The sequence below is a fragment of the Cyprinodon tularosa genome, unplaced genomic scaffold (assembly GCF_016077235.1).
Source record: "Cyprinodon tularosa strain WSP-4 unplaced genomic scaffold, ASM1607723v1 ctg326, whole genome shotgun sequence".
Lineage (NCBI taxonomy): Eukaryota > Metazoa > Chordata > Actinopteri > Cyprinodontiformes > Cyprinodontidae > Cyprinodon > Cyprinodon tularosa.
Window position 1 is genome coordinate 486601 of NW_024039037.1, and position 72089 is coordinate 558689.

General features: G+C 36.7%; 3 protein-coding genes and 1 long non-coding RNA gene across 10 annotated transcripts in view; 3 read left to right on the top strand and 1 right to left on the bottom strand.

The window, feature by feature from the left end:
• Positions 1 to 11211: 11211 nt before the first annotated feature.
• LOC119788777 lies at positions 11212 to 23356 on the top strand. Its single transcript, XR_005281510.1, has 4 exons — positions 11212 to 11291; positions 16098 to 16325; positions 22002 to 22052; positions 22802 to 23356. It is a non-coding gene; the product is annotated as an uncharacterized LOC119788777 (long non-coding RNA).
• A 4993-nt stretch (positions 23357 to 28349) lies between these two features.
• On the top strand, positions 28350 to 45390 carry glra2 (glycine receptor, alpha 2). 7 transcript variants are annotated; one of them, XM_038293433.1, is made up of 10 exons: positions 28350 to 28882; positions 29528 to 29649; positions 34114 to 34141; positions 34218 to 34285; positions 36111 to 36334; positions 39229 to 39311; positions 39412 to 39549; positions 39644 to 39858; positions 41541 to 41690; positions 43960 to 45390. In XM_038293433.1, exons 2-10 carry the CDS (start codon positions 29623 to 29625, stop codon positions 44224 to 44226), a joined length of 1200 nt encoding a protein of 399 aa, XP_038149361.1. In that variant the 5' UTR covers positions 28350 to 28882; positions 29528 to 29622; the 3' UTR covers positions 44227 to 45390. The 7 variants fall into 7 exon arrangements, with proteins under 7 accessions (XP_038149361.1, XP_038149358.1, XP_038149360.1 ...); XM_038293430.1 differs by having other exon boundaries at positions 34074 to 34285; XM_038293432.1 differs by lacking the exon at positions 34218 to 34285 and having other exon boundaries at positions 34074 to 34141.
• Positions 45391 to 57491: 12101 nt separating this feature from the next.
• Positions 57492 to 71029, bottom strand: fancb (FA complementation group B). The gene is made up of 8 exons (XM_038293416.1): positions 69902 to 71029; positions 69421 to 69576; positions 69249 to 69338; positions 68756 to 68884; positions 64643 to 64818; positions 61435 to 61853; positions 61116 to 61356; positions 57492 to 59044 (listed from the first exon to the last, which is right to left on the bottom strand). Exons 1-8 carry the CDS (start codon positions 70808 to 70810, stop codon positions 58627 to 58629), a joined length of 2538 nt encoding a protein of 845 aa, XP_038149344.1. The 5' UTR covers positions 70811 to 71029; the 3' UTR covers positions 57492 to 58626.
• The window catches only part of mospd2 (motile sperm domain containing 2), a 25394-nt gene continuing 23774 nt past the window's right edge, over positions 70470 to 72089 (top strand). The window contains exons 1-3 of the mRNA XM_038293417.1: positions 70470 to 70733; positions 71640 to 71862; positions 71943 to 72000. Coding sequence (XP_038149345.1) covers positions 71830 to 71862; positions 71943 to 72000 — 91 coding nt within the window. The 5' untranslated portion in view covers positions 70470 to 70733; positions 71640 to 71829. The remainder of the gene's footprint in view (positions 70734 to 71639; positions 71863 to 71942; positions 72001 to 72089) is intronic.

Below are 72089 nucleotides of genomic sequence, written 5' to 3' on the forward strand. Positions count from 1 at the left end.
GATAAATACAATGAGACACAAGGCACCCTTAAAGTGAATCAAAATAACCACAAATACATTAAAAAGATATAAAGCGATATGAAGCATCCCAAATGAGCCACAAAATGACCAAGTTGGCTGCAAAAGCATTTAAAATAATAAAAAACGAGACATTAAGCCACCCTGGACAGATGCATAATGATGCTTTTTATAAGTCAAAATAGCAGAAGTATATAAAAAGACAGACTCAGCACATTAATATTTTCTATAAAGTCAAAATAAAACATAAATTGCAAAATGGAAAAAAATCCCCAAAATATGACATGCATGGTAATGAGATGAAACATGTGATGTGTAAAGCTACAAAATACAAGAATAAATTAGACCAGTGACCAAAGGTTTTATAGACCGAAACTTTGTAAAACAAACTGAACAAACTAAACAATATTGCATCAAAAATCTAAATGAAACAAAAAAGAAAGACAAAATGCCAAATGCTATTAAAAAAATGGACAATCCTCTTACCGGTGCTCATATCCCCATTCTGCAGATCCTTTGCTTTCTGTAAAGAGCTTCCATGTTTTAAACTGCAGTAAAATGCTTTTTTTTTTTTCCCTGTGGGGACAATTTTCCCAGAAATTTGCTACGTTTTAGGGACTTATAGGCACGTGTTGGGACCAACGACTGGTCTTAATGAGGAGAATTTCCCTTCTTAGGGTGGGGGTTAGGTTTAAGACTAAGGTATGGATTTATGTGAAGTTAGGTTTAGGGTTAGGTATGTGTTGCTAACGGTTACAGTTAAGGAAATGGTCTAGGTTAGGTTATAGAAATGAATGCAATATGAATGAAAGCCAATGCAAAGTCCCCACAAGGATCCTGTGTCACCATATGTGTGTACAAGCTATAGCTAACAAATCATCTTATAGTTTAAACAAAAGCTGAAAATGTATGTTCTTGAAAAAAAATACACAGTGCAGATTCAGAAAGAAAATATATATATTAATAAAGACGAACAGCAATTTTTTTTTGTTAAAACAATTAATATAATAAAAAAGACACAAAAAACAACCATCCTGGACAGATGCTTAATTATGCTTTTTATAGGTCAAAATAGCAGAAGGATATAAAAACACAGACTCAGCACATTAACATTTTCTGTAAAGTCAAAATAAAGCATACATTTGGAAAATGAAAAATATTTCTAAGATGTGACACACATGTTAATGAAATGAAACATGAAGTGCACAGCTGGAAAGATCCAGAATAAAGTAGTTCAATGACCCAACGTTAAATAGACCGAAACTTTTTAAAAACAAACTGGACACGAAGTTCCTCAAACTTTACTGAATTGCACCCAAATTAAGCAGGATATGAATAATAATAAAAAAAAAAAAAACGGACAAAATTCCAAATACTTTTCACAACAAGGGCAATCCTACTGATACCCCCTAATACACAAATCCTATGCTTTTTATGAAGAGCTTCAATGTTTTAAATGTAGGTAAAAGATGTCAGAACAGTAGGTGTGTGTTTTGGAGGAGGATACAAAAAAACAACGATAAAAAGGCTCTGCTAAAAACATATTTTCCTTCCTTCTTGTCTCATCCCTGCTCGATCCAACACCTACAAATCTAGAAAATAAAATCTGTATTAGGACATCTGGACAGTGTAATTTTTGCTGTTGAATGAGGACTTCCTATTGAAAATGCTGTGGGTTACTGCCATTATTTAGACAGAAAAAAAAAATGAAAAAAAGACCCACAGCAACACCGTTATGATTCTTTTGTTGTTCAAGCTGAATATTCCCAGCACACATTAGCACGGCTTGTACCTTTACATCTCAAGTATCTGTGATGTGGAAATGGCTCAAGAAAGAGTTTGCCTTTAACAAATCTGCTTTAAATACACGGGCCTTTGAATTTTAATCCTGTTTGAATATCTCATGCTTGACGTTAATTCTGTAAATGATGAAAAGGCAGGCTTTTCACCTAGTAAACGAGGCCTTAAAAGCAAACAATACCAATCACCATCAGTCTAGTGTGCTGGTATCCGGTACCCAAGGAGGCCTGAGTCCCCCTCCCCTCCGCTTAATCAAATCCAATCTTTTCAATGCAGGCCAAGTGGGCAGTTCTCACTGTTTGGTTTCACAGTCAAACAGGGAATCTCCCCCATATGACAAACTCATAATAGGCTTAAGGAGAAGCACTTAACCAATAAACTCAGAGCAAAGAAATAAAAGACCAATCTTTAAAATATAGCAGATTAAAATACTTTTCTGCATTTTTATTTACATTTAGTTTAAGTATTTTAATGTAAAGTTAACTCTTAATGCACGAGAAGCAAAACAACTCAGCAACTAAAGTCCTGATTTAATAATTTCAATTATTCTTTTAAGCACCCATTTTTCACTTAATGTTATTTTTTTATAATAAATGTGTCAAAAAAACAACAACAAAGAGATTCATTTATACCAATTTACATTTAATTTTTGCAAAGCAATGTTGTGGCAGAGATTAAATAGACTTTATACAGCGTCTCTCTGTTGCATTTTGTTGGTGAGATCAGTCAGTAGGGTTAGAGTTTTGGAGCTGCAGCAGGTCAGTGTGTCTGTGAGAGTGCTGCTGAATAGAGAATGTGCATTGGAACCTTCCAGCAATGCACCGACTGATACAGCAGCTGGTTGACAGCAGGCATGTTAGTGAACCATGGAAAAACAAAACACATCAGACAAAACCTTTTAACCTCTCATTATACTTAAGCAGAGCATGTTGCTTATATGAACACCATATCCAAACTATCCAAGTGAATTCTCAATTATTCTAAGGAGGTCCATCTTTATTACTCTTGTTGCAAAACCAACCGTAACATAAAGGTGACAGGGATATACCAGCTGTTTACAAATTAACAGCAAATTTATCAATGCATTTCTATAGATATCAGGTGAACAGAAAAGGATATTTAGGGTATTTGTTTAGCTACCCAGCCTGGTTTTGCCACCACACTTGATTGTTCCCTGGGCGCCCCACAATGGCAGCCCATTGCTCCCCAAGGGATGGCTTAAATGCAGAGGTAAATTTCTCTAATGTGAGATCAATAAAGTTCAATTATTATTATTATAGCAGCTGGCTAGCTCAAGATAGGTCACCTGTCCTGCAAACAGGAAGCCTAAGTTCGTATCCCAGCGGGGGGTAATGAGCTGCCAGTGTGGGTCCTTAGGTAAGACCCTGTCCAGTCAGTTAGAAGCTGGGTAAGGCTTCCTCAGTAAAGCGATGTCGTTTCTTAGTTGCACTCTTGTTGCTTTTATTTTATTTTATGCTTTTATTTTAATCACCTTAAATATAAGAAGTTTAACGACTTAAAAAAGCCAAACTTTTGCATAAACACATCATTATGATGCTTTGGGAGGCAGTTGCTTCTTCAATGTATGAAGGACCAATGTGCTGTTTAAAAATAAATACAAATTCAAGATAAATGGATAGAAAAAAAACAGACATGGGACAGACTTCACATGTGTGGACATTTTTTATTTCTATTCCAGGTTCAAATTGCACAGAAGAGGAGTTTCAAACATTCTAAACATAAAAAAGGCCAAACAAGTAAAGCTTCTTTGGAGAAATGGGCAGAGAAAGAAGAATTGTACTTCTAAAATATTATTTATAGATTAATAGAAACCCACTTTAATGAACTAGATGACTTCTGGAACACACTTGATGTTTCTCAACAGCATTGCTGAAAAATAAAAATTTAGATACAATGGTCCAGTCAAAGTCAAACCTTCAAACTGAATACACAAATGTAGCAGTAAACTGTATATAGAAATAAAAGAGTGTTGTAAAGAAAAGCTTTCTACATTGACATGAAAAACAAACACAAATATGGAAATATCATTTTTAACATTATTACTAAAAGTGGCGGATTGTATATTTGTGAGTTAATTGAACATCAAGGAACAGTTTGTATAACTCTGACATTTTACCAGACAAGGCATCGTCAGCAACATGACAGGATATGAAAGACAGTATGGAGTATTAATCAATAGTAAAAATAATAATTCCCAAAAGAACAGGAAGTAAATAGAAAACCAATGGCTTCGAGCTGCTTATTGCTTAACTTGATTACTGCAAAAATAACGGAAGATGATGCTTTGCCATGAACATATTACTGGCTGTACTTTTTGTTTTGTTCCTAATTGGGAGTAAGCACTGTGGAACTGGGGTGTTGGCAAGTATTAGGAGCTAATTGAGGCAATCCTGTGGCACCTAATTGCAAATAAAGAAAAGCTGCTGAAGCCCTACACCAAACCTAACAGCCACTATGGTTACTAAGAACTGGGAAAATGGAAGACCCTGAAAATGAGCTCAGAATGGGAGGTTGTTTTATATGTGTGGAGAGGAAAGTTGGCATTAGATCAAATGCTACAAGAAAGAGTTGGGACAGCATGAGCCTGAGCACGATCTTTAATGTGTTACCTCATTATACAAAACAGGGAATGTAAAAATCCATATAGTTTTACAGAGAAAATAGTCTCTTATGTTGTAAATATAAACAAAAGATAGAGTGTAATACTCCTATTAAAGCATGTCTAGGGTTCCCTGGAGCACTAACAAGGAATTTACATAATCATGGTGGCCAAAATGTGGAAAAGATTAAATGAAACCTTGGTCCCAAAGCCTTTGTTTGGTCACTAGGAAACAAAATTAAACCTGAATGAAAACATTCCCCTTACCTTTTGATTTACAAAGTAGATTTGGGAAGAAATATAGTCCTGAACACAATTTTATTCAGCTTATATAGCTTATTGTTTATTCTGCATGAAACATTATTGAGCTACCAGAGTGATGTTCAAAAGCAGTGACGTTCAAAGAGCATTGGTAGTTTGTATATCAAGATAAAATCGTGCATGCATCACAAATATTTTTGTGAATCTTGTGTTTTGAATGTGTAAATTTTGTGTGATTGTTTGAATCATCATGTGCATGTGTTGATTTCATCCTGCACAAATGTGTGTTTGATGTGCATGTGTGGATCATGTCCTGGGCATGTATGTATCTGGTATGCATGTGTGGTTCTTGTCCTGCATGTGTGTGGTTCTTGTCCTGTGCATGCATGGATCTTGTACTTTGCTGTGGATATTGAGACTCTTCTAGCTCCATAAAACATTTCTTACTGATAGAGGTTTCATCCATATAAGTATCTGGTTTTATTAGTAATGGATGCAACAGGAGTTTTAGTCTGGGCCAAAATGACATTGAGTTTTTTTTTAATCACCACTTCTATATAAAAGTATTTTATACTCTGAACACATTTCACACATTTCATAAGACCTAAAGGGATATAAGGTAGTCTGTAACTCCTCTCTCAATATAAAGTTTATCCAGTTCAGAGTCTCTCGGAGGCTATCCAAACTCTTTTACGGTGGGTAACACCCTAAAAAGGTCAGCAGAATTTTTTGACTAATTATAATATGTGATTTCATGCACATAATAATGCCAGTTAAAAGGAGAAAGCCCATTGGACAGACATAAATCCTCCTGTTTTGGGCATGGTTTTGGTTTGAACATAACACTCTTTTAAGGCCTTAAACCCTTGAACTTTTTCAAAATGTTCATGGTGCTATTATAACAAGCAACGTCTTTATGATTTCTTAGAAAGAAATGCCTACCTTAATCAGGAAAAAAGAAGTTAGTTGGAGTTAAAGGACAGGTGATTGCAGTGCCTGCAAAAGGCAAAATACTTATAACTGAGGTTTGTTTTTTTAGAAAAGCTAAATTTACAGCCAGAGCCAAATGCTAAATAATATGACGCTGTTCTTCTACCTTTCTTTCTTTATCTATGTTGTTTAATTCAATTGTTGCATCAGTTTGAATTACCAACAAAGAGCATGCTCTCTGTTATTCAGGCCCTGTTAGCCTTTTGCACTTTAAAAGCTTGATGTTTAAAACACAGATGAGAACTTCAATGAAACTTAATTTAACTAAATTGCTCCTAAACATTTAAAACCCATACAACATCTAAAACATGCAGAAGCACTTGGTTTTTAGATAAATAAGCAACTCATTTGAAACAGCTGAAAATGAGGGGGGAAATCCCCCCAAGAAATCAGTTTTGACCTCATGTGGATTTCTGTGGGGAATCAACATCTGGTTTTGCATTTAAGTAAATATGTTGAAAGCATTGTTCCACTACTATCTCAGGAAAAAAAAAAAGAAACGAAATATCTTCTATACCTCAGTTGAAAAGGTCTTATAAAATATGCTCCAATATTCAGTGTTGTAAAGCAGTGCCTGCTGTAGGCTAAACCGACTTTCTTCTCTAGTTTGTATTTTGATTGTCTTGGAGTATATGTTTTTTAAATCAAATGTCATTTCTTGAAAGGTATTCATGGGTTTCTTTGTTTAGGGCTCAGCAAAAGCAATGCATTACATCTGAGTCTAAATAAACAATGGAGAAGGTACGGCGACCTGCAGCTGCAGTGGGGTGATGAACATGTAATCAATGTTGAGACAGTATACATTTTAAACCCTCAAGGCTACCAGCTGATGACAGCGAAAAAAAGCTAGAAACAAGGCAGGAAGTTTATTCTAGACTAGTTCTCTCCCCCCCAGATCTTCCTGTTAGATCATTATGATTTCAGATCCAAAATATTTAGGATATCTATCTCTTAAAAGAAAACAAAGCAGGGTTGTGACACTGTTCCCCGTGATAACTGAATCAAAAAACAAACAAAACAACATTTCTGAGGTCTTTAGGGTTACAGGCTGTGTCTTTCAAATAAAAGTGCTGATTCCCTGGTTTTATGTGAGGAAAAACATTTTCTTATGTAGATGTGGTTGGAAAAGATAGACAAAAAGTTTTGCTGCCATCTAGTGGATTGCAATATATTCCCTAAGGTACATTGGGTAAAAAATATCTGGCATGAGTAACATGCAAGCACAGAGTCCCAAAAATATTTATTATAAAGATACTACTTCTTACTGATCATAATAATAAAAGTACACAACTGTCCCATAAAAGTACAAGCTGCTGTCTGAGGATCTTCTATCACATTCTTGTGCAGCAGCCTAAGAAAATATTACCCCATCCTTTTCTTAAATATAATAGATACTGGAAATAATTATGCAACTAACCAAAGACTCAATTGAAACAATTCAAGAATTCAATTTAAGAAAAGTATACAGATTATTATTTGTGTTTGTATGTTATGTATGAAACAAGTATAGAATGTGTGTAAGTTATTACCGATAGTCAAAAAAAATATGTACTTTACTAATTTGGGAATGTAATCAGAAAAAAATGATATCTTCACTTAGAAATTTGAAATTGCAAATATATTTGCATTAATATTTTTTTTTTTAATGCAAAAAACAATAAGTTCTAATTTTGTAGACATTACTGTTCTTTTCCTGAGAAAACACGAGTGCAAAAGGTTGCCTATTTTCCCTTTTTTGGTTGTTTTGTTCTCATGCTCTGTTTTTCATGCTAAGGATTTTTTCATTGGAAAGACATTTGCATACATTTGAATTAATACAGGAAGATTATCCACTAAATACATTCCAAACTATGCATTCAAATGTGGGGAAATTGCATTGGCAGAGACACCATACTGTGTGCTTATGGACATCTTTGCGAATCACATAATCGTGCACACGTTGAGATAGAGTAAATGCAAGCAAACAAACTGGTTCAACATTTTTTAATGATCTAATAAATTTGATAAGGAGGATTAAAAGCAAACAAAAGAAAACATGGATTGGTTGGGTATTATACATGGAGGTATACTAGTAATCTAAAAGTACAATTCAATTTTAGGCATAAAGAGACAAAAACAGTGTTCCTTATAACAATTGTCAACTTACTTATAAATAAAGATAAAGAGTGGACAAAATCCCTAAGGAAATGAAAATCAAGATCGAATGAAATTTCATCTAAGTTGTGTCTTTGATTGAATTTAGATTAAAGACACATTTCCTCAGGTGATTTTTGACTTAACTTCACCCAAATGCAGGATTCAATAATGCTCAGTAAACTTCAACAAATGGACTAAAAATAAGTAAAAAAATAAAATAAAAAAAACCGGAAACCCTAGGGAGTAAAAAAAACTACACCGACTGTAGATAAAATGTCTGGCTACAGGGAGAAAGCCAGCAAACTCATAGAGGTGGATCAGAAAAATGAGTGGTTAGACAGTGAAGCATAGATAGTTAAGCTATAACTGGCTGCTTTAATGGGGCCACAAGACTGAGACCAAAGAGATAATGACAAGGCAAACAAAAAAGCCAACTAAACCCAAAACAAGATAAGAATTATTATAACCAAAACACATGGATATTACGCCAACATAAGAATTCACTGAATCAATAAAAAAAAAAAAAAAAAAAATTATACAAAACTCATTCTAAACCTAATTAAGCACACCATAACACCATGACAGTACCCATTCTTTAAGGAATGTCTCAGCCAAAAGTCCAGAACAAAGGTAGGTAATCTGAAGATTTTTCTTACGAGTTTAGGCAAATCTGCAGGATCCAAATAGGAAATTCACAGGTATGACTTGAGCTGTATATTTGCTGAATCAGACTGATTATTTAACTTTCAACAACCTAGAATGAATAGATTAACACAATACAAACCAATGTAGGTATAACTCAGAAATTCAAATATAGATAGAGAATAGAGAATAGAGAGCACTAATATGACTGACCAGTAAGCAGCGACACAATGATCAAAAATTACATAACATACTGTTGATCTTGAAAAACAATATAAGAAAATAAAATTTTAATAGGCATCAATTTCTTGGCCACTGTAAAGCAGGTTTTACGGCATTTTCATTGTTTGAAATAAAACATTAATAGCTACTTATTATGGAGAGCCACCTGCTGGCAAACCAATTAGTTTTTCTCAATAATTCATTACTTTTGTATCTTTCATTATCACTGCAGATTATTTTTCCCTCTGGAAGTGAAACTGGCAGAATCTAATTTCGTCCTCATTTCCAAGAGTGCTACATTCTCTCTGTATAGCTGTGTGTAAGCCAAATCAATATATTGAACAGAAAACCATAAATATTGGTTTTAGCAAGAAACATTTGTTATATTCAAAGGCAAGTAATGTCAAAGTGAATTGTGGCACTATTCAGGTTTTATAAATAATAAATCATATTACCCATTTACAATCTGATTGCTTCCCACCAGCCTTGGATATAAATATTGCTGTTTATCCATTGGTAGTTATAAGTGCTTGCATTTATCTATTAGTGTATTGTCCTAATTAATTTTTACTTATAATCAAATGTAAATACTTATTTTTTTGTGGAAGAACAACACCTAGGAAGACGATTCTACTGTGTGGAGGAGAAAACAAGATGGTAATATTTATTGTGTTAAATTCTACTGGTGTTGCATGAAAGATGGTGCTCAGGTCAGATGAGACTAAGATGTAACACATTTCCCCAGATGGAAAACTAACAGAGCACATCACCCTGGACTGCAGTCTGGACGCAGGTTCCCTCTCTTGCAGGAAGTTGACTCCCAACATATATATATGTTAGGAGCCAACCAACCTCTAGATTTAAAGCTAACAAAGGATATCTAGAATGACCTGAAAATTGATGAGAACAGATCCTCTCTGTGAATGAGGTTGAACTATTGTGTAAGTTAGGGACCTATTTCATGACAGACTGTATATGTGGTGGTCCTATAAAGCCTTTTTTGGGGGGTTCAGTACATGTGAGCTTTAAGACTTTAATTCTAATTCTTTACTTTCCCTTCATAATTATTTTATATAACTTGTGTTCCTCCACCATGTAAAATATCAATTAAGGAAAGACAATATGTAGCAGCGAACTGAATATAATTCCATCAGTTGCTTTTGCTGGATATTCGTATCAAGCTCTTCGTGATGCTGAGCCATTTCTTTTTACCGGTATTTTGAATATGAAGAGAAATATTCAAAAGGGGAATTTTATTCACTCGGTGTTCCATTTTGCTTTTAAAGTGTTTGTTATTTGGGCTGGTGATTTATGCATTTTAGCCTGCAGTTCCAGATCCTAAGGGGGCTGGGCTCTTATATTTGTAACAGCATAGTGGATTCTTGTTTGTTGACCTGGTAGGAGCAGAAGCCATTACCATTTCAATTATTTTACCAGAAGCTTTGAATGTTGCTCTGATTACACCTCTGGACACAGTTCTTATTTGCTGCACTGCCTATTTGGCCATTTAGAAAACATATTTTCAGAGATGTAAATTACCATACTTTATTTGTATTCAGCAGGGTTGTCCTGGTTGTTTAAAGCTTTTAGTTATATAGACAACTGTAGTATGGGGGAAAAGAGAGGTGCTCAGTCTGCCAACAAACACCCAGGAGGCTTTCTTTCCTTAGAAAGCAGACTAATAGTTAAATGCAATGGGTTCATCACTAACGCCCATCCTTATTGATCCACACTCAATATAACGGCACAGGAGCAAATGCAAAATTCTCTGACACATCAGAAGCTCTCATAGAAAGTGATGAGTACAAAACACAAATTATTTGTTTTTTAGGTGCAAATCGCTTTTTATAAATGCGTGTGCTGAATGCATAAGCATAAAGTGCTTGGCCTAGTGGGTTAGAGCATTGCAAGTACCTGATCCCCACAGCCTCCACTCTGGGTTCCTGAGTAAGACCCTTTACCCCACACTGCTCCCAGGGCACCACACAATGGCAGCCCACTGGACCCCAAGGGGATGGGTCAAATGCGGAGAGTAAATTTACCCATTGAGGGACAATAAAGGGATGAACACTTTTCTTTTTCTATCTGCAGGTCTCTTCTAGTACCACATTAGCCATGGAGGGGAGATGTTCTGCTGTCTAAACAGCACTCTCACATGATTCACAGGTTTTGGCTTGTCTTTTTGGTTTTGATCATTTGCTTGTTGTTTATTATATTTCCTCTTCTTCTCATATTCAGTTATTATGTTTGCTATTAGGGTTTTGTATTATAAGTTTGTTTGTGTTTAATTTCTGAGCTTATTATTTTATTCTGCTGTGTTTGGATTTATTTTTCAAAGATTTCTGTTTGTCTTTTCTTCTTGGTTTAGTAGTTTCTTTGCATCCTAGTCTAGCCCCATTCTTGCCAATAAGTGTCTCCTTGACCCTCCTCTTGCTTCAGCAGTTCAACATAATCCCCTGATTAACTCCCCTGCATATAGTATTATTTTTTCACCCCTCCCTCAGTTTATGAACTTACCAGTTATTGCTGTCCTTTGCTGGATCCTCCTGTTACACCTTTCCGCTACTCTGGCCGTGCTCCATGTCCTGCTCCCCTGGTGTCTGTAAGTTTTCCAGTATTATTATTATTACTGTCGCCATGGTAACCTCATTCCTGTCTTCATTTTGAGCACTCTCAGGGTGTCATCTGTGTGACCAAAGACAAGTTCACTCCATGAGACATAAGCTTGGTAATTCCTATTTTAGGAGTATTTAAATATTTCTCTAAAATGAGGAATGCAGTAATTAAAAATTGCTTCTCTTTTGAAAATCAGAGACATCAGAGCTATGAATACAGATGAAATGATTACAGGACGTTGTAGAGGTGGTTGAATTGTACTGGCTAAAGCTAGTCGGCCTTACCTCCAAGCATAGCTGGATCTCTGGGTTTACTTGGCGATCCCTCATTTGTCTAGTTTTGTATTTATCCCAGTGAATGAGAGGGTAGCATCCCCAGGCCTTTAGGTAGGTAGGGAAAGGGATTTAATATTAAACTCTGATCCAGGGGATCTGCAATATGTTGAGTAAGTTTGCTTACTTGTTTCCGTTCACTGTTTTAAAGTTGGGAATAATGGGTGGCACAATTAAAGTATTTCTTGCAGCTGTCAGCATTTTGTACATGTATTTAGAAGCAATAATTGTATTGTCTAAATGCACTGTTACCTAATCATATATTGCTGTCATATAAAGACAATGCCGTTACATTTTTTAGTATAAACATTGCTCTACCTTGAAGAGCTGTCCTCACCTTGTGGCTGCCGTTCTTTTACTTTTTTTTTTTTATTAACTTCAAAAGCTCATGCTAAGTCAGGGAGGACCTAATAGAGACCTCAGCATGATTCCATTTTATAGTGCATTTACAGCTAACACCTCTTGCCTCTATCAGTAGTTTTTAGCGGTTGTTAGGATATCAAATGATTTTTCTTTTTATATTATTTGGATTTTTTGTTTTTGCCTCTGCTGTGCAGTTTACCATAAGATTATGAATAGGTGGGGTACACCATGGACAGTTTGGCAGTACATTGCAGGGTAACACAGAGATTAACAACCATTCATACACTCACACCTAAAGAGAATTTAGAGAAGCCAAATAACCTCACTGTCATCTTTTTGGACCGTGGGAGGAAGCCGGAGTACCCAGAGAGAACCCATGCATGCTCAGGGAGAACATGCAAACTTTATGCAGAAAGACCCCTGGCAGAGAATCGAACCCAGAACCTTCTTGCTGCAAGGCAGCAGTGCTACCCACTGCCAAATTGTGCCAAAATGCCAGAACAGCAACCCTTCACAATTTCCACTAGTAAACATTCTGTGTCTAAATGTCCACCTCCTTCACCATCTTTGTTCTTTCTCACCCTTAAAACAAATCCCATGATGCTTTGTGAGGAGCGCTCTTGCAAAATATTCTGGGATGTATCTGCGTATCTAGTGAACATGGATGTACACTACTTTTCAAAGTGCATTGTGGGAAATTTTGACTCCAACACTTTTCATCCAGTAGACATTCTGACTCTCTTAAAAAATGGAGGACTTCGGGACACAGCCAAAGTCTCTAAGGAAAATCTAATTGCATCAACTTTTATCTTTATAATAAATAAAGATAATAGATAAAGGGGGAAGTGATGTATACCGTAAAGCATTCTGCACATTTGTAGTTGTTCTATGTGGCAGGGTTACTGCCACCCTCCTAAAAATTGCTTAGTGCTAATGAAAGCAGTACAGATCTCTTTTGGGGCCATGACAGAGGTGTCATTCAACCGGCTGTAAGTGGATGTATAATCACAAAACCTATGAAAATATTTTATAAAGGATTAAAAGTTACTTACTGTATTGTTGGTTTAAGAAGTGCCAGTCATGCCACATGTTTGCTATTTCATACCATTGCAGTGTCACTTATTTCCCTGTGGTGGATGGAACCAATTCATCATCCATCAGTTTGTTTCCCCCAGACAAAGATTTTGTACCCACTTTGCCAACTCATGAGTCAAAGTTTGTTTCAGGCAACCCAATTATGATCGTAACTGGAGACTATGATTAAAATGTATTCAAACATAGTACATAACATAATTTTGGAAAAAGTACATATAAATACCTCAAATTAAAACGTAAAAATGGCAAAATAACATTAATGGCTGTATGGAATAAATCATGTCATACATTTGCAGTTTTTATCATTTTACGGCTGAATTTTTGCCCATAAATAAGTGCTGTCTCTTTTGCCATGCATTGTTTCCTCCTCACCTCCCAGATGTTGTCCACCTACATAGTGGACATTTTTGTGCATTCATTAATCATATCATGTGGTTTCATTTTGCTTATATCATATCCTCATATTTTATTTTAGGGCATTGACACATGTAGCTACAATTTACATGACAATCCTTAAAACATAAATAAAAAAATAATAGAAAAAAACAGAATAAAAAATATCATGTTTGATGTTTTAACACAATGCTACTTTAAAAGCCATCAAGTGTTTTTCTTTAAGGCTGCTGCAAATATCCCAGATCTTTGTAGGCTTTAGATTATTAACCAGGGAAATGCTGCTGGTTGCTACTTTGCAGTTTAATGAGCACAGCTCCAGCAAATCAATACGTCCATTTGTAAGGTAAATTCTAATTGGAAATTGTTGCCATTTGCATCTGAACTCAGACACACAAGCAGACCCAGCAAATGAAGCGGCAGAGCCAGTGTATGCTTGTGGCAAAACCAGATAAGTCATTTGTTATCTCCCTCATAAAGAGAAATCAAACAGATTCCATTGCTTATGTGGCTCCCTTTCTCCTCAATATATTGCCAGTTTAATTGTGTTCGCCAGCTGAAACGCTCTCAGCTTTTGAGGTTTCATTCGTCATCAGAGAAATACAGCTGCTCCGATCCGCTTATCAATGTGTGTCTCTGTGATGTTCCCATGGAAACTGTGTTTACTGCCCCACAGTGTTCTAAAAATGGTTCCAAAAATGATAAGAGAGCTAGCATGAAGACAGGGGTACAGAGATGTGATGAACAATGACAATGACAGACACTTTGACAGCTCTAAACATATGGTCTTTGTAAAACAAGACCTCCGACTCATAATATTTAGGCTTTAAATTATTTTCTAATTGCAGTCTAAAAGTTTTCGAGGGGGTGTAAGAAATGTGTTTTTTTTTCACCGTTTCCCACTCCACTTTATAAACCTCATTGGCAACTCCTCTCATTAGGATTTGTTAGCTGATGAGCACCAGCTAGAACTACAAATTGGAAATCGAAAATGAGATTGACCTCATGGCAGTCTGTGCTCAGTATGAAGTCTGAATAGTGGGATAAAAAAGTCAACTAATATCTGAAAGTAATCTTTTTTTTTAATGTTATTTTTGCCTCTTTTTTCAGGCTGGTAATTATCTTTACCAAATGATTAGTTACCTTGAAATAGGGGTTTTAAAGGTGCATGGACTTAAAGGGATTTATTTTTTTTAGCAACATGAAAAATATATTTGCATGCATTTATTATGTCACATAGATCCCAGCAATAATGTTTTCAATCTTTGAAAATCTTTAGTTATGAATGCATAAATCGACTCATAGAGCAGCCATGTCGCCATGACAATGACTACATTTACTGAGAATTATTTAAAAAAAAGGCTGTAATATTTATTTGGTAATAACAACTTCCTTCATTTCTGAACTATATTACTTCAGGAGCATCCGTTGTTCATAAAACTAAACATGTTTAGATGGTCGTTAAAATGTTTTTGTGTAAGATAAAGGAAGACAGTGGTGTTGTATATCAAATTATGTCCAAGCTTTGACCTCTGAGATATCAAGATAAAAACTTTAAAAGTCTTAAATTGTGTTCACTTATAATGAGACACATTTCAGATGTGAAATCAGAAATGTTTGCTTTGATTTGGATCAAAATGTGCAGCACTGGTGACTTTAACCACCTACATGATTTAAAACCTTCAGCAGCCAAGAGGCACATGGCAGCTGATGGTAACACCTGAGGAGGAAGAACAACTATTAGATGTTCCACAACCGATTACCTTTATGTTGGCTGGAAGGAGGTTGTGGGGTTCTGCTTTAAATTTTTCCAACAACCATGTATGACGAAGAAAACATCTGAAAAATGGCCATGTTTCAAAATAGAAATTTTTGGCCTATGTCTGTAATGCTGTGTTAAGCATAAAATGACCATGACCTTACCAGTCTGATAAAAGCTTTTCTCTGTTTGGATGCATTTCTTCAAGAAACATATTACTTTGATCTAAATATAGCTCAAAACGGTTTAAAAGAAATCTCCTAAAGGCTGACTTAAGGTTGTTCACCTTCCAAAAACTCAAACACCAGAACAATACTAAATGTTTCTGAAGCATTTTGTTTAAATAGTTTAGCCAATATCTGATTTCATAACAGTACCAACATTTAAAAGTTTCAAAAAGGCACTCCATCTGATCGGATTTTAAAATAACAAATTTGGGGGTAGCAGTGATCACTAGACTTACAAAGCTTACAAAAAACTCCCATAAAATAAACTCAGAAGTGTAAAAAAAAAAAAAGCTATGAATACATACATTAACAAGGCACTTATGACTTATGACTAGACAAGTTTAGAAAAAAATTGTCATACTCTTTATATAAGTTAAAATGATTGGAAAATAAAATATTTTTCCATACTTCAAACTTTTTATAAATAACACTGTTTTATCTTTAACGGAGTAACCCATGCCTTCAGATAAGTAGCTTTCTTATGTTTTCTGGCTGGCTTACAGAATTGCACCCCTTTGTTTATCTTGTACTCTGTTATGAGTGCAGAGGTTCTTATGGTATTTAATTACCTGATGTTGAAAGGAAGGTAAAACATTTTCTTGTTTGTTCTCATCTTTCCTTAGGTGTCTCTCTGGATCAAAGTGGCAAACCAAAGTAAAAGTCTTCTACAGCTTTATACAGACAACCTGTGTGTAGTATGTATTCCATTTGTGATGCACTGGCTAGGGTATGTATCTGTGCCACTATAGTCATTTTAAACACTAGCTATTCATTGTTTATTCTGTTGGTGGAGCTTCCAGTATACAGCCAAGGTACCATCTTTGAGATGCTGTTCCTTCACCTTTCGCCAGGTAATCAGAACATTGTTGTACACAAAAGAAAAAATTCAGACTGCTGTACTGAATCATGATAACCTTTCTTCTTATAGGTCATTATTGGACAGGAACACACAATACAAATCAAAGTGGGACTACAGACTTACCAAAAAGTTTCACCAATTTAGTGACTCTTTAAAGCTTTCCATTATAAAACCCAAAACATATATGAAGGTGTGTACATTACATGTGACACACAGAGTACATTTGTATTTGTCATTAAATTTCTATTCAGTTCTCTGTGGTTTGCTGTACTTTATGTCTTGTCACAGCAAGGGATTGTGTGATTCCTAATAGCTCCTAAGCACCCAATAGTCATGTCCAGAGCTCCCTATGCTAAAGCAGCTATGATAAGAAACACACAGGCTCCTTTTCCTACCTCCTTCCTTACTGCCAGCACTATTCAGACAGCATTCTCATGGCTTTCGAACCGCTGACGAACTTCTGTTTTGGCCTAAGGGCTCCTACCGATCTGCTGGATTTGAATCAGGGCCTGGAGTAGTAGATCCCTTGTGAGGGTTGTGTAGTTCAAGGCCTTTGAGCTGCAAAGTACTAGATGAGCATAGCCAGAGGTCTAGTGCTAACTTGTTTTTTTTTCTGATATGAATTCATTTTATTTTTTTGTTGGGGGGGGGGACTTATTTTTCTTAAGATTTGTTTTCTTGTTTTGAATAAAGCTTTTTTCATGAATAAATTTTTAATGTCAGCAATATTGATCCAGATCATATGTTTATATGATATTGAATATATATTTATATATATAAATGTCAAATGTTTGATGATTTAAAAATCAAACCACTTTCTGTATGAATGCATCAGCTGTTTTCTTAAATAGAGGCAGCATCACTTGATTATTATAGTCACCTTTTATGTGTTCCTTTATCACACAAGCTGAACTCTAGAGAGTTTACTTTCTACCATACTTTCTACCTGCGAGCCTTTAACAGTGGCGCTGCACATACTCTGCTGTATGACATGAATTATAATGTCTGTCAACTTCTTTTGACATTGCCAATGGGTTAAAGAAACCCATTTAAATGTGTGCGTTTTACTCATGAAATAGTATAACTCCCCACAGTCATATAGATGTGTGAATTCAACAATTATAAATATTTTCCAGAGCGCTCTGCATTCTGGAGATTAGTTTTTCCATTAATATATATTTTTTATTAAACTGCTGCACTGCCAATGTCCTTCTTGCGAGTAATTGGTCCCAAAACACACATCTAAGCTCTGCTGAAAGGGGGGGGAAATTTGATTGAAACCAGTTATGCAATTGAATTGCATTCAGTTTTCGATGTATTCTTGCATCACTGACAGCTGCACAGTGAGACAAGCCTGCGAGCTACAAATAGATAAACTGTTAGCAAGTGTCATCACTGAAGCAGACGCTGGCTGGATATTAAAAAAGGAACTGCATTTGTGCTTCTATTGGGTTTGGGTAACTGCACAGAAACCAGAGCTCGGGGGAGACGCCTCAACATGAGCAGCAACATGACAAATTAGCTGTCGCTTGAATAATAATTGCTTAACAAGCTGGAGAAAAATGTTTTGTGATGAAGTTGATTCTTGTCGGCCATGCATTTGTGGTGGTTTAATAAGTTATTTTTTTAAGCTGCTCCTAGACTGCGTGGGTGTCCAGCATGTACAGGAGGTCTAGACAGAGGATCAGTGGTTTTTCAGTGCTCAGTGATGGGGAAAGGCTCTGTGGCTGTATAAGGGTTCCCACTGATAAGCGAGAGCTGTGATTGGCAGAGGAGCTACAGTACAGACAGCCACTGCTCCTGTTCACTTTGCTTCCAGAAAGAATATTGCCAACAAGGGCCAGTATCCCTGTGAGTTCATTGGGAGGATAAACACACCTGTGCTTCACATAACCATATTGCTTCAGTGCTGTGTCAAGTGAAGAATGTTGAAAAATATTGAACATGTGTCTCTGTTGCAGCTATGATGTATACTGAATAATTTAGTTGAGTTTAACATTCTCTTGCGTGCCTGAATATAGCTTCATTTTGCCTTGACAGAGAGCTTATGATAATTGCATTGGGTGTTTTGGCGCTGGAGGATTCTCAAATCCCTCCCTTCTCTTTAACAATTCCTTCATTAAATCCTGCCCATTCATCCTCAGGCATGGCGCCTCCGCCACATGTTACTTCTCTGTATCTCTGCCAGACCTGGGACCACTTCCATGAGTTGAATTATAGAGCAAAAAAGTCATTAAGTGAGATAAAGATACAAGTAATCGATGGAGCAATGGATTCTCCACAGCTTTCAATTGTCTACAGTCCAGTGCACAGGAGCATCAGGGTGTTAAAGCCTGCTTATTGTTTCCAGGTGAGCTCTCCAGTCAGTCTCCAGCCTCTGAGTAACTGAGAAGAGATCGAAGACTGTTCAGGTGTTTTGTACATACAGTGCCTAATTAATTTTCTTCAAACTGGGGCTGCAGGATATCAAATTATCATGCAACTTCATTGAAAATGTTCAGTATTTGAAGGAGGGCTTCAGCTGTAAGAAATCCACTCATCTCTTATATGCTGCTTTTTTTTTCTTTTATCGCTTCAAACTTTCTATTTTTATACCTCATGTCTCCTTAATTGTCTTGGCTCTACTCTCTGTGTCAAATGTGATCATCTACTGCAGGTAGACCACATGTTATCAGTGAAATTATTATTGATATTAAAAATGTTTATTTTGAAGACTAAAATTTCAAACTTATTTGTAACAGTCCTCTGAGATTGAGACTCTCAATGTTACCTCATGTTTTATATTGTAACCTCAAACTTTACTGTATTTTATTGAGAGTTTCTGTGGTGAAGTATTGTATTATTGGCAAAGTATTATATGAGGGTTGGAAAAATATATAACTGTGTTCGGAAGAAAAATCGGAGATGTCCAAGACCTAGGATTGGAAATCTACTTCTTCGTCTTTCTTTTAGGATAATTTCTTCTGGACAGGGAGAACTGCTAGAAATTATCACAACTAACCATCCACAGAAAATGTAGATATTCATTAAACATAATTAGCAGAGAGGGAAAAACATCAAAATTAACACATAAATTAAAACAAATGTCACAACTCCAGAATCCAATTATCATCACACACTTTCAACTGAGAGCAGTTGACATGGGCATTTATATACAGCTATCTTATTAAAGATTTTTTTTCAATACCTTAGGTTCAGTCAGACTGGATGGGAAGATTTGTTTTTCTAAGCCTCGCAGCTGATTTTTAGTTTATCTTCAATTTGGCCTGCCATTGTAGTTCTAGTTACCATGAATTGCTTTGGGAACTCGATTCAAGCGAAAAGTCTTTTGCAGCCTCTAACTCCAACTCTATCTATCTTCAGATCATGTCTGACCAGCTTTCTGGCCATGGGGTTTATATCCACAGTATAATGTCTCAACCACTGTAGTAAGTCACTATGAGAGTAACAGGAATATGATCACATGCAGCATTATGCTGTTTTTCACATGTTGTGTTTTGCATGTATGGGAAAAAATTTACTGATTTTGTCCTGCTTTGACCAAACAACTTTTTTTTACAAATGGTTGTGTTAATGCTTACACTGCTGCTCAGTGGTGCAGTGGGTAGCACTGATGCCCGGGGTCTTTCTGCATGGAATTTGCATGTTCTCCCTTTGCATGACTGGTTTCTCTCCAGGGACTCCTACTTCCTCCCACTGTCCAAAAACATGCTTGTTAGGCTAATTGGCTTCTCTAAATTCTCCTTAGGTGTGAGTGTGTACGTGAATGGTTGTTTGTCTCTGTGTTGCCCTGTGATGGACTGGCGACCTCTCTCCTGTAGACAGCTGGAGATAGGCACAAGTACCACTCGCGACCCAATCTGGGACAAAACATGATGGAAAATGAATGGATGGATTTACTGCTTTGTAGCAGCCCATGCAAAAACCTTTATGATATACACTGAAAGTTGCTGTTCCAAAATGGCAAGAACTTGAAACGTGCAAGGGGTCTGAATACTTTTGGAACTAGTGTTAAGCAACCAGACTTCATACTGTACATATCTATAGTATGTAGACAGCTCTATAAAATGCCTTACTTTTTATACGTTTTCTTTGAAAACAGACAAGCACTTCAAGTTAAAAAAGGATTGCTGTGCTTTTTTTACCCACCCCCCTTCTCCGAAGATATAGTGAGGAAAGCATCCATCTCCTCCCTCATTAACACACAGTTTCAACTTGTTCTTCTTTAATTATATGACCCACCTGGCCTAAAGTCTTTCCTCATGGTAACTAATGGCCAATTGAAGCTCCAGTAGGCTGTCATAACATACAGACTTGCCAACAGTAGCTGTCTAAGAGAGGAGAATAAGATACTTGGATGCAAAGACGATTCTGTCTCTTATCAGCTAGAAATGTATTCATTAAAGAGGGTATGTGGTTTTAAATATGTTATTTTTGCCATCATCCTGACACTGTGACATTTGAGCCATCCACAAAAAAGACATCGGTGGTGGTGCTCCACATTACTTGCAAGATAAGGTTTGCTGTTCAATCAAAAGCAAAGCATTTGTTGAATAATTAACTCGGGCATTAAGCATTCATGCTTGGGAACATGCCTTAGAAGAAGCAATGCACACAGCTTCTGTTGACACACAGATGTTTTATTCTCCAATGAAGTGAAAGAGCGAGGGCAATTCTGACACTTGTAATTCAGTCAGCGAGAGGAAGAGTAATTCACCTCAGGCGGGGATGATCTGCTAACTGGACAATAACCAAGAATCAGGCTAAAACTTAATGTTAACCTGAGCATGACAGCCGTGACGCATGAGGTGTCAAGGGAAGCCTCCCGGCTTAATGTTCTTAGTGGAGATGATATGAAGGAAAAAAATGTATCCTCAGTTAAAAGACTATGTTACAGACAATTCAGTTTTTGTTTTTGTTTTTTAATTTGCTGTACTGGACCGTTCCATTTCGGGGTTAATTTAACAAAGATTTCAAAACAGTTTAATTGTCTGTTTTTAACCCTAAAATGGTTCAAAAACTAAGACATTGGCATTAGAGCAATCATAGGAGGTGTTAAAAGAATAACCCATCACTTGATTTATTAAAAGAATAATGTTTGTATGTGTATCATTCCTGCAGTTTTTTTTCATGACCTTTTAGCTTTAAGAACTAAAACCTTTATAACTATGCAAAAAGCTAATAGATTTTTTTTTTCTAAGTTTAATTTATTAGTGAAAATGTATTTGGGTAACATACTTCAAACTAAAAAATACATTTATAAGATATTACCTTTGTTACACCTTCATAACAAAATCTTTGGTCAAACTATGAATGTTGGACACAGCTAACCTTAGCTTGTGCCACAGTATCTACTCAAAGTCTTCAAGAAAATCATTAACAGAGCATGATAATTACCACTATACTCAATCTAAAGGAAGAAATCCTGTCTTATATTCATATAACATAAAATGACAAAACATACAGAGTTAGGTATGTAAAGGTAAACCTATTAAACTGAAGAGAAGTTACAAATGTTTACCGTTTTAAGGCTACTAAAAACTACAAAAACTAAAAAAACTTAAAGAAAATGTCTAAATAGCCTGATTAATAAACTAGTAAGGGTAGGGTCCAAATCTATCAAAGTTTAATATCTGTTGTATTTTCTGTACCTCATATTTCCTTTAAGGAGCAGTCAAAAGGCGAGAGGCAGGGTACAGCCCGGACTGATCAGCAGCTAGTAAGTAAAGTAATCTCTATCACCGGTGTATGCAACACAGAGACACCAAACACACATATATAGGTGTTTTCTGTAATGTTCATGAAATGTCCAGTCTGACTTCTGCACCTGTTGACAGGTATTCTGGTTCACTGTTAATGAGCAAGGTGCTCTAATTTATGAGGGACAGTTTATTTTTTATAATTATTTTATCAAACAAATATTTGAAATTTATTTTATCAAATCATAATTTAATATATATAATTGTAATGATAATAAATATACATATATGTGTATATTTATATTATTACCTTTTTAAATTTTGTGTTATGTGAATTGTCATTATCTTGGTGCTGATGACTGGCTTGATTACTCCTTTAACTCACCTGCTTAGCTCTGCCCTGTTCTCATTACTGTTCATTTGATCCACCTGCTTCAGCCTCTCTTTAACCAGTTCTCTAACCGTGTCTGAGTGTTTCTCATTGCCTGATCCTAACCCGTTCTACCTTTGGACCTCTGAGCCTGCCTGTTCCCTTTATGATCTGTTTGCATGACCTGTCTTCGGACTCCTGGATTCTGCCAGTGTACTGAACCTGGAACTGCTTCCTGACACCATCTTGGATTTCCTTTTGGTTCCTCTTAGGACTTCTGATCTCCTGGCTTTCACTCCCAAGCACATCCCCAACACTGGCTTTGGCTTCACCCTTCGGACTATCCTGCCTTTTATCATTTGCTTTGATCTAATCTACTGCCTGTTCTCTGACTTCCAGGATGGTCCCACCACGTCTTGTTGGCAGTCGACCGGCGGGAATCAACCTCATCCTATGGGCACAGACTAAACATTAAGACCAGGTTAGTGACGCACACGTTCATTAATATCCTGCGTGACGTTGATGTGGTCACTAACCTGTGTTCTCCACCTGCAGAGGTTCCTGCCTTAGACACCCACGCTGTTCTCCGCAGTTATATCTGTAACAATTTGTTAAACCTAACTGTCTCTCCACCTTGAAAACTGCGTCCCTTTGTTCTGAGCCTGACAGTGAATTACTAGTGTGAATTTATCACTATTTTTATTGGGAGGGTATATAAACTTTCAAGCACATCTCTATGCAATCTCTGCTAAGGGTAATTGAACATGACCCATTAACCGAATGTTAAGGACATAATGCCAAAAATGGGGAAAACATTTCTTCCCCAAATGTCTTGTTGCTGTAGCTAATAACTGTGATGCTGTGCAGCACCAGGGTGTACAAAGATTTTCTTAAGGATATGATTTTAAATCATACTATCTAAAGTTTATACTTTACACTTTATAATACAACTTGAAAGTATTGTTTTAATTAAAAGTCAATTAGCTTGTTGGAGTTTATACAGCTTTGCGGAGCATAAAGTGATTTGTTATCCATTTGCTCCAACAAACTGCTCAGTTGGCTGAAATATAAAACTGCAAGAAAACTTACATACAATGAAAATTGCAGCAATAGTGGTGATGACATTTTTTCAAACTACTGTTAAGATGCTGAAAGTGGCATGCCTTTTATCAGTTAAGAGCCTACTGACTACCTCAGCACTCATCAGGTAACCCAACCATTGGGCCACCTAATATCAGTTTGTTATACGCTATTGAGATAAAGTAATCTACAAAATATAACATGAAAAGCCCTTCAAAAGCTCTAGTAGATTTGCTAAGTATTCATATTTACCTTTGTTCATTACATGTTTATGATATTTTTGGATCCAAATCACAGTGGGACAGATGCCCACTGAGGAACTTACAGAGCCTAAAATGGGGGGAGTGGTGGGCTAGTGGTTAAGGCGTAGAGCTTGGAATCCAGAGGTTCAAGCCCCACTCTGACAAACTGCCAGTCTGAGTCCCCAAGCAAGACTCTTAACCCCACACTACTCTGTGGGTGCCACACAATGGCAGCCCACTGCTACCCAAGGGGACTGGTTCAAAAGCAGAGGTAAATTTCTCCAATGTGAGATCAATAAAGTTCAATTATTTATTTTTATTATTATATAAACTGAGGGCCAGGGCCAGAGATATGAACAATCCAACCATGGAGATTAAGTAGTGGGGAGGAGTGAGAGACAAATGAAGTGAAAGCCAAGTTTGTAGGGTCAGCAGAATGCAGAGTTGGTTGGGGGAGAATCTTTTTCTTTTTCTTCAAATGGAGCTTAGATGACTAACGGGAGTAGAAGAAGCTGAAGAAGGATATAACCAACCAAATGCCAAGGACTTAAACAGAGATTACAGTCTAAACCAGAATGTACAAATAACTAGATATAGGGGGCTAAGAAAGAAAACAGAAGGGAATCAAATAGAAAGGTCTTACTGACAAAAAAAACAAACAGCCAAAATAGAGGCACAGAATGAAACCACAACCAGAGCACATACTGTAGAAACTATTACTTTATGTCATGTTAGAAATTACAATATTGTACATGTAATAAATATTGAGTTCTATTATTATAACTTCTTTTTTAAAACAAATAAGACTGATCATTTTAATTAAGGTTATAAAATTGTGGTAATTTATACCAGCCCATTACATAGTTGAACAAGGGGAACAGATGCAGTGAAAGCAGTTCCATTTATTTTAAAAATCATTTACCGGTAACTGAAAAAGCCATCTATGTTGAACATATAGCTTGCACTTGTCATATGCGAGGCAAAATACTATTTCTCGTTTTATCCTGTTGAAGAGATTCACTAAGGTCTTATCTGGTCCAAAAATGTGCTCTGTAAAGAATGATAACACTCGATGTTTGGCTTCCCAACACCTGTCCCAATAATCAACTTGAGTTTAGGCTAAAGAAATAATCAAGTAGTTATTGTGTGTTTAACTGTAGCTGCTTCCTCCACAGCACATACATGTGCTTGTGTGGAATGACTCATTCATGCCTGTTGTCCAAGAAGCCTGTGAATCCCACTCAGATTCTGAATACTGTCAGCTCTTCCCTCCAACTTCTGTATCAATACATCCAGTTTCCATGCATATGAACTAGAACTAAAATTACTGAGACTGTCTGATGTTGGCCTACTAAACCTGAGCTCCCCCAGCCTGAGGCTTCTGCATATTTCCTGTCGTCTGCATCAGTGACAGGCAGTCGGCTCTCCTCCGTCTCTCTCTGGGAGGGCCAACCTTTTAGCATTTAGATGTGCCTTGGAAATCTGTTTCCAGGGCAACTAGGGTAGCAAATACTCTCACTGTGGCTTCTTGCTGGAGAGTTCTTTGTATATATATATATATATATATATATATATATATGGGCAACTGTTTTCTGAAACAGTTGCCCAAATTATTATGATATTTAGTAGTTTTATTGTTAAGTTTATGTTTAGTTTATTGTTGAGTAAATTTGGTTCTTACACTGACTCACACTGTCAGAAACATTTCGCTATACTTTTGTATTTTATTTTAAAAACCCTTTATTTTTATTGGCAAAAGGTTTTATATTTGTATACTACACACTGAAACACAAAAGCCTTTCCTTATGATCAACACACTCACAGGTTATCAGATTTTTTGGTGTTTGTAGGCTTCCTCCATGTCAGCAATTTTTGAATATTTTCTAGTATGACATTTCTGTTGCTCTTCTAACACTTTTAGTGTTAGAAAAAGAACTAAACATTTAAATTTAAGTCACTTTGACCAGATCGAACATCAGGTTGTTATAATCTGAATATTGTGCTTCGCTTACATAGATTATCCCTTTGAGTCTTTTAAATGGAATAAAAAAATTATTTGCCCCAACTTCTTAACAATATGTAAAATACAGCAGCAAAAAATAAGCGTAAAAATTACGGAGATATCTTTGATCCATGGAGGACTGCAACTTAATGAGCTTTTTTTGCACATAGTAAACATGTGATGAACTGATTAATAGCAGAAAAACCTAAAAAACAGTTTTCCTTTATCTGGATTATATTTAAACCATCAAACAAAATAGTAATTTCTGTTTGTTTTTTTTTACTCTCTTTTCAAAACACATAACCTTTGTTATGTTGCTATTCAAGGATAGCATATTTAACCAAAGTTTTATTTTGTAAAATTCTGTAGTTACACCGTTAACTATTTTTATTTCCAGATCCTGATCAGAGCAAAACAAATTTGTACTGCCAGAAAATATAATATGTAAAAATATTAATGATACGTGACATAAAATCATTAATATATGATATTACATCCGAAGACAGATCCCTGCAGAACTCTACACCTAGAGGTATATTCTCCCATTTTTACAAATTATCCTGTCACTGATATTTTTTGACCCACTGCAGTTATACTCCTGATACAATTTTGCTCTAACTTCCTTAATGAAACCATTGAGATCATATAGCAGGATATTAAATGGGTGGTTCATGCAAGAATACCCTACAGTATGTCTAAATAAAAAAAAAACTATTCAAAGAGTAGTGGGACTACATTTCTAAAGGTCCTATTATCCAAGTTATTCAATGGTAGATGATTCCTGTTTTAATGCTTTAAAACTCCTAAAACGATATCAAAGCACATTCAAATAGGAACTTAAAAGAGAGAAAATTGAAAAAAGAGAGGTATGGAGTTTGATCCAAGATCCAATTTAATAAATCCAAACATCCTCTGTAAATAATTGTGGAGGGGAAAAAAACACAAAAAAAAGAAAAGCACAATTGTCACAAACTTTGCTCATTCCAGACATACATTTTCCCATCCATTTTTTCAAGAAAAATATCTATGATCTTCAAAAACTTGTCTGAATCTGTTTGTGGAATGTAACTTTTCTTCAAAAGAAACATTTCTTTCAGCCATTGCCATATGGTTTATGTTTGTTTTTGTTTTTTTTAAGTTCAGTCTGAAAAAAAGGTTGAATAAATATCTTAAAGATCTGTAAGGTAGAAATATAGTATTGGGATTTATTATTTTCTCAATTCTGGCCCCTTTTGGCCCTGTAGGTTCTTCAAGCATACATGCTGGTCCATTTGTCCCTTACTCTGAACGATATGTTGAACATCTACTGACAGAGTTTTCAACAAATTAACTTAGTGTTATTTGTATGGTGTAATAAACTTTAGACAAGACAGCATCTGCACAAAAACTTACAGATAACTGTCCCCAAGAATTTTACACCACAAAAGATCATTACAGAAAGAGGTGACCACTCACAGCAGGATACATAGACACACATGAAAAGGAAGTTAAATGGAAGAGAAACATGTGAACAAGGGGCCGCAGCCTCTGGACTATAATACTAAAGCAATGGGATAACCGTGAACCAGAGACGTTGTTAGACACATCCTACTTTGGCTCCAGAGGAAAAATAATATATCTGTTAATAAGGTTCCCTAGCATCTGGGGGAAGAGTGGAAAGGTATACAATCCAGATTGCTTGAGGTCACAAGGTCAGAAGACAATTATTGACATCATTCAGAAGGACAGCAGGGCAAAAAGTTCACCGTCAGACGATCATTAATCCTTTGTAGCTGTTTTTTCTTATTTTGTTTCCATGCATTTTCAGTAAAAATATGTGGGAAAAAAGTGAAATAAGATAAAAAGCTTGACCAAAGTTACCAGGCTCAGAAATAACTACATGTGGTCTAAAGTAAAAAAGTACAAAGGCATACTTTTTAGTTGCTCAACATTTATGAATTTAAAGTCACTCTTATACTGGTTGTCGGTAATTTATAGGAGCCTAAATATTTCATTTTTATTAGCTGTAAAGAAAAAAAATCTAAATTATGGGACAAAGATTTTTTAAATGTATATTTGATGGACTTATTCTCTACAATTTGAGTTACTTGTTAATTTAAATGAAGGAGATAATGTTAAGTTTCAACTATTTTCTAATTAGATAAACATCTGTTGACCTTATGATGCGCAGTGTAGAGTGGAATGGGGCCCCATCTGAAATTCTGTCTAAGCCTTATTTTTGGACCGGCTCTCCAAACACGAGGATTTTAATTTAAGTTGGTTATATCTCCGTTCACACTCAGCTAAAATAATTAATCTTATCTGTACTTCACAACGAGAAATATTCCAGAAAAAATGGCCATTTGTCTATTACGCGGCTGCGCGTTCTGGGAATCTCCCTTTGGAGTCAGTCACATTAGTGGTGGTGGGGGCAGATCCAGCATTTAAAACTTAAAACGTCAATCAGTCACCACGAGACAACCTCTGGAGGAGGTTTTTAAATATCATTTTTTTGTGATTACGTCGCTTCATTGTGTTATTTTATTAAAAATCATCTCACGTTCGTCACTCTTAAATACCTTGCGCCTGCGCGTAAAGAATTCGGGAGCTGTCCAAGTGCTGAATTGAAAGAAAGAAAGAAAGAAAGAAAGAAAAGCGGGGGAAAGGCGTTCCTGTCTCATTCTTTGAGAGCCATTCGAACCCAAAAACGTCTCTACTTCCCAGATATCAACATCCCTGGTAGAATATTTAGCCTTTTTAGAGTTCAGTCACCCTCCACCCCTCAAAAAGAAACTGCAAGTCGATGCGTCTTGGAGTTTACAGTATTTCGACGTCTGGTTTGTTTTTCCCATCTCCGGGAGGACTGATGTTTCCCTACACCTTATCAGTCAGATTTTGTAAATCTGACGTCTTGGTAAACTGAACTATGAAGTCTGGTTGGATTGAGGAATGTCTCCCCCGTTTCTGCGTGACCCGAGACAGCCCGAACGCCAACGACTTCGCCAGGAGGAGAGCGCCTCTGTCCCCATCTGGATTATGTGTTTGACTGATGTGAATCATATGGAAGAAATAGAATAGAAAGGTGAAGCACATGGGGAAACCACCGGGAATGAAACACTCCTTCATGAAGGGTTTAGCAGCTTTATTCACATACTTTATAGAGATGAGCAACTTCAGGTAAGAAATTAAATGATCGGAGTTCATTACAGTGTGTCTTTACAAAATTCCAGTGCGATTTTTATCAATAAGAAATATTCTTATTATGATAAAAAAAAAAAAAAAAAAAAAACACTTTAGGTGTTTCTATTTTTATTTTTCACACATTTTCTAACTAATTCAACTTAAATAATTGAAACGATAAACCATTAAATCACGAACGGGTGTCGTTTATATATTTAAATATCTAAAAAAATATATGCAATCTGTTTTCTGTAATGTTTTTAAATATAAGACGTTTCTTTCTCATTCTTGTAGGCATGTTTTTTTTTTTTTTCTTGGATAAAATTGACCATTACGCACCTAAACCTGTTAATAACTGAACCATCGCTGCGAGATTCTTGCAGCTCCCACCCGCTCGCTGCTGCATCTCTGTGGGAATCTCGTGTTATGAACAGATTAGTCCTGATTTGGGAGGTAAATCGCATCTGATAGCTTAATAAACGCGCGCTTGTTTGTGTGAGCAGTTACACGTTTTCTGTGCGCGCCCCTGACTCCAAGGCAGCCGCTGGGCAACACAGACATGGTGTAACTGTCGCTTTCTGAGCTCTGACTTCTTTCTGATCCACTATCATATTTCCTCTCTTCACCATGTGTGCCTTCCAGAGTCGTGGACGCCAAGGAGTACGATTCTAGGTCCTCCACCAATATGTCTCCATCAGACTTTCTGGACTCGCTCATGGGTCGCACGTCCGGCTACGATGCAAGAATACGACCCAATTTCAAAGGTGTGTTCGCAGTCATAAGTGTCCACGTTTTTACACAGTTCACTTCTCACGTTTTAGAACTATAAATAGCAGCAAAAATGCCTTTGTAAGTGTAAACACGTCTAGTACTTTTACCCAGTTATGTGTTGGACCCTATCTGTTGCCAGGGAACTGCACATCAAGCAATTCAATGGCAACGATCAATTACTCCAATTAGCAGTGGGGGACGTAGCTTAAACTTAATTAAAATCTTTAACATCTCACTGAATGCTGTTTTTTTCTATCTGAAAATCATCCCAAATTTAATATCTGCCTTTATTAAATGTAAGATATAAACCAGGAGCTGGAAATAGCACAGTAACTTGGAGATAAAACATTGGTTCTTACAAAAGACAGGGATACCACTATGATAGGCCAAAAGATTGATGGATCCCCAGTGGCTAGGCTGCAGACTATGCCGACCTCCTCTGTTGCTGTTGCTTTGATGCTGAGAACACACGCAGCTTCTGTCACTGTAATGGTTCTGAGTGTGAAAAGGCTTCCCTAATGGAGGCTAAGGCCCACTTTGAGCTCCTAGAGTCTCAGCTCACTTTTTTTCTTGGGGGGTTTTATGTCACACACAGACGCATAGTATAAAACCTAGGTGGAACTAAAATTACACAATCAAAAAACTGTTCTTTCAATCTAATCCCACTTAATACAACTCTGTCCATCAAGCTCCCCAACTAGAGTTTACCTATGCTTCATTCAATACCAGTATCAATGCAGTTGTTCTGTAAGTCTTTAGAGGATTATTAGAGAACCTTTCTGAAGAAACAGCATCTTGAAGAACATGATACGGCAGAGGAATGCTTAAAAAATTTAATGGACGCATCACAGTTCAGACCTATTTGACAATCTGTGTCAAGACGGAAAGAAAAGGTTGATATAACTGCATCAATTCTGATTGGGCATTAGTTATTATGTATAGGAAAATATGCTCCCAATAAAAGCAACTGTTTGTAGCAGATACAATGTGAAAAGGTATAGCAGATCGTTGTCTGGTGCAGAACATGTTTTTTAGGGAAAATAATTAGTCCTAACACATTGATTTTGCTTTTTTAATATTTGGATTGCTTTGATGCTAGATACAGCCGGGAAGTTAAAGCAGGAACCGTTCTGTATTCAGGATCTTCACATATTAAAGTAAAAAAAACGAGACAAAAAAAATCTGCACTAACTGAGTGCACTATAAACAGTTAGTTTTTGCTCATGACCTGCTAGATGTACTTTGAAGAGTGTCGAACTGCATTTCTAAAGAACCTGACCTAGATTTTCCTGCTGTGTTCGTTGTGAGGAGTTGATGCCAGTTACCTTTTTTTTTTTTTTTTGCTGTAAAAATGTGGAAACTTGACAAAGAGAGGCAAATATTAATACAGGGGGCCATGAAATATTGATGAGGAAAACACAGGGAAAGGGCACTGGGAAGCGCTTACAACTTCCCTTATCATCCCACAGAAAAAGATTCACTGTGAATCTAAAGGCAAGTGTCACAAAGATATTTTAGTTTAGGCTGCTGAGAAAAAAAAACTGCTGTACCCTGTGGAATATGCTCCCACCTGTTCCCCACTGCTAGAGCAAAGATAAAAATTTGATGGTTCAGATTTTAAGTATAACTTTTCACTATTAATATAGTTTTTTTTTTTTTTAACCAATAACAAATTCGTTATTATGTAAAAGCTAATTCATTCTTGGCTGTATTTGACATATACAGATTTCATTTGTCAGTGTTGTAAAAAAAAAAAAAAGAAAAAAAAGTGCAAATTTTTGAAGAAGAGAGAAAATGATTTATGGTTTTCAAATGTTGTTGTAAGTAAAATCCTCCAAAGTGTGGTGTGTGTTAATCAGTAGCCCCCTTTATATTGATACCACTGGATAAAATCTTTTCCATTCAATTATCTTCAGAGGTCAGAGGGAAATAGATTCAACCTATCTTACATAAGCTGACAGGCCTAGGAAGAAGCGTAGCAGCTATGAGAACTACAGTAACTTTTGAGGAGCTGTTCAGAAGGGAAAATACACTATATTGCCAAAAGTATTTGCTCACCCATCCAAATTATTGGAATCAGGTGTTCCAATCACTTCCATGGCCACAGGTGTATAAATTCAAGCACCTAGGCATGCAGACTGTTTTTACAAACATTTGTGAAAGAATGGGTCGCTCTCAGGAGCTCAGTGAATTCCAGCGTGGAACTGTGATAGGATGCCACCTGTGCAACAAATCCAGTCGTGAAATTTCCTCGCTCCTAAATATTCCACAGTCAACTGTCAGCTGTATTATAAGAAAATGGAAGTGTTTGGGAACGACAGCAACTCAGCCACGAAGTGGTAGGCCACGTAAACTGACGGAGCGGGGTCAGCGGATGCTGACGCGCATAGTGCGAAGAGGTCGCCAACTTTCTGCAGAGTCAATCACTACAGACCTCCAAACTTCATGTGGCCTTCAGATTAGCTCAAGAACAGTGCGCAGAGAGCTTCATGGAATGGGTTTCCATGGTCGAGCAGCTGCATCCAAGCCATACATCACCAAGTGCAATGCAAAGCGTCGGATGCGGTGGTGTAAAGCACGCCGCCACTGGACTCTAGAGCAGTGGAGACGCGTTCTCTGGAGTGACGAATCGCGCTTCTCCATCTGGCAATCTGATGGACGGGTCTGGGTTTGGCGGTTGCCAGGAGAACGGTACTTGTCTGACTGCATTGTGCCAAGTGTAAAGTTTGGTGGAGGGGGGATTATGGTGTGGGGTTGTTTTTCAGGAGCTGGGCTTGGCCCCTTAGTTCCAGTGAAAGGAACTCTGAATGCTTCAGCATACCAAGACATTTTGGACAATTCCATGCTCCCAACTTTGTGGGAACAGTTTGGAGCTGGCCCCTTCCTCTTCCAACATGACTGTGCACCAGTGCACAAAGCAAGGTCCATAAAGACATGGATGACAGAGTCTGGTGTGGATGAACTTGACTGGCCTGCACAGAGTCCTGACCTCAACCCGATAGAACACCTTTGGGATGAATTAGAGCGGAGACTGAGAGCCAGGCCTTCTCGTCCAACATCAGTGTGCGACCTCACAAATGCGCTTCTGGAAGAATGGTCAAAAATTCCCATAAACACACTCCTAAACCTTGTGGACAGCCTTCCCAGAAGAGTTGAAGCTGTTCTAGCTGCAAAGGGTGGACCGACGTCATATTGAACCCTATGGATTAGGAACGGGATGTCACTTAAGCTCATATGTGAGTCAAGGCAGGTGAGCAAATACTTTTGGCAATATAGTGTATAACTGTATAAATGTTAAGTAAATTGGGCACTTAGCAAAGCTTGCACTAATCAAAAAGAGACAAGAAGAGAGTCAGAAAATTAGTAGAGATCCCTTTTAAAGTCTATTACAATCCATGAATGTGACATATCAAAATTTGGTTAGATGAGGACAACACTAAACTATGTGACGTACAGGTAAAACACTACGTGGGATATGAAACTAACTTGGGATATCCTCGACTAACTTATATCCTCAGTGAAACATGGTTGTGGCAGGGTCATACTGTGGATCCATTTTATTCAGTTAGCATAATTTAGGGGGAGGAAGAATGGATAAAACAGGGCTGCAGGAGTAGAAAACATGTCAGACTTTGCAAAATAAATGAGAATGGGTTAGAGGTTAGGAATCTGTTACAAGAACATTCATGTACCAAATAATCTGACTGTGTTTTAGATGTAGATAAGACTTATCAGAAAGCATTGATTCAGAAGGACTAAATACAGAGGTACAGTACACTGTAAAGGATCATTTTACAGTGAAAAATATAGAAAGACTAACAGGAAAACCATCTATCACTTTCCTTTTACTTCACAGGTAAGCACTTGTATTAGTCCATCGCATAAAGTTACAATGAAATACATTGATGTCTGTAGTTGTAATGTGACAAAATGTGATACAGAGTGTGAGTACTGTGGTTAGGCACTGTGTTATAAGAACAGTTTATTTTTAATGTTTATGGAAATTTTGCTGATCAGATAATTCACCCATCAGCTGACACACCACTTTGTGTGTTTGCATGGCTTTGATTCTGTGTGCATGAATCCTCTTTTCAATGTGTTAACAGCAAATTACCCCGAAAGGATTACCTTCATTAGACATCATTACCAACATCATTAAGCCGATGTTCATAACCGATCATAATGTTTGATTTTAATTGCTCTTTTGAAACATTGAGCCAAAAAAGCTAATGTAATTTCACACCCAACATGCCACCATCCAGACAACATACAGTACACTGCTTGTTGTATTAACGCATGTTTGAATACACAGCAAAGCAGCAGCCCAAAATTCCCTCTCACCCTTAACTCACTGCTGAAACATGTGGTTAAAGGCTTTCTTTCCCCCTTGTCATGTCATTGTCATTCCATTTCACAGGTCCTCCTGTAAACGTTACATGCAATATTTTTATCAACAGCTTCGGTTCTGTCACAGAGACAACCATGGTGAGTTCTTCTGGATTTTATCTTGATATCTTCCCTGTCCAATTTGTCAATGTGTTATTTATTCCTCAACCTGCAGGTCCACCAGTTAATGTTACCTGCAACATATTTATCAACAGCTTTGGTTCTATAGCAGAAACTACAATGGTGAGTGGAGTGTTGTGCAAAGCCCTGACCCCTTCTCTGGAATTAAGATTGAATCATAATGTTTTTACCCACTGTTCATTTTTTGTTTACTTTAACCCATGCATCTTTAGTGACACACCAATTGGTGGATGAAGTATTGTTTTTTTTTGCAAACTTGTTCCCCCAGGTCCAAACTAACACAATCCCTGTAGTTTCAAACTACATACATCAATCTGTTAAAGTGGGGGAAACCAAGCACCTATTAGAACATCCAAACTAATCAAGATCACAGGATGCATAATGACAGATAATAACCACTGAGATAATAAGTGGAAAATGTTAATTTGTGCATGGAGCAGGAAGACGTGGGATTTCCAGAGAATTACACAGCCTCAGACAGGCATGGCAAATACATGGAACCGCCAATATGCTGATGAAATGTCAAACAACATCAGGGCTTTTCATCATCATGACATATCAATTACTCTGAGCAACTGAGATTTCTGACAGTTTATAGTACTAACAGTAGTATCAGAGCTCCATGTTTCTAGCTCCACTAATCCATCATTTATTTACCTACTATAAGGTCTAATTCTGACACGGCCCAATTGAAAAGGTCAGTTTAAGGCAAACTTGAATTATATCTACTCAAGAGAAGTGATTAACATTCTATGGACACCTAGATGATGGATGGTTTTGCAAAACTGACATTCAGAATTATATTCACCCCTCTTCTTTTTCATTAATTGTCCAGTGTTGTGTTGTAATGCTGCAAATTTGTTTTTGGCAAAAGAAATTCTGAGTTTCAAATCTTACTAAATGAAAGTAGTGTTTGGGTGCATGTTGATTCAGATAGTTGTTATTTTATATTTTGGTGGATGACAGTAAGGATAGATCTTAAAACTGTATGAATTTCTTATAATGTTGTGCTCTAAAGGAAATTATTTAAATGTTATTTATCCTGGGATATCTATCTATCTATCTATCTATCTATCTATCTATCTATCTATCTATCTATCTATCTATCTATCTATCTATCTATCTATCTATCTATCTATCTATCTATCTATCTATCTATCTATCATCTATCTATCTATCTATCTATCTATCTATCTATCTATCTATCTATCTATCTATCTATCTATCTATCTATCATCTATCTATCTATCTATCTATCTATCTATCTATATGTGTGTATTGTGGGCTTACACTCTCATTTAAATCTTGTTAGATGTTACACCACCATGTTGGACCACTCCTTAAGAATTATTTAGAGACATGTTGGATACTCCTTTCAGTTCATAGACCTAACCTGTAAAATAAGTTAATAGACTTAATAGTTTGCATACAGGTACGTACATACCGCACTTCAATTCAACCTGGCTATATTAGAGAAAATCCTCTGTAAATGCAAACTTGTGAACCGAAATATTGTTTTAAACATAAATTCTCTCTAGAAAATATTTAAAGAAATTCTTTTAATAGAATATGAACTTATTAAGAGAGTTGTATTATTGATGTTCATATTGTGCTTTTGTTTGAATTTGATGTTTAGCAGCCAAAGCTGATATTTGAGTATAACAGAATTTGTAGATGTATCTTTTTGTAGTTTAAAAGATTTAAACTACTCAAAAATTTGGCAGTGTTTCCTATTTGCACAATGAATTTTCTATCAATGATAGTAATATGTTCTTATTTATATGACTATTTATCACTGTAATCATTAAAATTAGCCATCGCTAAAACAGGACATTGTCAACTGACCTTTAGAATGTCAGGATGTATTTCTTATAGCCTCTAAATTGCTGCGCAGCAAAATATTCAAAGCTTCTTGTGGTCTCTGCAGGATTACAGAGTGAACATCTTCCTGCGACAGAAGTGGAACGACCCTCGACTGGCATACAGTAAATACCCAGACTCCTCGCTGGACCTGGACCCGTCCATGCTGGACTCCATATGGAAGCCAGACCTTTTCTTTGCCAATGAGAAGGGGGCCAACTTCCATGACGTCACCACGGACAACAAGCTGCTACGCATCTTTAAGGATGGAACTGTGTTGTACAGTATTAGGTGAAGTGGAGCATGTTTGATATATTAGAAATACAAAAAACTGTCTGATGTGCAAAATAAAAAAAAAAACCTTTTATACTTTAATCAAAAGATGCTTGTAGATCTACATTTATTATGCAAAGAACATTTAACAAAAATATCAGTCAGATATAAAGCTGGAGTATTGACTGACCTGTAGGTGTCTTGGATAAGTGTTGACACAGGAAGCCTACTGTAAATAAAAATACACAATCTGCTTAATCAGATATTTTTTAAATGGAAAACCAAAATTATTGATTTTCCTTCCATATCATATTTAAAAGTTACTTTATGGTGTCTGCCCATGTCATACAATCCCATTCAAATACATTAAGAATTGTGGTCGTAATGTGACAGAATGTAAAGCATTTCAAAGTCTATGAAAATTTGCAAGTCGTATACTGCTTAAGGCACTCCATCCGAGGATTAAATTGTGGCGAAAATTTGGAAATTACCAAAAGGTAAAGTGGAGGATTTTCCCACATTTTTGAAAAGACCCATACTCTCCACTTAAAAAAAAATCCACATGCAAAACCCTGTACCCACTCATCTCTATTTATGAACTTTATTGCTGATAGCCCAAAAAAGTGAAACACCGTCCGCCATATTGGTACTCCCACAGAGATGCACCAAAAAAATGCAGACGTGTGTAGCATTTGCCAGCAAGACGATTCACAGGTAATTTCACAGTCAGTGGATGTACTAATCAAGAAAACCCATATATACTCTGATGTATCCCATAGTATAGTATGTAGAGTAACATCAGTCTGGCTATCTCGGACCGACTCGAAGACATTGACTGAGTTAGCCATTGACATTGTGTCTAACGTTAGAAAATTGTGAAATGTCAATGTACTAATTCTTTATTAAGTGGATGATGCTGCCGTTTTTATAGTGTTTGTTGCATTTGAAAAAGTCCCATGCTGAAATAAATAGCAGGCTATATTTAAAAAAAAACGGCTCAAACATTTTTAAAGGCTAAAGCACAGACACAACATAAAAGTATATGGCATCTTGCATGCACAATTTGCAAATAGGAAAATATAGCATTAACAGATGTGTGCTTGTAATTCAGTCTTGATGTGACATTTTGAAATTATATGCAACATGTAATTACCACAACAATGTCAGAATACATCTATATTACATGTACATCCTCAATTTAGCATTATTGGCACATCTGTATTATTGTGCACCATCAACACGTTAATTTTGTTATGATGGATTTGTATAACATGTTGAATTACATGACTTGTAGACTTCATTGGCTTCATAATGACTATACAATGTGATGTGCCTATTTTTTTTTTTTATTATTAGTTACAGTTATCTACTTATAACCTGACATGCATCTGGCTGTTGTCAGTTTCATCTACTTATGCTATGAAACAGCAAGTTTGTGTTGAAGTGATGAATTTATCTCTTTATTTTAAAAGTTTTAAGCCCCCTTGAAAACATCATTGTTGTTCGATGCTGTAGTGCACGTATCGTTTACATTGCGATTGTTCTAACACAGGAGTACCAATATGGCGGCCGGTGGCTTCATTCCCCCCCGTACTACCAAAAGGCTACCAGCAATCCAGTGAATAAATAAAGATCAATGCCTATTAAACTAGTGCAAGAGCATGCAGGAACCTATTTCTCCTCGTGCACGCTCTGTTTAAAAGTTTTTGTATGCATTGCTCATACAAGCTTACTTTCCAAAAGAAGATTTGCAATTTTTCCATTAAGTCAGACTCACCACCAGTATGTAAAAATGGGGATGGGCACGTAGGACGGCCTTACGTAAACATATCACCAGAATTATTGACAGTTAGGAGGACCACTTATTTTGACGATCCACCCGGGAAAAGAACATCCTCCACTATAACTTTAAGCTAAATTTCTAAGAAATGTTTTGGGTATTTTTCGATCTTTGAATACGTTTACTTCCAATGTCCAAGAGCTGATGGGTTGTTGGTAGTTGTTGTTCAGTTGCTGTTAGAAGTTATAAGTAAAAAAAAGTGAAAGATCCAATCAAAACCAAAACCTATTACACCAGAACACATTCACTTACTGCATTTTTCTTCAACATTCTCAGACTTCAAAGACTTTCAATCTAAAGCATGCAATTTGAAATTGATGTTATCTGTTCTCTCCTTTGAAACACTCTAATACATTGAACATCAGTGGATCTCTAAGGCAAGAAAGATTGTTTTTTTATTCTTGGTATTCTTTCATAGAAAGGAACTCTGATTGAAAAAGGCAAGCTCATCTCAGGGTCTTCGGATGAAAATCTAAAGCAAAGATAGAAGAAGTTATTCTTCGTTTTTGCCTCTAAGCACAGCATAGCTTAGAGAATACTCCATATGCGACAATCAAAGAGCCTTACACTTGTAACTGTAAAAAAAAACAGACCTGGTACAACATTTGAAAACAGGTTGCTTCTCATTTTCATACGACCTCTGCCACATGCAGCATTCAATTTATTTCTGCAAACAAGCAATGGATGTAACACAGATCAATTTTGAGTCCACTTGGAAAGCAGCTCAGGGCTGAGTAGTGCACAGGTGTGGAGGTAGAGTGGGTGAATGAGAGAAATGAAAGGTGGTTAGCTAGGTTCTTAAGTGAAGGGGTGGGGATAAGGGGGGAGGGGGTGATAGAGTGGGCAGACTGCAGAACACATTGCATCACAGAAACAATAAGTTGCAGTAATGAAAGTGTGATATGAGAACCCGCTGAAGGGAATCCTTTAAGATATGACCCAAAAGCTACTGACAGTAATGGGATTCATCATCTACTGTGAAGTCTTGTATTGAGGCACTGGTTCAAAGTTACAAAAGCATATTCCATTGAACCCCCTTTCTTTTGTTCCATGACATTCTTTGGTGTTACAGGTTGACTCTTATTCTGTCATGTCCAATGGATCTGAAAAACTTCCCAATGGATGTGCAAACCTGTACGATGCAGCTGGAGAGTTGTGAGCACTCACATTTTTTTTCTTCTGCAGTTTTTTCTGGATTTTCTGTATGGAAAATCTAGGCTTTATCTAAACTCCTCCTACCGTTTGTTATCCTCAGTTGGCTACACTATGAACGACTTGGTTTTTGAGTGGCTGGAGAACGGTGCGGTGCAGGTGTCAGAGGGACTCACCCTGCCTCAGTTCATCATGAGGGAAGAGAAGGAGTTGGGATACTGCACTAAACATTATAATACTGGTCAGAGGACAAACATGCACACCATAATCATGTTTATTTCAGCTATACTCTCTCCCAGCCTTACGTATGAATTGTATTTGTTCCAATGCTGTAGGCAAATTCACCTGTATTGAAGTTAAATTCCACCTGGAACGACAAATGGGCTACTACTTGATCCAGATGTACATTCCTTCTCTCCTCATCGTCATCCTCTCCTGGGTTTCTTTTTGGATCAATATGGATGCTGCTCCTGCGAGAGTGGCACTGGGCATCACCACTGTGCTTACGATGACCACTCAAAGCTCTGGCTCTAGAGCTTCTCTTCCAAAGGTAAACTGTTCTCTCTCTCTCTGTTTTACCATCATACGTAAAAATACAAAATGGGAGATCTTATGCTTTAATTCGTTTTTTTAACAATCATTGAGAGGCACATACATTCATTTATTTAAACATCTTGCTGTAGTACAATGTCTATCTTTACACTCTTTGCTTTGTTTAGCTGCCTTCATCTTAGCTGCCTTCATCTTCTGTGCAACCCCACAGCATGTTACTACCATTACCATGCTTTGTGCGAGGACAATGTATATTCAGGTGCAAGGATAGAGTTGGCTATTTAAGACACAAATGGCAAAATAGAGCACTGTCTTCCATATCCTTGCAGTTTTCCCTACATAAGTTATGGAAAATGGCAAATCTGACCTTCTATGGCTTTTCTTTTCTTGCCATCTCCCCATAAATGCCTGATTTGTGCAGTTGACAAAAAAGAGTTGTGCTATGAACAGATTTCTAACATCCACCTTCTCTGCAGCTCCTCTATAGTTGGCCTCTTGACTGCTGCTCTTATCTGCTGTCAGTAGATTGAGCTGAATATATAATATTCTTATCATTAATGGCGATATACATGTATATTGATTGCTTTTTAATTTATTTCTACAAAAAAAAATCATGCTGATCACCAAAAGCTCAAAATCAATCTGAGAGTTGTTGTCGTGAAAGGTGTATTGAAACCTTTCCAGGGTGTTGACGTCACACAGCTAAAACTGGCCAGTCAGACGAGACATTAGTTCAGGGAGTGTTTTTATAAAAACAGTCTGCAGTTGTTGGCTGTGTATTGGAACGTCTGTCCGCATAGATCAGCTGCATTCACTTTATTTCTCTCTTTAATATGTAATATAGTTAGATAAAAATGGCTGGCAATAAAAGCAAAAATATGGTAGTAACATTTCAAAACAAAAAAAAAACTGATTCGTCAACTAAACAAACACAATCCAATCTAAATAGAAGAGTAAATAAATCAACACAAATGTTTAGCCCATATAAACGACAGGCTAACACAAACTGATAAAGATATCTTTAATCTAAGATAGAAACTGTAGAACTACTCATCTAGAGTACCCTGAAGTCAACAGCACTATTGTCCTTGCGTGTCTGTCACACAGAACATCTATGCATTACAAACAGCAGAGCGAGATTGAAGAAGCTTATTTTCAATTATGGAAAACAGCCGCACACTTCTTGTGAAGAGTCCTCCAGGCCCACTGAGTAGGATCTCAACAATCAATCAATCTCATCATTATCAAAGGCTACAGCTTCTGTCATGAAGGACATGAAAGGCATGAAACACACACAGGCTGATAAATATTTCAAGAGATTTTTTTGAGAGCTTTGACTTCTGGAAACGTTAATCAGCCGTCATGAAGAAGCAAAGTCTTAGGGATTGGAAGGAAAAGCTGCAAACGTTATGCTTAACTTTCCAAAAATTACAGATCCAAACCAGGAATCAATTCACAGCAGAATTTTTCCCATTGTTCAGTGTCAATCCCACACTGTAAATATTAACGTCATTTGAATATCACATTTTAACTAGCAAAGGGTGAAACTGCTTTGCTGACTTTGATATCATAACTGGATTAGAGTTCTAAGTGAAATTAGAAATTCCTGCTGCATTTGAACTGTGAGTTGAAGCTGTCGCCTTGTTTGGTCTAACAAAGAAAATCTGTTTTGTCTCTCAGGTCTCGTACGTGAAAGCCATTGATATCTGGATGGCTGTGTGTCTGCTCTTTGTATTTGCTGCATTGCTAGAATATGCTGGGGTTAATTTTGTCTCCAGGCAACAGAAAGAGTTCCTCCGCCTGAGGCGAAGACAAAGACGGAATAACAAGGTAAGGATTTCAAATATTTGACAAGGTTGCAGTTTGAGTACGACACTTCAACACAGCAGTCACTTTGTGCCTTGGTTTTCTCCTACATCTTCATACATGAATTAACCTTCAAAAATGATAGAAAGTTTTTCTTGAAAGTCAATGCAATGCAGCGCATGAATGGCTCTTCACTAGAAACTCCAGGCCAAAACCATTTAAGCTGTAATTTACTTTTTTTCCCCTTTTTTGGGCTACAGCAGAACAAATGCAATATTCTCTATAAAATCCTCCCCATTGTTTATATCTACAGTTTTAAAGCTTAAATGTGCCTTCTCTGCTTAATGTGGAAGTTAATAAAAAGAAGCTAATCTGAAAAAAGAAAAGGTTAACTTGACATATTTTAGACATAAAAAAATTACCAAAATAATTTTTTTTTAAAAAGCACTTTATTAAGATGGTTTACTCCATTTTGAGAAAAAAAAAAACCATTAGGCGCTGCAACATGAAGAGATCCTTATTCCAGGAAGGCTCAATATTTTTCTACAATGTATGCCAACATTCATGGAAACCCTGGCTCTACTTGGAAATGAACCGTTCAAGGATGTGACTTATGAACAAAAGCCTGAACAAACCTTTTAAATAAAATATATTTAAAAAAACAGACAATTTGTTTGATTTGATGGACCTATTTGACTAACAAGTACCACAGCACTGAGATATGAGTTTACAAGTTGATTAAAGGAAAGGGTCAGCAGTGGAAGAATAGGGGTGAGGAGAGAGCTGATTGAAGGCTTGGAAGGAGCAGAGTCAGCATGAGGGGGTGTCTTTAGAAAATTGAAAGGAGGATAATATGATAATAGAAACTGGGGATGAGGAGGATTAAATGAAGAGGAAGAAACGGGCTGCAGTGACATGGGCTTGAGGGCAACAAAGGGTGGGGTTGAAAAAATATCAAGGAACTACCGTAGTTATAGGTAGCCTTATGCTTATAACCTTACTTATTATATTAGCCTCATATCTTTATACGAATAAACTTATGGCCAATTTTAAACTTATTCTGTCTCCCTTTTAGGTTTGTAATTCAAACTAGCATTTTTATCAATTATTTAATTAGCACAATAACCATGAAGTTTGATATGCTTATTTATGTGGCATGTACTGCACCCAAAAATCTTTTAGATACTGCTGGATAAGGAGTATATAGTTGTTGTTTTTTTTAACATGATAAAGACCAATTGATTTAAAACAATTGTATGATTTTGATCCGTTTAGACATAGTTTGTCTTAGAATATTATTGAAACGTATAACAAAGTGTGTTTAAGTTAATGTTTTACTCATTTATATTAAGGTGTCTTTTTGTATATTCAGCTTGTAGATATAACAGTTTTTCTATGAGGTAAATAAAAAGGCCATTTACATATTTTGGTACATGTTTTACATTAGGGGAGTCAATGAGAAGAAATAGGTTACATATTCAATATAAACTTGTGGTTTCTTTTTTTTTAAAGAGTGCACCTATGGACTTCATTATGGACTATCCATGACATGCACAGAAGTCCTATATATATATATATATATATATATATATATATACACTGTATATATATGACATGTATAAATCTGCCCAATTTCGTTTTTTGATAAACCAACAATAAGAGCATAACTATAAAAAAATATTGAAGCAGCTTAAGTCCATAGATTTCTTCATTTAAACATGATGTTAATTTCTGAGATATCGTCAACAAATAGCAGATACATTGTTAAGCTGGCCACTGTCAACACTTCAGAACCATAATGGTTAATTCAAAAGTGGACCAATTAAAGTCAGTATAATTGTCTTTAGGATGACTGTGTCAAGTTGACGGTTCAAATTAATAACTGTATGAAATCTTAAAACCCAACTGGCTTTGGAAGAGGGTCGATTTTGTTTCCTAAAGACATTGAAAGTGAGCAGTCAGTGTATAAAAGCTACTTAAACGCCCTTCAGCCTTAGTTTTTGTGAAACTTTATAGAGTTGTAGGTAAATGGAAAATAGAGAACTGGTTCACCATTTTTGTTTTGCTAAAATTAAGATTCCAACCCCACAGCAATCCTACTATTAGTTTTTCTTTAAAGTGTGTCTCACTATCCTGTGAATTCTAATTAATTTAGAAGAGCTGGTAATAGTTTTAGATTCCCATTCATATACCACAGAAATATATGTCTCTGCCCACTGAGTTGTAAAGCATGACACTTGACCTATTGCAGTACATAAAACTGTCACCCAAACATTCACTTATTGTTTTCTAGGAAGATGAAGGCCGTTTTAATTTTACCGGCTACAACATGAGTCAGTGTATGCCAACAAAGGAGGCCGTTAAGAACGCTGTTCCGACTCCGAACCCCCAGCCATCAACTCCAAAGGACATTGATGCTATGAGGAAAAAGTTTGTGGACAGAGCCAAGAGGATAGACACCATCTCCCGGGCGGCCTTCCCGCTGGCGTTTTTGATCTTCAACGTCTTCTACTGGATCACGTATAAGATCATTCGACACGAAGACGTCCATAAACAGTAACATGGACTCAAACCTCAGCTGGTAATGTTGTATTTTTCCTTTCTCAGATTGAGAAATGCTCGGGAAACTGCCTGCCTAGAGCCACCATGGCAGCAATGGGGGTGTTTTTTCAGGGATAATGTTCAGTGTTTATGCATCATAAAAGTAAAATGCTCACGTATCTGACAATGAAAAGGCTCTTGAATCACAGATGCTTTGTTTGTTCTTGTGTGCTGCCTAGTATCTGATACAGACTTAGTAAGTCGGCGAAGAAGACGGACCAAAACCCTCTTGAATCTGGCGTGCTCTGGCATCACTACAACCAAGGAGAACGTTTAACATTCCATGGATTTGTGACTGTAAGCTAGCGTAGATCCTTTTTTTTAAAGAAAATTTCTTATCAATGATGTTTAAACTGTTTTATAGTGTACTATTGTTTTGGCACTTCTCTCTGTTTTTCTGTTTAAAACCTGTTCTTACCAAGCAGAGCATGTATAAATGTATTAAATATTAAGGAGCTGCACATGTCTCAGGTATCGCTGTAAAAGGAGATGGAACTCTGGGGTGGAGATGTATAGTTTCCATTTCTATGAAATACCTGAAGCCTTAGATATTAGATTTGGTTTGAAAGAAGTGCTACGCTCTTAGATATATCTACCAAGTATTCACCTGATACCTGATGTCACAAAAGGTTTTAAGCTTTGTTTAAGTGGTTTTAGGTTCTGCCTATCATTTTTGTGTTTCTCAAAGAAAGCTTGCCACAGGAGGCTTTCTAAACAAATGTATAACTGGACCAAACTTTGATTGTACATTTCTTTGTGTTGTCATATGCATATTAATTATTACACCAGGTACTTACTCCAGGTATATTTGGTACTCTGTTTTGTAGATTTAGTTAAATTGGATATTTATTGTAATGTCTGAAAGATCATGTTTATAAAGTTATATCTTCGTGTAAAACTATTCACTTTCTAATGCAGACTATTTTTCTTCATTTTGAGAATTTGTGGAGACCATCAACAGTGAAGTATGGATCTACAATTAACAAATTAACAGAACAAAGTACAAGCTATACAAAGCAGCTAATGGTAACTGCACTCCTTAACAAATTATTTTCTTAAATGCTATTCATGAAGAATGATTATTTACTGACCTGTATATAAATAAAAGTGACTGTGCACGATATTTACTTTCCCCTCTTCTGGAATCTATAAGGAGGTCAATATTAAACGCAGCCTATATTAAGTGCAAAAAAAAAAAAAAAAGATTTATCTGCAAGCCCATATGGCCCATATAATAGCACAAGATAAGACGGTGTCTTGTCAGTGAACATGAAGCAGACATTTCAAAAACAAAAAAAACTAAACAACAAAGAGATGCATAAAGCATATTTCTACAATAAATACATGCTTAAACACAGAATAATTGTCAGTTCCCAATTACATTTTCTACCCATACTTGTTTCTTTAAAGAGTGTTTTCATTGATGGAGATAATCTGACACAAAAACATTTAAATCAGATGCATATTGCAAACTGAAGACATTTACCTTGCTCTATTTCTGTTGATTTTACTTATGAGTTGTCAGTTTTGGCAGGTTGACTGCTATAAATTAATGTTGCAATATTAAAGGGGCATAAATGACCAGCATCTTAAGAGCATTTAATGCACATACAGAGAAAGAAACAGCTTTATTATCCCCTGGTGAATTTGTAAGTTCCTTACAGATAAATGGAAGGCCTTGATTAATACAGGAGGTCATTAGTGGTGTGCCGTCCCCCTGTTTCTATTTGTGTAAAAAAATATATTAATTTTTATGTAAATACCTATTCAATGTGGATATGGTTAAACAAATACTCACAAATAGCCTTTAAATAGTGTTTACATTTACAGCCATAATGTTCTAGATTATTTCTGTTTTAAATTAGTTGAATTTTTGTAGCTTTAGACTATTTTTTCAATCTTTCAGAGCTAAAATAAAATGCTGAAAGATTTATCTACTACATGAAGGATTTTACCTACTAATAATTTGGTGACCTGTCTGGAAAAAATTTTCAACTATTCCTTTAAGGTGGAAATGAATATTCTATTATTATTTTTTGTATTATTTGCTCAGAGGGTCTACATAGCAAAAAATATCGAGGAATATGGAAAAGACTCTTCTCCTCTCAAACCAATAAGTCAGGGTGATGACAAGAGCTATGCATCACTGGGGGGCCTCGGGTGATGAAGATATGATCTGACAGTGGGTATTCAAAGAATGTGCGACGATAATGGACTTTACACTGTAGTTCAAAGATTCTGTCACTTTGTGTTTGACTACGGGCTGACTGGCAAATTGAGATGAGGAAAAAATGTGAAAGAAATCCCTGCAATGATTTATATTATCCATACAGTGTGATCAGTTATGATCTTGAACTGAACGATGTAAAATAATGTGGCTGAGACTGAGGCAGTGGTCGAATTATTTATAGCTGATGGAAATACATTATATCATACAAAATGTTTTTACTTTTTTGAGTAAAGCTAAAATCTGAACAACATACAGATTTCGTGATAGAAAGGCTGAAGATAGTAGAAGGGTTGTAAAGATATTAATTGGTTTCCTGTTAGGTACAGTGAGGAAAATAAGTATTTGAACACCTTGCTATTCTGCAAGTTCTCCAAACAGAAATCAAAGAGTGGTCTGAAATTGTCATTTTAGGTGCATGCTCACTCTGAGAGACATAATCTAACAAAAAAATAAATATACAGAAATCACGGTACATTTTTTTTTTTACTATTTATTTGTATGATACAGCTGGAAATACCTTTCTATCAGCTTGAATTCTGATCCTCAAAGACCTGTTAGTCTGCTTTCAAAATGTCCACCTCCACTCCAGTTATTACCACCTCCACAAGGCTGGAAAGGGCTATGGGAAAATTGTCAAGCAGCTTGGTGAAAAAAGGTCCACTGTTGGAGCGATCATTAGAAAATGGAAGACTTTAAACATGACTGTCAATCTCCCTCACACTGGGGCTCCATGCAAGATCTCACCTTGTGGGGTCTCAATGACCCTAGGAGAGGTGGGAAATAAGCCCAGAACTACACAGGAGGAGCTGGTCAATGAAAAGAGCTGGAACCACCGTTTCCAAGGTTACTGTTGGTAATACACGCCTCTCACAGTGGTCATCTTATAACAGGATAAAGGATGACTCCTCATGCCATGTCTCTCTTATTCATCTGTTTAAACAGATGATGGAGATTCCGTTTAGCTAAACACTTGGATGTGTGCTCACCTTTATAATTAGAGCAATTAGAGACATTTTCTACTTGGCATAGCTGTCATTTGACAATAGTATCATCCTGATCATTTAATGCAATGATATTCTCTGTTATCTGAGGAAAGCTGCTTCCCTGTTTTGTATGACATGTTACACTGATACACAAGCAGCATGCTACTGTTCACCACGGTCATGTTTTCTGGTATAATTGGCAAAGACCTGAATTCATACATCACCTACTTCATTTTTTCTACTAGACACAAATTAGTGTCTAGTGGACACTATTTTGTGGCACCCAAAGTAACAGTTCTAAGGACTCTTTAATGGTTAAGAAGATACATAAGTACAGTTAAAAACAAATATTCTTCTTTGTATTTAAGCTGTAGTTATAAAGACTAAAATTAAGTAAAACCATTTAATTCTAAAATGAAGGGAAATGGATACATGGCTCTCAAAATTTTTTATAAATGTTATTCTAAAAACACAGTGTTCATTTGTTCTAAGATTGTATTTATTCTCTCACTAGCTGAAAAACTTGGTAACAATCGGCCTTTAGTGGCAATGGGAACAGCTCACTGACCCTTGTCGACCTAGGTCAAAGACTATGCAAGCAGGTCGGTTTAAAATCGCCTCAGCTCTGATCGGCATGCTTTGGGAACATCAGACCCAACCCGCTAATTAACGTAATACCATTGAGCCCAATGTATGGATATCAAACCACTGCGCCTGTTGCATCTGATCTAACAAGCTGAAACAACTCTGTTTACATTATATAAATGTAACGTATAAAGATTTTGGAGCTAATAGTCACGTGTGACATAAACACAGTGACTCAGGTTGAGGCCAGCTGACCAAATCTACGTTGTTATACAGGTGCTGGTCATAAAATTAGAATATCATGAAAAAGTAGATTGATTTCAGTAATTCCATTTAAAAAGTGAAACTTGTATATTATATTCATACATTACATACAAACTCATATATTTCAGATGTTTATTTGGTTTAATTTTGATGATTACAAATGACAACAAATGAAAATCTCAAATTCATCATATCAGAAAATTAGAATATTACTGAAGACCAATAAAAACAAAGGATTTATAGAAATGTTGGCCAACTGAAAAGTATGAACATGAAAAGTATGAGCATGTACAGCACTCAGTATTTAGTTGGGCCTCCTTTGGCCTGTATTACTGCAGCAATGCGGCGTGGCATGGAGTCGATCAGTCTGTGGCACTGCTCAGGTGTTATGATAGCCCAGGTTGCTCTAATAGTGGCTTTTAGCTCTTCTGAATTGTTGGGTCTGGTGTATTGCATCTTCTTCTTCACAATACCCCATAGATTTTCTATGGGGTTAAGGTCAGGAGAGTTTGCTGGCCAATTAAGAACAGGGATACCATGGTCCTTCAACCAGGTACTGGTAGCTTTGGCACTGTGTGCAGGTGCCAAGTCCTGTTGGAAAATGAAATCTGCATCTCCAAAAAGTTGGTCAGCTGCAGGAAGCATGAAGTGCTCTAAAACTTCCTGGTATGTGGCTGCGTTAACCCTGGACCTCAGAAAACACAATGGACCAACACCAGCAGATGACATGGCACCCCAAACCATCACTGACTGTGGAAACTTTACACTGGACTTCAAGCAACGTGGATGAAGTGCCTCTCTTCTTTTCCTCCAGACTCTGGGACCTTGATTTCCAAAGGAAATGCAAAATTTACTTTCATCAGAGAACATGACTTTGGACCACTCACCAGCAGTCCAGTCCTGTTTCTCTTTAGCCCAGGCAAGACGCTTCTGACGCTGTCTGTGGTTCAAGAGTGGCTTGACACAAGGAATGCGACAGCAGAAACCCATGTCTTTCATACGTCTGTGTGTGGTGGTTCTTGAAGCACTCACTCCAGCTGCAGTCCACTCTTTGTGAATCTCCCCCACATTTTTGAATGGGTTTTGTTTCACAATCCTCTCCAGGGTGCGGTTATCTCTCTTGCTTGTACACTTTTTTCGACCACATCTTTTCCTTCCCTTCGCCTCTCTATTAATGTGCTTGGACACTGAGCTCTGTGAACAGCCAGCCTCTTTAGCGATGACCTTTTGTGTCTTGCCCTCCTTGTGCAAGGTGTCGATGGTCGTCTTTTGGACAACTGTCAAGTCAGCAGTCTTCCCCATGATTGTGTAGCCTATAGAACTAGACTGAAAGACCATTTAAAGGCTTTTGCAGGTGGTTTGAGTTAATTAGCTGATTAGAGTGTGGCACCAGGGGCCATCAATTTTGAACCTTTTCACAATATTCTAATTTTCTGATATGATGAATTTGAGATTTTCATTTGTTGTCATTTGTAATCATCAAAATTAAACAAAATAAACATCTGAAATATATGAGTTTGTATGTAATGTATGAATATAATATACAAGTTTCACTTTTTAAATGGAATTACTGAAATCAATCTACTTTTTCATGATATTCTAATTTTATGACCAGCACCTGTAGTGTTATTGTGAAGTTTATTCAATAGCGCATATATTCACCTGAGAACTCATGATGTCTGTGTGTTACAGACCCTGGCTGCATGCACTGAAGTGTATATGAAAATAAAGTAGGGAAACTCATCTCTTTATTTATTTTTATTTATTGTATTTTAAATAGGCCTATAGGCTCATAGGTCTTTGGTCCTAAAATATATATATATATATATTCTAAGCACCCCCTATTCAAAATGACTTCCAGTGGCCCTGACAAGCTCTGCCTCTCCTGGATCTGTTGAGGCCTCAGAGGTTTGTTTTATAAAAGTGTTGTAAACTTTATAAAGATCAAGGAATACAGCAGACCAAAATGAGTATAGCTGAGAAATTTAAGCAAGATTAAGTTACAGAGCACCGTTCAGTCTCTGGTTGTGGATTGACAACATCGTGTATGATTATTTACATTACTAATTTTCCAAAAATATTGTCAATCTTAATGGTAGGTGCGCCTTTATACTGTATGATTGTTATAGACTATTCATCTGTCAGCAGGACGGTAATACTGAAATTCCCTGAACACACCAACACCAAAGTAAAAAAATAAGGCACAGGCAGAATTTTGCTGTGGGGATTCTTTTCTTTGAGCTTTTCTAGATATTGTAACACTCAACACACAAGACCTAAAAAGAATCACTAATAATCACTTGTTGTAAGCATGTCTCTCGTTGGAGCCTTACTTTGAAGTTATACCATCATTGCTCAGCCAGTTAATAAGGCCTTTAAAAAGCAAGACTTTATTGAACTGGCCTTATGTGGTTCAGTTAAACTACCTCTGAGGAATAAAAAAAACACCTCCACCACTGCTGCACCAGTTAATGTGAATCCTACTTTAGCTCATTCATAAGGTTTATTAGAGTGCATTTGAGATCTGGTAGAAGCTAAAAGTGAAGGTTGCCATGGCAGCTGCACATTGGCTGATAGGACCATCGGGAAAGAAACGCTGCAAATTAATGTTAAGAGCATTTTTTTTGTATGGCCTCACCAGCAGAAGCTCTGGTGCTTGAATATAAATATTGATTTAAATAAAATTCTTAAGCTGCTGCCACCCTGACTGAATATATTATTCATTCAATTACACTCTAACAAAAGTGAAGTGAGGATATGACAGTAAATGAACAAAGGGGAAAACTACTAGAACTAAAATATTTCTTGTTGCTAGGTTATTTTTTTAACTTAGATAATGTTACTAAATTATTAATTACAATACATAAATTGAAATGTTTAACTAAGAAAGGGAAAGCTACTTTAATTATTCTTTGAATTGACTGCTTCTTTTGTAAGAACACAAATAAGTTCTTACAAAAATAACCTCCTGACATATTACAGTTCCATCATCCAATTTCATTTGCTGTTTCTTAACTATAAAGATACTAATGTAATGATCACAATAAGTCACAAACTAAACAAAATCTTACTGTATGTCTATAACTTTACGCAAACCTTTGTCAAAACTATATCTAAATATCTATAAAAGGCTTTAGGGTGAAATACAGCATATATATAAGCACTAATAAGCTCCTGACATGTATCGGATTTCTGTCCCATGGGAGCTCTTTGCTCAAAGAGTTCCAAACACAGCCATGCTGAGCATCAGGGATGTGTATTAGATATAATCAATGACTTCAATTTCTGTTCTCTGACAGTGAGATCGAGGTTATCTTGCAAGCAAGATGAATTATCCCGAGATTTGTGAAATAACAAGCAAAGCATCTTGACAGAAGCAAAAAGACACATTAGCCTTGATACAGAAATGTTTCAGACGAGTTAAATGCAGTGACGTGTAGGACATCAAACCATCAACCAGAGACAAAAGGCTAGTGGAAAACAAAGCTGGCTGTGCCATTTTAAATGGAATACCCTCTATTTCTTTGTGAAAAGAAGCTGTGAGGGACCAAACTTAAAAAAGGACAAAAGGTGTTCAAAATTTGAAAAAGTGCTTTTATTTAATTGTGTAAAAATGGTTAACAAAGGCTCAAAAGCAGTACAAAATAACATGAATCTGGGCCCAACTTAACTGAGGATCCAACTCAAACAAAAAACTGACCTGCAAACAAAGAACTAAAGGCTGCTTAAAAAGGGATGGGGTAACCCAAGTCGACAAAATAAGGGAGGCACAACATAACAAAAGAACCAAGAAACACAAAATTAACCATTCTATGAAACAAATAAAGCAAAACTAACTTTTACTTAGCAGAAACAATAAGTGAGTATTTAAGTGACAAACTTATTTAAAACTTCTTGAAACAAGTCTCCCCCGTCAGTCTTTCAAAAATGGTATGCTCCAGGTTTCCTTCTCCAGCTGGTTTGCATCAGCAGCACCTCAAACAAAAGAACAAGTGTAAATAAACCATTCAGACAGACATTAACTAAAGTGTGCACCCATTAGAAAATACCTGTCTAAAAGAAATAACCAACTTAAACATGAATTGTAATATAATATAAAGCAAGAAAAGAAAATACTAACACGATGTGGTGGTGGGAGGATCATCCACCACAGAAGCAAAAGGATGGAACTCTTGCCTTTGTGGATGGGAAGATGTTTGTGTATTCCTCCCAACTGGATTTCGTAAGAGTTTGATTTGTCAATTAACTCCGCTAGTTGTGAAACAGTTCAAGAATGTAATTCTTCACAGCTGCTACTGGTATTGTGATTGGCTAAAACCTCAACATGGAAAACAGGTGGCACTTTTGTATTTATCCAATCAGCTTAAAGAATTGTACCACATCTCTCCCTTTTATGAACACTTTCCCCAGGAATCTTTCCAGGTGGATACTGTGTAGAATTCAAATTGAAGAACACATGTCAATCGAGCTCATGCCAGGTTAAAATACAGCGTCAACATGAGCGCAAACCATATGATCTTGATCAATGCCAAATAGCAGGTGAATAACAAAGAAACAGCTGTTTTTACAGTAAGACAATTTTTTTTAAATTATTATTTATCAAAATGCTTTAGTCAATCATTCCCAGTGTCCTATCAGAATTCTAGTGAATGTGAAAAATTAGTTTTAATGGAGCGTACGTGTTAGATAAAACCTGAAAATCCTCTACAAAGCTACAATACACAAATAAAACAAACACGGAATTTGTGTTTTCCAGGAAACTTTAGCTTGGAAGTACAATGGAAATGTAGGTTTGATTGAAACCATTTGTTTATTTATTATTAGGATCCCCATTAGCTGTGCTTTACACCCAGTTACTCTTCCTGGGGTCCACATAATTAAAATACAGTATACAATGTAAATTCATGAACATGTTTGACGGATGACAAATATCATATACATATTAATAAGACTGAACATTCATAGGAAAGGGGAAAGTTACAATTTAAAATTTTGACATTTTATGAATAAGTTACAATAAATTAAAATATGAAACTATTTCATTTATAGATAAGTTGCTCCTAAAAACTTCTTAAGTTGCATTTTAAAAGCAGATTTATGTACCATTACACAGTTTGTTTGTTTTTATGATTACTTTACAACATGTTAAAAATGCACAAAATGGGTTATAATCTGTTCAGAAAGATATTTTTCAAACAGAACACTGTACAAAGGTCCAAAGTTCATTTAGAGTAATAGCTGGTGATAGCTCCATAGTTGATTTACTGAGGTGTTGTGAGTAGTCATTGCCTGCAGAGGTTGGACTAATGAATCTTTTATGGAGAAATTTCCAGCAAGTGAAGTTTAGTCATTTTTAAGGGAATTACTGCAACCTTACCTGACTTAAACACACCACTCTGAAAGCCTGTTTATGTAATAAATAGTTTAAATGAAGAATTGAACTTATACATTTACCGGTATAAGTATCACATTAACCATTTCAACTCAGACTAAATTGCAACCAAGAGACCAATGGTAACTCTGAAGGATGTGCCGGAATTTAGTTCAGGTGGCAGAGTCTCCCTGCAGGACAATTAGTTATGCTGTTAACAAATATGGACTTTATGGAAGAGGGGCAAAAATAATTTCATTTCAATTCAGTTTATTTATATAAAGCCAATTCACAACACGCCAGCAAGGTTTTTTACAGGGTAAATTCAATCAGGTTACCAAGATTAGTAAAAAGTTTTTTTATACAAGGAAACTAGCTGATTGCACAGAGTCATTGACTTTGCATGATAGCTCCTTCTGGATGAGCATGTGGCAACAGTAGACATTGCACTGGTTCGTTGACTACAGCAGTCCTTCACACTTGGCATGCATGCAGCGAACAGAAAGAAACCTCCTGCAGAACTAGGCTCAGTGTGAGCTGCCTTCTGCTGAGGAAAACTGGGATTTCAAGAAGAGAGAAGCAGACATACAGAAGAAACATAGAAGTACTGATCCATATATACTTTCTATGTTAGAGAAGGTAACCATAAAACAGCTCCAGAGGAAGTTCTGTATAGGAAAGACACAGTTAAGCTGGAACAGTTTTCATGTCAAAGGGATGACAGAGACCATAATCCAGTTAGTCACAGTAAAAACTAATTTTTGCTATGCCTAGGATAGAAACAGGACTAAGCACTGAAATACAGGCCAAATTCTATTACCGTAATTATAATTGAAGGCATTGATGGCAGCAGCCTAGCTGATATCTCCTCAAGATGGTGTCACAGCCAAACAGGAATAGACCAGATGAAGCTACTATGGTGAGAGAAATCACAACATCCAGGGTTAAATTAACAAATTCTGCTAAAATGTGAGAATAGACAAAGAATGAAACAAAATGATTTAAAGTGGTCCCTACAGTATGTCCTCCAGCAGTCTAAGCCTATAACAGCATAGAGATAAGCCAGGATAACAATATGCTTATAACAAAAAGCAATAAGTGAAAAAAAAGCCAAGTTTTAACACTAGACAGTGTATTTGCCTCTTGAAATAAAACCTTTCTTTGTTTCTGGTAACTAGAGAAAGAAAACTGCTTTAAAGTCCTGTTTGCAGTTAGCCAAAACCAATATGAGGACACAATAAACAATGACACAAATAAACAAAGGACACAATGTAGAAGACTATGCTTAACTGAACATTTTAGAATAAATTAAAAATACTACATCCTATTGCCCAAAGTAAATGTGGTATTGGCTGCAACATGTTGTGGGGATCGGGTTCTTCAGCAGACAGGAGTATACTGACTGTTTGCACAGTGGAGTCATTCTTTAAAGTTGCTGAAAGGTGGAAGGTTTCATCAGAAAATCCAGTAGCATCCTCTCACCTTTCAGAGTGAATTCAAGTTAACAATTATTGGAAAAGAAACTCAATATTATTTATTGAAATAGCTGTCAGGACATCAGCACACATACAAATGAATGTTCTTCTCCACATGAGATCTGTGGCTATTGCATGTTTTTTTTCTTGTGCCAAAATTGCACCTCTGTTGTTTATTTGAAGTGACAGAGGTGACTGTACCCCACCAAAAAGGACTGAGAGTGTTGTTTGTATATGTGAGATGAAAAGAGCAGGACTGTCCAGGTGTGGTTAGGCTTGCAGAGTGGCCAGAGTTGGTTGTGGATCCATACCAGATTTACCAGGGGATAAAAAAAATGTGGGGCAAGTGGTTTCTTTTTTTATATCCATGGATGGATAAAACACAGATTGAAAAAAACACACAAAAAGATGGCAATATTCTATTGTATGAGATATTAAGTGAGCCAAAAAGCCACTTGTAGCCATAGACGCCTAAGATATTGTAGATAAAAACTTGATGTCTGAATATGACATTGGACAACAAAGGAGCCATTTCATTTTTAAATGCTTACAAATATGAAATTGTAAAATAAAAAAAATAGGAAAAAAGAAATTGATCCAAGGAACTTATCAACTATCTTTTCCTTGCCATTGGACATCATATTTAGAAATGTATTTAGCATTATGTCCTTAGTACAGTGGCCATAACAGGGCCAAGAACCTGTTCTATAGAGACTCCAGCACCTGTTGGCCCCTGCCTAGACCTGCCCATGGTTGGTTAATGTTTAAGGGCTGCAAGGTTGAACTTTAGAGAATCAAACCAACTCACAGCATCTGACCATCACAGAGTAACATATTAGGTGGATCTTTTAAAGACAATACTAAATGTGCGGTACAACGCAGACACTATGAAGGTACTTTTTTTCCCCCTCTTAAAATGAAAATTTTATATTTATGTCACACGGGTTTTGCATATATTTTCCAAGTTCTTAATTACAGTGGCTAAGAAGTGTTGCAAATATATATGAATGTGCCCAAAATACAAAAAGTACTGAAGAGACAAAAACAAGGCTTGCAAACACAAAAATTTGACTTGCAAATAAAAAAAAAACAGTAACACAAAAACGCAAAACAGATGCAAAGTAGAAATGCTGCAAATATAGAAAATACGAGAGCTGCAAAGTGCCGACACACTGCAAATACAAAACCCACAGCAAACGTAAATGATGTACACGCACAATGTATAATACAAGAGGTATAAAAATGAACCTTGTCTGAAAGTGTTTGGAAATCCCTGCAGAGGACAGCCCCAGAAACGTTTTGTTTTTACCTTTGTACATGTTTTGTGTGTTGGTCTAATTGTTTTCTTTAGGAAAACGTGTATGTATCTGCTGTGCATTTGCGCCTGTTAGTCAACCTACATAATTCAAAACTTTCACAGACTCATGTTTTCTTATATTCTGTAGTTATGAGTACAAAATATTCAAACAAACATGTTCTTAATAATAACTGATAATTGAACTCAGAACCTCAGGATTCCAAGCTCTATGCCCTAACAACTAGGGCCCCGTCCACACAAAGTCAAAACGAACACGAAACGCTGATATTTTCCAAAACGTTTGCCGTAAAATAAATGTGAGCGGTCCACACGAATGCATGAAAACGCTGCAAAATGTATGCCAGGCCTGTAAGTGGCGCTGTGGTGCCAAAGCAAAAATAAGCGACGAAATGTTGGGCATGCGCACTAATATTTATACATGGTTGCCCTGCGGGTCCATTTTCGTGGTTAAGTCAAATTCAGGTGCTGAACTATGTCGTCGATATTGCTCTGTTCTTCCTGGAGATATTCCAGAAGAAGAAGATTCTGTTGTAAGCTGGACAGCAGGGTGAGTAGCATTAGCAGTACCGGCGCCATTGTTGTTGTGATACTGTGTCGCGCATGCGTGTTTAGAGGTGACGCTATGACGCATGCGTGTAAAAAAAAAAATGCGGTTAGAGCGTAAAGATGGAAACGCGAAAACGGCGTTTCAAAATCTTCCCACTCTGAAGGCTGAATAAAAAAAAGATTGTTTACAGACCCCCGAAACGCCGGCTTCATATGGATGAGAGGCTGGTTTGGTGAAAAATTTGTGCGTTTAGGCCAGGGTTCGTCTTCGTGTGGACGGGGCCTTAGTCACCCCTCCCCCTAAAACTCTTGAGTTTTATGATCGTGTTCCAGGAATCACTGCAGGTTCTATTTGGTAGCCAACTCGAGTCTGTCTGTCTGTCTGGCAGTGACAAAACAAAGGAAAAAGATAAATGCAAAGGTCAAACTTCAAGGATAACTTAGTCAACGATAGGGTAATCAATTTTGCTTTACTATAAATAACATAACAGAAATAGTTACAAAAATCCAATGCATATCATAACTAAGTTTAGAGAAAATTAAAATTATAAAAAGAAGATTGAGGAAAAAGTAGCCCATCCTTTCAAGCCAAACTGGTCAAGCTGCCAATAACCCTATGCATCTAACTTGTGTATTAAGTTGAATATCACTGCAATGAGAACAGTCTGTGCAACATCACTTTTTTGTGTTATTTTTTATAAAAAATCAGTGAAGAGTGAAATATTTTGACCATGGGGGAAAAGCACCACTAAAAGCTTTTGGACAACTACAGCCAAAGATTTACCCTCCCATGACCTCCCGTCTTTAACGCAGCAGAAGCAGAAGCCAGAGATACTAAAGAGTGCCTTTTTAACACAGAGGGTCTAAAGGGATATGAAATAAAGAAGCAGGGAGCAGAAATAAGACTGTATGCGATTAGGGCAATAAGGGCTGTAAATCCCAGGAGGTGTTCCAAGCGACATTGGCTGTACAAACACTCGGACCAAAAAGCAATGGACAGATGAATTTAAAAAGGCAGAGAAGACTCAACCAACAGCATGGGGGGTACATGTCATGCCTTGATAAAATGGAAATAAAGTGGCTCTGGTTTCCTCACCATGTTTGGAAAGATTTATTTCGATGAAAGGATGAACAAGGATATTCTTTCCGTTTCATAATTGAGTGTTAAGGCACAACAAACCATGTCTGGTTTACTCATCAGGGAGGAAAAATTAGTCAAAAGAATAAACGGGAACAAACAGCAAAATGGAAAAAAAGATCCATTAAAATATATATTTGATATTTAAAGTTCAGCACAAAAATATTTAGATACATGTTCTAACTTTACTTTTTTTTCTTTCGGACTGGAACCATTTTAACGTTTTGAACCAGCCATGGTCCTGACTCGGATCTTATGGAGAATCAGAGACTAAGGATTATGGTGATAGGAAGGAGACCTTCCAGCCTTAAAGACATGGAGGTCCCTAAAGCAAACTGATGAATAACAGTCATACTTATAGCTGTGTAGTTAAGTCTGTGTTTCGAGACAGAACCTTTTATTGGACAAACATAACAGGAATTGTAACATATAAACACCCTCCCCAAAATTCAACTGACCAAATTCATGTGTGCCTGTTGAACGCCGGCTAAATCTGCATCCATCTTGACTTTTAAAAGTCTTTGGATCATCTCACGATACCTCTTGACATCCACCAGAGGGCTCAGGCTCAACCTGCTCCTCTCCACGTTCTGCTGCCACACCTCCCATGTACACCCAACAAGCTCCTGTGCAGAACCAGTCTCAGGGATTCCCCCGTGTCCAGTGTGTGCCTCATTTCTCTCCTCTTCAGCTTTCCCACACAGAAGTGAGGATATGCCCTCTCTGAGTGACAGCACCTCTTTTTCTAGAGTGGAAGCAAATTCTTGAGCTGTACTTTGACTCCTTGTGTAGTTGACAGGTCGGATGAAGCAGGATTCAGGGAGGAATGTCAGCATGGAGTCTAAGAACTGGAGCATTTGTAATTGGCTGCAAGGGAAAAGTAGAACAACATTTTGTAAGTTAAAATACAATCAACGCTAAAACAGAGTTTTTAAAATATACTTAGTCCTTTAATTATTTTTTTCCCCCCCATTTGTCAAAGACACCTTAATATCTATTAGCTGGATTTGTAATTTTAACAGCCCAGCTTGCCAGAGCACCAAAGTCTCTTTGATATTCGAGGGAATATCTCAGATGTACACCTTAGCCAACTTCAAAGGGTTGTCATCTTGGAACATGTTTATGGAAATTTAGCAAAGCAAAGCTTTCATCTCTATGCATTCACTAACACTGCATAATTTAATACTACATGTAGTCATATTGCAGTTGACAAGAAAATATTCTAAATCACTACTCTGGATATGAAATGGCTTTAAATCACATTATTAGGATTTTTGTAACTTAAACCATGCAAACCAATAAATATTGGTATCTTTATCCGCTATGTTTCACTGGATTTTATATGATAGACACAAAGTAACTTTAAAAAAAATGAGGTGAAAGCAAAATGTGCAATTTTCAATTCAAAACAAGAGTCCTCCTGCAGGTAACTTGATATCAGTGAAAACCCTTAGAGGTTTGTTAGAGATAACAAAAGAACAAAAATATAAAGATGAAGAGACACACCAGTCTGGTCAAGATTAATGTTCTGGGATGGTTGAACAAAGTTTATGTTATGAAACGATATCCAAAGCTTGGAAAGACAAAGGCACAACTGAAAACAGAAAACTTAAGACATGCCAATCCATGTAATCACTGTAACTCTAGAGGAGCAGCAGAAACCAACAGCTCAGGTAGGAGGATCAGTCAACAGAACAAATACTTGGACCCGTAAACTTGGCCCTGACAATGAATGGAAAATTAGAAACTCATAAAATATTTCCCAGAAACTATTTTAGGGAAAGGGCAGACCTACAGAACAATACACTCTGGACTGGAGGGATTAAAACTGTAATTTTTCTACCAACATGACAAATCCTATCTGTGTCAAAAACAGATTGCATCCCATTGAAGACACCGACCTGATGGCATCATAATATTGGTTGACTGTGTGAATGCTTTTCAGCACCAGGGAAGAGTTTATTATAAGATGGATTGAGATACAGTGGGGCAAAAAAGTATTTAGTCAGCCACCAATAGTGCAAGTTCTCACACTCAAAAAGATGAGAGAGGCCGGTAATTTTCATCATAGATATACCTCAACTATGAGAGACAAAATGAGAAAAAAAAATCCAGAAAATCACATTGTCTGATTTTTAAAGAATTTATTTGCAAAATATGGTGGAAAATAAGTATTTGGTCAGTTACAAACAAGCAAGATTCCTGGCTCTCACAGACCTGTAACTTTTTCTGTAAGAGGCTCCTCTGTCCTCCACTCGTTACCTTCATTAATGGCACCTGTTTGAACCTGTTATCAGTAAAAAAGACACCTGTCCACAACCTCAACAGTCACACTCTAAACTCCACCATGGCCATTTTGTCTCTCATAGTTGAGGTATATCTATGATGAAAATTACTGGCCTCTCTCATCTTTTTGAGTTGGAGAACTTGCACTATTGGTGGCTGACTAAATACTTTTTTGCCCCACTCTAATTACAGGACCATCCAAGAAGAAAACATTTTTAACTGCTAAAGCTTTGCATAAAAGATTAGCAGGACAATCCTTTAGATAATGGTTTAAATCAAAGCATATTTGTATTAAAATGGCTCCAAACCTACATCCAACTGAAAGGCCTTACCATAGTTTTAGAATTTAAGTTATTTTGCGAATGAACTGAAAAAAAGTCTCTCGATGTGCAAAGCTCGTACAGATATACAGGATTCAGCTGTAATTCTTTCAAAAGGTTGAACTGCAAAAAAAGGCGTATAAAATCACATTCAGTTCCACACCAACTTCAGCTAGAAGTTTAGCCCATAACATCTCAGTAAATTACTTTTATGCCTGGATTTGACAAACTATATATAAAAATTGGAAAGAATACTTTTCAAGAAATTGTGTGTTAGTCAGAGGGCAGCACTGCTGCTAACCTAATGGTATCAATCAGTGGAAATGGTTTACCTGGAGTGGATGGACAAATCCCCTTGGAAAGGGTTCATCTGGTACCAGCGGAGCAGCATTGGAACAGAAGGCCCTGGAGAATCTAAAAGTAGATACTCGGGGCTTACTTCTATCTTTTTAAAGTTCTCTCTCCTCCGAATCCAGCCATCTATGTCACCCAAACTATAATCTGGAGAGTCTATATGCAAGACCCAGTGATCCAGCACTGTCAAAAGACTCAAAAGGTCTTCTCTAACCTCATCTATAAAGAGAAAATGAAAGAATAAAATGAGACACAATACAAGTTTATAGAATGATTTTCAAGTATATCTGATTTTACCTGCTTTGATTTGAGGGTTTTGTAGCAGAGGCTTCAGGCAAAGATCATGGATATCTACAGAAATGTCGCCACAATGCAGTACAGCTGTTGTCGGGTTGCTCCCGGGGAAAAGAGCCTCTCCTTTCTTGTAATGAAGCATGGCATGGCACTTGACACTGCCAGAGGTCAGCAGAGGTGTCAGCTTGGTTGCTGCAGTCACAGCCAGTCTACACACATTCAGATCATTGCTGGCGAGGTGCTGCTTGCTCCTTTTGGCTGCAGGCTCTAAGAATATGTTGCTAGACGATGAGGAGGAGAGAGTTGGTGTTGAGGGGCTGAGCGCAGGCAGCCAGAACACTTGGCTACGGGTCTGGATTACCGCAGGCATCAGGCTCTGGCCCGGCTCTGTCAGGAGGGATAAGCTCACACCGCTTGCCAGACTGGAACAAAAATAACACCATCATGAACAATCAGATATGACACAGATAGCATGTGATCAAACTGGGAATTAAACACAAAACTAGTGTGTGTGTGTTTGTGAAAACAGGGCAGCTGGTGTACTGATTAAACACCAACAAGCTGGTGAAGTTACATCAGCTGGAAAAACTAGCGATGAAAACAAAAGTGCTTGAGCGCCGGAGGCAGTATTGTCATGGGGAGCTTTTCTCCATGTGTTCTCAACACAACATGGCAATGTGGAAGAGGGAATCAGATTATCAACCTGCATCTGATGGGATGTCTAGAAAACATTAAACCCAGGGAAATACACTCTGACTACAGGTGTTTCTAAACAATTTAGAATACCATTGAAAAGTATTATCTTAGAAAATATTACTGCACCATAATGCTATTGTACAGTATTAGTAGCAAAGTATAAAAGAGTAATGGTATAATATATCCTTTTTCTTAATTCATTACTCACAGAGCTATATATTTGAACAGTTTACTTTGGTTCATTTTGAGAATTACTGCAAATGACTAATGAAAATGCAAAATTGGGTATATTTGAAATATCACACATGTTCAACAGTTACAAGGAAATATATTTGATAAAAATAAATCAACAAAGATTGTTGTGGAGTTTGATGGAGGTCCCCTAGGTGTTCATCCAGAGGCCCTGAGATCCACAGACCCAACAAAACATGGCCTACAACTCATGCTATTAAGCTATTCCTGAACCACTGACCGAGTCAGGAGCATCAAATCCTGGCTCAGGTGGAAAACGGACTGGACTATTCGCCTGTGATTAAATGCTCTCATTAGATCTCCTAAATAGATATTTTTTTTACCTTGATCTCTTCTTCATTGTTGAATCATGAGCACTAACTACCGGTAATTAGACATCCAATACCTCAATCTGATATCGGCTCTGATATTGACTAAAGACCTGGATTGGAGATTGGTGATTTGATATGGGATATCAGGGAACCTAATCCAGTGCACTATACATGAAACTGTTATTTACTTCTTCTTATTGTTAATAAATAATATAAAGTACATATATCTGTGTTAATTTACCTTTTTCTTCACTAATATGGTGAAATTTGTTAGGATAATTATCATCGTAGATGTTTGAGTTTATTACACTTTGGTATTGGCTGTCTGTTGCATGTCAGAACTGAGGTTTTCCACAAAACTTAATCTAATTAGGACAGTTCCTCTGTCTGGACATACAGATATAATCTTCATTCTGTATGTGGTAAAGATTTGGAAATGGAATGAGAGCGGTGTCTTCAGCTAAGAACAAAGTGTAATATTTTGATAAGGCTGGAGCCATGGATGTCTAATATCTGCTAACGTGTATGATGTGAAAAATGATGATGTTTCATTTAGTCTTTAGGATCGCATTAGAGTCTGATTAAGAACAGGATGAATCAAACTTCGAGCTGGAACTGTACAAAGCGATACCATTTCTTACGCATATGGGCAAGATACCCTCAGGAGCTCAGCAGATTAACTAGGTCAAATTTTTTATAAATAAGGCTGGAGAGTTAAAAACAAGTCCAGTGTGACCTGATCCTGGGTTTTCAGCCTCCAGTTTTTATCCATTTTTATTTTTATCTGTGTATATAATGCCGTTTAGAAACTGCCTAGGCACACGCTGATTAATTTGCATCCCTAATCATTACTAACACTTATCTTTTCACTATTCATCTGGTCCTCACTTTCTTTGCATGACTTACTAAATTCTACTAATTTTCATGAATGAAATGATTCATTATTGACTAATTGATGAACTGTTTGATTGCCTTTCCTGGTAATAAACCTGAGAGGTCATTTACTTTTGCCCCGTTCATAGATAGTGAAAATGAGGTTGTCAGTGGGCAGGCATGATAATTCGGAGGCCAAGTTCAGGAGAATAGGCAGGTTGTTTCGCTTTAATTTTTTTTGGTTTTTGTAACAATCCTTAAATGGTAATTTTTTTTCTTCCAGGACAGGCTGGAAAAGTCTCTTACTTCACTGTATTTTGTTTAAGGTGTGCATTAACCCTTATTTTCCCAGCAGGTGCAGAATTACTGGCAAATGAAATGAACTGATTTGCTGAGAGCAGCCAGAGACAGAGGGGTTCAGATGGTTGAAACCCTTTTGATAAGAGGATTTGAATAGAATCTGACTGACTTGGTTAGTAACTGGACTGGATCTGAATACTTGATTAGGAAATCAGAGAGATGTAGTAAAAACGCAGCATGCCAAAAGCATATGCTCAGCCCAGGTATCGGTATCTGATTGAATCATAAAGAACTGGACCGGTGCATCTCTAATACTAACTTTAACGGATTTAATAAAAACTCACAGGGCTCCTGTGACCTCCTGGATGAAAATGGCATCTTCTCTTAAAATTTCTTTTAAGAACAGATGCAATTGGGACCTTATGTGTTACTTTTTATTTTTAAAACAAAATAAATTTGAAAACAGTGTTTTGTATTTTTACTTCAGTGTGACATAGAGGCAAAATTAGAATAGATCTGCGAAGGGAAAAAGCACTTTTTCAGGGCAATGTAAGATTTTTTTAAATATTTTTGAATCTAACTAATAAAACAAATTCATATTCTCAAAAAAAATTATACATTATGAATTTCAGTAGTTTTATCATAGTTTTGTAAAAATTATAACACTTTAAGTCAGACAGTAGTGCTTTGTGAATGTATGCTTTTCAGACTACAAAACAAAATACATGATATATCTAATATGCATGATGATGAAAAAATAAATATATATATATATTTACATGTCCCTTTCAGCATTTAGAATCAATCCAACAACCAGTTGGTCATCAGCGATGCGGTGCCAGAGCTTGTCAATTTTGGATTTGGGGGTCGGCGCTGGTGTTTCATGCATCCTGTCATCAAGGGTCTTATCGTTGGACTCCTCCTCATCACTGTCCCAAAGGGCAACAAGCCCTTCCTGGAAAGAGAGCACAGAGACCATAATCAGCAATGACAAATGTGCTTTGCCACTGGCAGCAGCAGCAATTTATGTCAAACATTTCAATTTGCTTTTCAGGCTCAATCCCAACAGATGCTTCTATCTAAAATTAAAGAGTACTGCTGCAAGACTTTTTGGCTGACACAAAGCTAGATGCTTCTATACAGTGTTTAATTAGCTTATATTTCATAATGATTAATATTGATGGGTACATACTGGAAACGCTACGTGATTAAAGCCTTGAATATGCCAGTGTAGTAAAGCTTATTATTACATTCTATAGACGACTACAATCAGCTGTTTCAGAAATTTAAAATCCACAATCCACGCTTTCATTAGCTGTTTAAAAAGAAGAAAACATAATCTGGGAAAATCCATTCAGCTGACTAGCATGATTTAAAAACTTCATTCTACTTTCAAACTAACATGGTCATATTAAAGCATTTTGGTAGGACATTACATTTAGGTTTTTTTTTTTCCTGTCCTCTTTTGCCGCTATAGCTCTGGGAATAGATGTTCCAGACTTAGAATGATAGCTGAACAGATTTGCTCTCAAAAGCAGACCATTATGATTGTTGCCATAAGGTTCCATTTGATACTCTTACATGAAACTTTATTGAAAACTATTTAGGGAGTAAAATTGAATACAACGGACAAAGAGATGGAAAGAGGTGAGAAAGAAAGAGGGGATAAGAACTAAGGGAAGACAGAAAGAGAGACAGAAAAGAGTGCATGAAAAGAGTGAAAATAAAAAAAAAACAGCAAAAATAGACAACACAGAAGATATGCAATAACTCCCTGAAGTCTGGTTTTACACCTGTAGGAGATGAGAGGGAAAGAAAACAGAGAACATGACTGCAAAAAGAGGACAACAGACAACCAAGATAAAAATAAAAAAAGAACCAAGAGCAGCAGGTATCCCTTAGATATCCATATGTATGGAAGGCAAAACCTATGTTGATTACAAATATTATTCCGGGAGGTATATATCTGTAGCTGCAGCTCCGTAAACACCTGGAACCAAACTCTCGTGGTAAGAATGCATGGACATATTGTATAAAGGATTTACAAAGCTACTTAAGAAGGAAAATATGCTTAATAGCAGGTGTGGGTGGCCCTAGAGTAGTCCTACATGGCCCAGCACTGACAAAGTGGCAATTAAGCAGATACATTTGTAAAAATTTGTGGTAATGTGTGAAAAATATTCCCACATTACCACTAAGTTTAGAAATGTACAGCAAATAAAGTATTAAAGATGCCACTGTGTCATTTACCTTTTTCTTGGGTAAACATATTTCTAGAGGTGCATTCGCCTTATCAGTGCAAATTAATATCAGCTGGTTCAATCCCAAATGATGCCCTATAAAAAGGTGTCTCTAATATCACACAAGAAACAACAAATGTAGGTACAAGTAAAGAGCTTTCTCAAGACCTTAACCTTTTCGTCGCAAATGATGATGGCATTGGTTACAGAAGGATTTCTGAACTTCTGTATGGTCTAGTGAGACTTTCACTATCTGACCCAGCCGGAGTTAAAAGGAAATCGGGTTGGTTGTTGGGCAACAACCCAAGAACCAGACATGTTTAAAGCCTGCCCTGAACAAGAAACAGCGAAACATCATGGCAACAGTGGAGGGAGTTTAAGGACAAAGGAATAAAAATATGCTGAACAGGAAGAAAGCCCCCACTTCAAACATAAACACCTTTAATATCAACAGCTGAAATAATAATTCAGAGAAGGCAGCAACTTCAAATTTACTACAAATAAAAAGCTAATTGGCTGAAACCTGGAAACAATTGAATGCTTCAACAAAACAGCAAAAAAAGCTAAACGGGATGAAGCATATCTCTTCTAGGGCTGAAACAATTAATCGGATGAATCGTGATTAATCATTATTGAAATAATTGTCAACTAACTTAGTAATCGATTAATTGTTAACTGGAGTATAGAGACTCTAAAATGTGCCTTAAGCTGACAGAACAACCGACTTAGAGAAGTAATGATATCACAATTGTAAAAAGAAATTTGTAAATATTTTGCATTTAAAATAAAAATCTTTTTCTTCTGTGAACATGCTCTACCTAGCACTGCTCAAGAGAAAAAGGTTTATTTGCAATAGGTTTAATTTTGCAAAAATTCTTCTTTAAGGAACCCTTTGCTAAATAATCGACAGATTAATCGATTGGCAAAATAATCATTAGTTGCAGCCCTAATCTCTTCAATCTAAACCCTTTGCTCCTAAAGCTTGGAGAAGAACCAATTAAATGACGAGTGCTCAAATATCCAGCCTTAAATTCTGCTTAATGTGCAGTTTAGTTTTGCCATTAAATTAAGGGGAAAAATGTGTTACTTAAATGTTTGAAATATGGTTCTGTAAAGCTATGATGCAGTTCATTCAAACTGAAGGGTTAAGTTAGCGCATAACTGGTTTCACCTCCGAAAAAGACTCCATGGAATCTAACTTTAAAATAATCAAACTGTCCCTTTAACCCAGCCCGTTGGACTACACTACATGGACTACATGTACTGTGACATTCTTGTTGAATGAAACTACACAGTGTTTGCCAGCCAGACTTATATTAATCTCTTTGTTTCAGTTAGACCGTTGAGTTTTTTATCATTTAACAGGAAGGACAAGTAGCATGGAGTACTTGTTCAGACAGGATTTAACTTCCCTTCAACTATCAGTTTCTCTGTAACCAACAGACATTTATCAGAGTAAATTGTATGAATATAAGTTTAAAAAAAAGAAGATGAAAAAAGACTGGGTTAAAATTTAAGAATAAATCAGTACCATTTCCTAATAAAAAGAACAAGAAATGTTCCCTTAAAATGTCAGCTCATCTTACCAACTTTGTCAGCTCGTACTGTACTATGGACATGACATGATTACACCCAAGGGTTTGGCTTAACTGATTGTTCAAGAACTAGGCTTCAAGGCACTGCGCCCCAAGAAGAAACACCCATCTCATAGGGAGGGGAAGCTGTCCAAAGACAATGTGCAGAATTTAAAAAAATATTTTTCTCCTGCCTGGAAAAATACACTGTGCTCATAACTGTATAACAACCTCACCACTTAGTTAAGCAGCATAAATGCAAATACAGAAAAAAAAAATCATAATTTTTTTATGTCATCCTTATAAATGATTTCAATCATGAAATTAGCTTTTCTTTTTATGTTAACAAAATAATAAACATAACTAAACCAGGGCTGCACAATAATCTAAATTTTATTTTTATTGTAATATTCTATGCAAAACCCACATGGTACCATACAAACTCATTATTGGGGATCACATAACTCATGTTTTTTAAAACATATTGCACATCCTTTAAAACTCTATTTCTTTTTCAGTGCCTGAAAATACTGACATAAAAAATTCCCAACTTTTTTTACCCATCAAATAAGAATCACATATGTAGATCAAGACTTATCAGCCTTACTTAAAAAGGTGCAGTCTCTTCTTAACTCCCTGTTAAGAACAGTGCCTCAGAGATGCAGATCTCTCTTGCATTTTTATTTTTATATACGTTAAGGAACAAATGGAGTGCTGATTACAAATTAAATATCCTTCAATCAAATCAAGAGGAAAATATATATTTTTAAAAACTTTATTCCTTGAATTGCATTCATTGTACAGAAATTTTCAGAGGTCAAAAGCAAAGTTGGCAAATGTGTTTTTATACTTATTTTCATGGAGAATCATAAAGATCATATGGATTTTTAAGAGTGAGCAAAGTAAATAGTAGCAGTGTGCGTAAAATGCCTTAACCTAGAGTTGTTTATCTTAAAACCTTTTACAGAGTATAATAATTCTCTGTAAATCTGTGCATGAAATAGATATAGCGTATGCTTAGACAGCTCATGTAGCACAGCCAGTCAGTTCTGAGGGTTAAACAGTACATGAACAGTACCTGCTCAGGTTGGCTTAGAAAGGTCTCCCTCCCTGAAAGTGTTGCAGTGAGGACTTGGATTGATTGCTGCAGAACTCTGTCCTTCACTCTCAGTTCACTTTCAAGCTCTTGAAGGACAATCAATCCACTCTAGATTAAAAACAACAATTGACAAGGAGCCGTCTTAACACAATATATAACAAAACATCATTAAAACTCACTTAAATTAACTTTTTTTTAACAGAGGAAACGCTTTCTAAATGTATGAAAAATTGTAGGGTACTCTGCTAGGATTTCATATGATAAACCACCACAAAGTAGCAGATAAGAAGAAGAGATAGGAACATTTTAAAACATTTTACCATTAAATTCTAAAGTAAAAAATAAGTTTTGTAAACATAAAAAAAAAAAACGTTTCTGTTAAATAATGTCAGAGTAATGCTTATATTGCAATATTATGAACCAAAAAAAATTGTTTTTGGGGTTTCTTTTGTATGAAGTTTGAACAACTCACCTGTAATCTGGATTCCAAAGCTCGAAGGGTGAGGAGTGAGCTTTCCTGAGGAGGCGAGCTTGTCTTCATGCCTTCAAAGCCTTGACCACACTAAAAAAAAAAGATTTTTATTTAACTTAGAATTATCTACCAGTCATCTTTGTTAATGCAAAGTTAACTAAGGTGGCCTTACAGAGTAAGAAATACCACAAAGGTCAGTCAGAAGGAAATTTTCTAGTGGCTCCTTTGCTAAGCTTTGGTTCTTGAAAAGCAGAAGCATCTGCTCAGTTCCGCACCCGAAGAAATCATCCACATGGACGGAGCCGACATCTGACCAACAGGAGGCTATCTGGAGAAAATTTGTGGTACAAAATGGGTTTAAAGATAATCCAGATAGTATAACTGCATCTCTAAAAAATAGTAACACCCCTTAAAGATGTTCAGTTTTTACCATTTTAAACCCACATACTTTTAGGAAGGTAATCAGGATGTATGTAATAGACAAACACAATGGGGGATTAAATGTAAAGAGCGAGGATTATTATACATAATCCTCTGTCTTTACTTATATAATCTGGAAAATCTAGATCTATTTTATAGATACCACCACATTGAACCTGTAGGAGGGGTGTGCATCATTTTACAAAACACAGTAAACTCCAGTTTATACCTACCTGGAATGTGTCCTTCCATACAGAACAAGCGTGGCCCTGCTTAAAGAATACAACAAAAAGACAGCCATTTCTCCCTGTGTTAACAATCTGAATGTCTTCAGCCTGCTCAAAGGGCAGTTCACAAGTTTCTTTAACTAAACCATTTTCAAAAAGCACAAGCTGCTGATGTGAAGTTGCTGCAATAACAACACATCTCAGCACATCATCCACCCTATCAGCTGTTAGAACCTGCATGCACTGTGTGATACAAATGTAGGGATGGGGCAAAATCGAAGAGCCCTCAAACACTTGTCCCTTTTCAAGAAAATAACCAAGTGTAGGGTATTGGTTAGTTAGGGGTGCTTCTGAAAGTCCAAGAGCAAAAATCTGTCCTTTATGGATGTGGATCTCTCCAAAAACACATTTTGACATTTGAATGGGGATCATTCTGACCCCCTTTGCATTGGGGGATGTATAAAACACGCTTTGATCGTGGCTCCACAGCACTGTGGGGCCCTGCAGGATGCGCACGTTTCCCTGCATTTGATAGGGAAGCTTGAACTCGATGCAGGGCTCCAGTCTGTCTAAACCGTTAAGTGAGAGCAGACTATACTGGAAGCTGCCCCCTTTTTCACTCTTCTTTGTCACCAAAACGAACGGAGTTTTAACCCTTCTCTGAACATCTACAGCACAGTTACACGTCACGATGTCCACATGAGCTGACAGTTTCCTGCTGATGGCTGCTGTCCCCTCTGTTGCCTTCAGGAACGCGTTGACTTCACGTGCAAAGGAGAAGCTGCGGAAGTTTAGCCAGTTTCTTTCGCTTCCATTGCAGGCTGGGTCTTGGTTGCAGGTAAATAGGATTATCTTTCCGCTGTGTGAGAGGCTGTGGGGATTTTGATTCAAATCTTCCGGGGAAAACGGCTCCATTATTAGACGCTTCTTGTCAGGTTTGTCGCGTTTAGGGGGTTGAGCTTATTACTTACATGACTTAGTGACTCCAAATAAAGATAGAAATATACGCCTAATGTATCTCTATTACCAATACAAAGACGCACATTTAACTTTTCGAGTCGTCTAGGGCTTGATATTCAACATTGACCTGTCAGCAATCAAACTATCGCGCCACACTTACGCTGAAGTTGGCCTTCGTATTGTAGGGTGAAACTTTTACTTTTGGTAAAGGAATATTACACATTTTCTTTCATTCTTAGATGATGAGTTTAGCATACCAAGAAAAAAAAAGATTAATGTGGATAGTTGATAGTTTTATTTTCACCGTTTCTGGCTTCTGCTACTCCTCCAGATTTGTGCAATTTAATAAATAATACATTTTAAGACGTGCAACTTAAGTTCCATGTTAATTGTTTGTTTGTTTTTAAATGTAGGATTCTTTTAAATCTAGTTAATATGATTTTTTTTCATAGAATTTTACGATTGCATAAGTCCTAGCATTACAGTTGTAACCTAAAGTTATTATTCGTCATATAGTCGAGATCCCAAGCTATGTGATGTTTTTTTATTTATTTAATGTTCATTCGAAAGCGAGCTTCGGCGTCACCCCGCTCACTTGAACTAAACTCTCCCAGTCGACCCAATTGCATTGTGGGTAATTATTTTCTAAACAACAGCAAAATATAACATAATTTTTTTACTATATCGTAGAATATACAGCTATATTTCATCATTCAATGGGAGCACTGGTTGTTTGGACAAAAAAAAAAAAACATTATCTACTCTTGTTCTCTTTTCATCACAGATAAACAAAACTGCCCCGGCTGGGAGGTGTGGCCACGAGCGGAGCCAACATGGCGGCGTCAGGATTCCGGTTTCTTACTTTTAGCTGTGATTCATTAGTGCAGCTAGTTTGCTAACTTAGCAGCCAGGGGGGAAAAAAGAAAACACAATAACAACGCGGAACTACGACAGAGCCGGGTGGACGGTTGAATATGGCAGATCATGATCCGCAGCAGGGAGAGCAGGTACTTGATGACCGTTAGAAATGTTTACTTTGCTGAAATCCAACCCCAATCTAAACCGAAGCAACTCTGTTTTTTTACAGGATCTTGAGAAGAAAATCGATGAGACCAGGCAAAGATTCAATAGCGAGTTACTTAAAGGTAACACGAAATATACAAGTTTTTGATCAACTGAAATGTATTTACTTCGTGGATATTAATTTCCCTTTATACGTTTTTTCCTCTTTTTA

Bases quoted from the DNA above. Each gene is read 5' to 3' on its own strand.
- glra2 (XM_038293430.1), top strand. From the start codon at position 28,797: ATGGGGAAACCACCGGGAATGAAACACTCCTTCATGAAGGGTTTAGCA. The intron at 28,883-29,527 runs GTAAGAAATTAA...TGTGCCTTCCAG, and splicing joins ATAGAGATGAGCAACTTCAG to AGTCGTGGACGCCAAGGAGT. The intron at 39,312-39,411 runs GTGAGCACTCAC...TGTTATCCTCAG, and splicing joins TACGATGCAGCTGGAGAGTT to TTGGCTACACTATGAACGAC.
- fancb (XM_038293416.1), bottom strand. From the start codon at position 70,810: ATGGAGCCGTTTTCCCCGGAAGATTTGAATCAAAATCCCCACAGCCTC. The intron at 69,577-69,901 runs GTAGGTATAAAC...AATTTTCTCCAG, and splicing joins TATGGAAGGACACATTCCAG to ATAGCCTCCTGTTGGTCAGA. The intron at 64,819-68,755 runs GTACTGTTCATG...CTCTCTTTCCAG, and splicing joins TTCTAAGCCAACCTGAGCAG to GAAGGGCTTGTTGCCCTTTG.